We start from the raw sequence: 72,089 nt of genomic DNA on the forward strand, positions 1-72,089 counted from the left end.
CCAAGCTTGCCTGTTTTCAGACATTATTTAAAATATGTTGCTAAGAAATAACAAAGTTTTTAAACATTTTTATTATTAAATAATTAATATTATTGGATTATTAAATGTATTAAATTACCATTATTTTAATAGGTCAAACAAATATAAAAGTTCTTTAAAAACTTAGCATTTAGCCCTGTTTGCGTTTAAAATTTCACTTTTAATAGTCTTAAAAAATGACCTTAAATCTTAAATTTTACTTGGTGAAACCTGCAGAAACCCTAAAAACAAGTGACATTATGTGTGTGTGTGTGTGTGTGTGTGTGTGTGTGTGTGTGTGTGTGTGTGTGTGTGTGTGTGTGTGTGTGTGTGTGTGTGTGTGTGTGTGTGTGTGTGTGTGTGTGTGCGTGCGCATGCGCGTGCGAGTGCGTGTGTGTGTGTGTGTGTGTGTGTGTGTGACAGAGGAATCCCGGTGTTCTTTATTATTCTTTGCTATTTGTCATCTCTTCAAAAGATCACACTTATATAACTATAAAATGCCATCACATGCACAGTATGTAAATACAGCAATTATATTCAGGATGTTCAGCTGCAAAGTATACATCATAAAAGAGTTTTTTTTTTTTTTTTTGCTAAGTGAACAAAGAACAAAATTTATTTATTTTTTTCTTAGAGAACTGAATAAAGAGAAGTGAACACACTATTATTTAGATTCAATCCAGTGTAAAATACCCTAGCTTTTCCTCTCTTATCTCAGCTTTATGCTAGCTTTAGTAAGTATTAGGATGAGCACATGTGCCTGGCAATCCGTTTAGCCCCCGACGATTAGTTTCCTTAATTTTTTCTTTTGTTTTACTGAGGTAAAGTGTGTGGGAGGCCATATGGGAAGCAGTTTTTTTTTTTTTTTTCCAGTGAACTCTGATATTAGAAGTGTTAAAGCTGGCAACAGCATAGTATGGAACTGGTTGACCTAACTGACATGTTTCTACATCCTCCAGCTTCCTGTGTGGTAATTGCAGGAATGATTGAGAATGCTTCACACGTGGTTTATTGTGAAAACGGATAGATTGTGTTAAAGTTTTTCATTTTAAAATCATTGTGAAAAGATTAATAACAAACATTTTTTAGTGGAGTGACAGTGTGATGGAAAATTGAGTCTTTTCATATGTGTAGGGGGAGAAAACAAAACATATTAACTGAGCTTCGCCAGATGAGTAAGCTAGGTGGTTTGACTTATTTGACTTATTGAATTTTTGTATGCACAAACAGTCATTTTAAAGTGATTATGAAAATATATGCCTTGAAGGACACGTTTTAACATAAATATTTCCATCCCCTGACACAAAGCGAAATGCAAGAAATTATTCATCGCTTCAAAAAGTAAACAAGAGCTACATCTTGATGCTACTCATGCTTGAGGAACTCATCCAGTGATCTGTGGCTTCCCGTATTACGTAAATAACATACTAAATCCAAGGCATTCAATAATGCAGCCGGTAGACCCTTCCTCTCAATTATTCATTTCAATTGTTCTTCTCGGTACAAGGTGTGGGTGAGGTGTTTTAATGATTTATTTTCTCAGAACTCTGGAAAAATAATATCATTTGTACGTGTTTTGATAGACTCAACATAATAACTTTGTTTTGCTTATGCGGTATTGCTGGAAATCAAAGGAAATATGCAGATTTGCTACCGGGAAAATGGTTTATTATTTTTGAACCCAAGTCTCACAGGTTTGAGGTGCAGAACAGATAAACAGATTCCTTTATTGATATACTCATTGCTTCTGTATTGTTCCTCACTGTAGAGCACAAGGCAGTTGCATTTATTTTGTTATACAAGATTTGCAGTGAAGTAACTATATTTAGGAAAAACTTGCTATGGCTTAAAGCAGTGATGTATCTGCGAAAATGATGTTTTGCTGTAGGTTATATGATTAAACAAGCTGTTTCACTATTCAGCAACAGTTTTGTTATACACCCACTGGCCACTTTTTTAGGTACACCTGTCCAACTGCTGGCTAACGCAAAATTTTTAATCAGCAAATCACATGGCTGCAACTCGATGCATTTAGGCATGTTGACATGGTCCAGACGAGGTGCAAGAGTTCAAACTGAGCATCAGAATGGGGAAGAAGCGTGATTTAAGTGACTTTAAACATGGCATGGTTGTTGGTGCCAGACGGGCTGGTCTGAGTATTTCAGAAATTGCTGATCTACTGGGATTTTCATGCACAACCATCTCTATGGTTTACAGAGAATGGTCTGAAAAAGAGAAATCATCCAGTGAGCAGCAGTTTTGTGGGCATAAATGGCCAGAGGTCAGAGGAGAATGGCCAGACTGGTTCAAGCTGATAGAAAGGCAACAGTAACTCAAATAACCACTCGTTACAATTGATGTATACAGAAGAGCATCTCTGAATGCACAACACGTCCAACCTTAAGGAAGATGGGCTACAGCAGCAGAAGACCACACCGGGTGCCACTCCTGTCAGCCAAGAACAACAAACTGAGGCTACAATTTGTACAGGCTCACCAAAATTGGACAATAAAAGATTGGAAAAACATTGCCTGGTCTGAGTCTCGATTTCTGCTGCGACATCCGGATGGTAGGCTCTGAATTTGCCGTCAACAACATGGATATGGACCAAAATCTCTTAGGAATATTTCCAGTGCCTTGAGTCCTTGTGATAAAGGATTAAGGCAGTTCTAACGGCCAAAAGGGTCCAACCTGGTACTAGTAAAGTGTACCTAATAAAGTGGCCTGTGAGTGTAGTTCTTTTGAATTTCATGCTCAAGATTCAATCTGCCACGTGTTTCCTAAAGTCAAAGAGCAAATTTTTAGGGAGGTATTTGTTTCTGGAATGTGAAATATCTTTATCTTCATTGTTATGGCAAAATATTTATTTAACTAGCAGAAAGAAACAACATTTCTGGAGATTTACTGAGCATATGCTTTGAACAGAAGCTGTTGTTAATAGATGTCTAAATATGAACTCTTGAAAGGGGTGAATGTTACTGAAATCAGATGTTCCATTCAGATTGAATATATTTTGACCTGTCATATAGAAAGAGAAGAAAATCAATGAAAGATGGTATTCACTTACCTGTTCTTTACAAAATTTCGCAGTGTGATAAAAGAGATTTCAAAGGTCTTCAGAATGGGAGTCATTGAGGCTCATAAGACTAAAGAATATCTGAAGACTTGAACCTCTATCTGACCATATAGTCGTACGCATAGAAATGCAGAAAACTGTTGCTACTTTCTCTGAGAGTGGGCGTTCTGCACTGATCAGTTCAAGGGCATGACACAGAATCAGACAAGACACAAAGAAACCCATGTAAAAAGTGCTACTGGCAGCTTTTGCGCTTAATAACATCAGTGTGTACCGATGATTTGTCAGTCTGCCATTACAAGTGCACTGAAGTGTTGTTTGGATGGGTTACTAGGGAGGAAAGTACTACTCTTCAAAACGTATCTGTTGACTCACGCTGAGCAGAGATCACCTGCAGCAGTGCTGATGCAACGTTCATCATGAAAGAGGAGACAAACACGCTTTCTGCTCTATGTTTGCAGCGTTGTTTAAAAAAAGCTTGGTAGTGATTTAAAGCAAATTAAGGTTCTCTTAGTTTTGCCAAAGGTAACCTTCATTTTAATTTGTTCATTAAAGATGAAAAAAACATTTGTTTAAAAAAAAAAAAGTTGTGGGGATTTAATTTTAAAAGGGTCGTCTGAGTAATTGTTTTCCCTGATCTTTAGAAGTGTTTAAGTTCAGCAAAAGTTCAAGGAAAGTTTTAGTGTTTCCACCACTCAACATCCTCCACATTCTAAAATTGATTTTTTAAAGTATACTTAACTTTTTTTCTTCTTCTTTTTAAACAATTAACAATAACAGGTACATCTAAAATACATCGTTTACTTACTTATTCATTATTACTTATTTTATTTTTTTTTTGTTTTGCTTATTATTATTATTTTTATTTATATGCATATATATATATATATATATATATATATATATATATATATATATATATATATATATATATATATATATATTTTTTTATTAATTTATTTATTTATTTATTTATTTATTTATTTATTTATTTATTAATTAATTAATTTATTTATTTATTTATTGAAAAAAAAACCTTAATTGCAATGGTCATTTAGAACAGATTTTTGTTATACTTAAATCTAAATCTCTTTTGCCTGTTTGTGTACATGTATGTGTATTTTTTTCTGTGTATATGAGTGTGTTTACAGTGCTCAGCATATATAAGCACACCCCTAATCTATATTTTAAATTCATATTTTCAATAGGAAGTTATTCAATATTATATTTGTGCATATGCATTAGATTAGTCAGTACTGAAGCCAAATAGAAAAAAATATTAAATACAAATTAAAAACGAGGAAAAATCAAGAAAAACAAAAAGAAATTAAATATTGTAGATAATTTTTTTCTCAATATTTTATTTGAATTTAATTGAATTGTTTGCCAAAATTGTATTAATATTGCAATATACATCGCAGAAAAATAATATCGCAATGTCAGATATTTCCAGCATCGTGCACCCGTTGTATGTATGTATGTATGTATGTATGTATGTATGTATGTATGCTATAATACTCAATTACTCAAAACAACAGCACAAGTATTACCAGATTGCTTTTTTGAATGTCAATTTGTGCTTGTTTCATTTATGAATTGCAATCTTAAAGTGTTTAGAAACATCAGTTGCAAAAATACATTGTATACATTCATTCATTAACTTTTCTGCGTTAAGGCTGATTTTTACTTCTGCGTCAATCACAGACGTAAGCTCTGGCACAGCTGTCACACGATTGGTCTGCTTGATAGCAGTGACAGTGTAGGGGCTGCTGAGAGCTGCGAGCCCAATAGAGCGGTTGTATCGATTCCCAAAAAGGAGCTCCTGATGGAAACTTTTGTTTTGTGTTTACCTTGTGATTAAAGTTGTTGCACGTCCACCTTTTCCCGGCTTCGAATAAATAAGTTTTAGCTACTTGTACATGAAGTTAGCGTTCAGAAAAAAAACAAAACATAAACTCAACACAGAGCAATATATAAACCTACTGCCAGCTGGTGCTTCAGAAGTGTTATTGCAGAGCAACACAAACAGCACACAGAAATATGCACATCTACGCGCAAGGCAGGTGCCATGGGTCACACTGATCACTCGACGCAGAAGTAAATCAGCCTTTAGTATTTATCAGGGGTTGCCCCAGCGGAATGAACCACCAACTATTCTGACATATGTTTTACACAGCTGATACCCTTCCGGCCACAACCCAGTACTGGAAAACACCCACATGCTCGCATTCACACACTCACTATAGCCAATGTTGTTCACCCAGTTCACCTATAGCGCATGTCTTTGGTCTGCAGGGGAAACCGGAGCACCCAGAGGAAACCCATGTGGTCTCGGGGAGAACATACAGACTCCACACAAAAATGCCTTCTGGCCCACCCGGGACTCGAACCAGCGACCTTCTTGCTATGAGGTTAGCCACAGTTCCACGTATTGTATACTATCTAAACATAATAAAACAAAAGGAATAGCTAAAATACCACATATTTCCAGTGTTAACGAGTAGCAAGGTTCTGTAGGTGCTTGTGTTGTTCTTGAGTGTTACTCCTCTGCAAACAAGGTGGTCCAATTTTGAGGGGATTTTCCTAAATCCATGTCTAACCACATCACAAATAAACAAAATACACTGGGAACATTTTTGCACCATTCAGTGTACGATTTAATCTGTTCCCCAGCGAGATCTGCTAGTGCAATTTCAATGATGCTTCTCATTCAGAACAGAAGCATATCAAGCTGTATATCTATATTTGAGACGTGAGGCATATGTTTCTTCCTCGTTTAGTTTTTGATTTAAGTTTCATAGCCTATTAAGACACCGATTTGCCAGACAAATAGTAGATACAGTGCAATCAAGAAAAGCAATGAAATCGTTTATATGGAGAAAATCAACAAAGCAAGTTGTGCAGAAAGATAAAAAAGATGGCATTCTTTCTGATCTACAATATAATTGCGTTTCGTATTGGTAGTAGAATGCATGAATGTGGATAGAACAGGCTTTACCTTTGATCTGTTGTTCTGTTTTAGAGGAATGCACATGATTGTGATCTCTGATTAGTACCAACAAAACACCCTTTTGACGCTGTGTGTTTGAAAGTGCAATTGTGTTTTTCATAAACGATTTTTTGGGAGGTTTTTTGCCTCAAGACATGTCATAGTAATAGCTATTGTATTTTAGATTTACACAAACATTCACCCCCCTCTGACCCTTTGAATTCGACTAGCTTTGTCTTGTTCTTGTGAGGAGTTTTTTTGTTTTTTTAACAATGCAATGAAAATATTTCTTTGCTACTGTCTCTTATGGTTTGCTGTCAGGTGCAATATAGTTTGCACATACCCATCCTTCAATGACTGCCTACTTGTACAATGTGACGGATTCCCAAATGTCATAAAATAATGTGTGCTTAATTCTCAGTAATGTTGGGGGGAAAGTTGGAAGTCTGAGACTGAATAAGATTTGGAGAGATTTCCCCATATATGTTTCGTATCATTAGTTTGGTGCCAGCAGGAATAATAGCATCATCATAGTGATTTGGAATAATAGTGTCTATCCTACCTCCTTCCCTTATTATTACTCTAGCTCTACTGGGGTGGTGTAAATCTGGACAGTTGTATATTAATGTATTGAGTGTCTTGGAATGATTTTTGGAGCAAACCATTTTTGCTGCTTTTAATAAAGTTAATTCATTATATTTTTTGTTTAACTTTGAAGATGTGTCTATATCAGAAATGCCCAAACTAGGGTCCATGGGCCAAAGATAGCCCACGTAAACTTTTGATTTAGCCTGCCATTCCATCTGAGAAGAGAGGGAGGATGATGGGGACTGTTTCAAGATTGTTTTTTCAAATCTAATATGATCTTTTGTTTGATCAGATTTGTTTTGTATGATCTTTATTGTTAAAATCTGATTGAAATTAAATGTTTTAATTAAATATTGTAAATGAATCAGATTTTTTTTAAATATGCATATCTGATGGACAGAGGACAGTGCAGAAACTTTGTATAGCAAATCAAGGCAAAGGCAGATTCTGCTTGACTAGTTTATTTGGCATTGAAATACACTGTTTACTTTATGACACTGTTCACATTTGTGTTCACCATGTTTTTAATGCAATAGGTTATAATTTTAGAGTTATACTGCATTAGTTAATACGATTAGTAATGTTTTAACATTTTTAAATATTAGAAAATTAATTAGGAAATTACTCAATTACCTTACTTTAATGTAATATAGTTTGGTATATTTACCTTCAGCCCATGGCTTATAATGATATTTGGTTTGTGGCCCTTTTATACAAAAAAAGTTTGGGCACCCCTGGTCTACAGTGCAACCGGAAAGTATTCATAGCGCTTCACTTTTTCCACATATTTTTATGTTACAGTCTTATTCCAAAATGGATTACATTTATTTATTTCCAAAATTTTACACACTATACCCTATAATTACAATGTTTTTTTTTTTTTTTTATTGTTGCAAATTTATTAAAAATAAAAAACCTGAAAAATCACATGAACATAGCTATTCACAGCCTTTGCTCAATACATTGTTGATGCACCTTTGGCAGCAATTACAGCTTCAAGTCTTTTTAAACATATGTCACAAGCTTGACACACCTGTCTTTGGGAATTTTAGCTTTTTTTTTTGTGGAACAGATCTAACAAAAAAATGTGGAAAAAGTGAAGAGCTATGAATACTTTCCAGATGGACTGTATAGTTTGTCAAGATTACCTGTGTTCTTTTTAGTGTCATTTATTCATAAACAGACATGTGCAAAAACAGCGCCCTAGTGCATCCATGTCCTGACGCTGGCTAAGAGCTCTTTCGGTCCGTTTAGAAACTTTTTAGTGTAAAAGTGAACCACACCAATATTAAAAAGCAACATTGTAACAATTTTAATCCCTGTTTTGTAACAAAACAGTCGATCTACAGGTGTGAAAGCACCCTAAATAGTTAATAATATCATGTTAATAAGTTTTTTAGGTAAAGAAACACACAAGCCTGCCACTCTTATGGTCAAAACAGTTTAACAAAGAACTAAAATATTTCTCAAATTAATTTAAATGCTGTTTTTGCAACTCATACATTTTTTTTTTCACTTTTTGTTTTCAAAAATTTTACAATATTTAATAGATTTTACTGCGTTAATCAGTTTTTTTAAATCTAAAAATGTTTCACCAGAAAAAAAAAAAAAAAAAAGATATGAAGAGTTCAATGCAAAAACCTTCAAATAGCACCTGAAATGTTCTTCTAAAATGAGCATTTATTACAGGCTCCTGTGTGTATGTTCTGTAATTTCACTATTAGGGCAAAGAAGAAGTTCTTTTCATGGGCTTCAAAGTCAAATAACTCAACCTAAACAAAGGAGGCTGAGAATAATGCTATTTTTAATAGAAATTTCAGGCATCACTTAAAGATTTTTACATCTGAACTTTTTATTACACTCACACACACACAGATAAAATATAGATACCCTTCTATAGAGAAACCCTCCTTTCTCAGAAAGTGATCAAAAGTGGTCAATAAACTGCACCATAGTAACAGGTGTAAACTGGTCCTTGTGCTCTGCCTTCTTTTTATCCTCTCTCTGTGTTATCATGACCTTTGGTGCTTTCTTCCTTCCTGTTGTGATGCACCCAGCAGAGCAGTACACTGAGACTGTTCACAGCTAAAGCGCTGTCTGTCCTTGCCCTTTAACCCTCCCTCACACTCACATGCACACACTCACACACCCCCTTTACTCTTCAGTTGTCACTATACATAAAAAGTTCCAGGCCTGCAGCTTGAATTGCATAGAAAGCTTCATTTATAGCCTATCAGACTCCACCCCGCCATCAGTAGCAGCAGTCGTCCCGCATGAGGCCAGTGAGGGAAAGCGTCTTTAATAGGGTAGAAAAAGAGAGGATCAATAGGCCTACTCAAAGGAATTCATTTTGAGTCTGGAAAGAGTCCATCTGTAGATTTTTTTTTTCACCCACAAATTAGCCGAATAAAGTGCCTGTAGCTTGTATGAAGGACTGTTGCTTGGACCGCCTGCTAGCTGAGCAGCATGGGAGAGGCCTGCTGAATAGCATTATCAAATGGGAAATTATTGCTTGGAATAATCAGTTACTGCTTTGATGACTGTGCGTGAATTAAAGCAGACTGTTTTGGGAAAAGCGAGATCCTCATAGCGCATAATTGTCAGTGGCTCACCCGGCGGAGCCTCAGTTATGATTGATTGCCTTCAGACTACTTCATACTTTACCCTCTGACCCCTGAATGGTATTCTATTATTTTTCTTATTTCTCCTCTTGCCCTTTGTAGTGAACTCCAGGGATCTCCTCACATTGTTGCTCTGATGCTTCCGCGTGTAATGAGTTTGATGTCTACGGAAAGATATTCAAGGCGAGCACAATTGGTCTTGTAGCCGTGATGTTTGCTCTCGAAGATTCACTAGCGTCTGTCTTTGCCCAGAGACACAAGCATCCTCCCACTTAGATAACGTATTCCTTTATCGACTGAACCCAATTAAAAAAAAAACTCGGAAATCATGGGGAATTCATTTGATATCGCTGATTCTTATCACCGCCATGTGCGCACAAGCGATTAAAGATGAATGGCATCTCTATCATCATCTTATGCAGTCTTTTTCTAAATCTGAAATTAAATTGTGGATGGGCAGACAAGTGAATGTTGGTACATATGGATTGTTTTTTTTATAGTATTTATTGTTTGGATGATTAGCAGGATAGAAAAATAAGAATATTCATTCATTTTCTTTGCGGCTTAGTCGCTTTATTAATCTGTGGTTGCCACAACGCAATGAACCAACAACTTAGCCAGCATATGTTTTAAACAGCGGATGCCCTTCCAGCTGCAACCCATCTCTGGGAAACATTCATATACACTGATTCACTTATACAGTACGAACAATTTAGCCTACCCAGTTAACCTGTACCCCATGTCTTTGGACTGTGGGGGAAACCGGAGCACCTGGAGGAAACCCATGCGAATGCTGGGAGAACATGCAAACTCCATACAGGAATGCCAACTGACCCAGCCGAGGCTCGAACCAGCAACCTTCTTGCTGTGAGGCGACAGTACTACCTACTGCTCCCTCACGTCACCCAAATAAGAATATTTTTTTTATTTTCTATTTATGTTCATAAGTATGGATAATTCATGCAAAAATGAAAATGTTGCTATCATTTATTTCTGCAGAATACAATACTTTGAAGAGTGCTAGTCTAATTACAGTTTTTCACAGCTGCTTTGGTACATTTTTCAGATCAAAATTGAAATTTGCAAAACAGTAAGTGTATTTCTCATACAAGTAGCACCATGGATTACCTGCAAAACCCAGTATTTAGCTCAAATTTAGCTCAGCTTGAGTATAGTGCACTCAATGTCATGTCTGAGATGATTTGCGCTTTGTGACATCCAAAGATGGGTACACTGTGGTCATAAGGAGATGGGCATGGTCAACAGCAATGCTCAGGTAGGCTGCGGTGTTTACATGATGCTCAGTAAGTACTAATGGGCCCAAAGTGTGCTAAGAAAAGATCCCCCACACCATTACACCACCACCAGCCTGAACCGTTGATACAAGGCAAAATGGAACCATGCTTTCATGTTGTTTATGCCAAATTCTGATCCTTCCATCCGAATGTTGCAGTAGAAATCAAGACTCTTCAGACCGGGCTCTTCCATTGTCCAATTTTAAGAGCCTGTGCAAATTGTAGCCTCAGTTTCATGTTATTAGCTGACAGGAGTGGCACCCGCTGTGGTCTTCTGCTGCTGTAGCCCATCCGCTTTAAGTTGGACGTGTTGTACATTCAGACAAGCTTGTCTGCAGACCTCGGCTGTAACGAGTGGTCATTTGAGTTACTGTTGCCTTTCAATCAGCTCGAACCAGTCTGGCCATTCTCCTCTGACCTCTGGCATCAACAAGACATTTACACCCACAGAACGGCTGCTCACTGGATGTTTTCTCTTTTTCAGACCATTCTCTGTAAACCCTAGAGATGGTTGTGCATGAAAATCCCAGTTGTTCAGCTGTTTCTGAAATACTCAGACCAGCCTGTCTGGCACCAACAACCATGCCACGTTCAAAGTCACTTAAATCACGCTTCTTCCCCATTTTGATGCTTGGTTTAAAGTGCAGCAGATCATCTTGACCATGTCTACATGCCTAAATGTGTTGAGTTGCTGCCATGTGATTGGCTGATTAGAAATTTGCGTTAACAAGCAGTTGGACAAGTGTACCTAATAAAGTGGCCAGTGAGTGTAAAAAAAAAAAAAGCCATTTTGCATCTAAAGACCTATGTCATGAACAAACAATTAAATGTGAAGGGTGAGAATATTCAACAGACCAGAATGAGGAAATGAGGAATGAGGAAATGAGGAATGAACATCATATAAGCAATTGATAATCATTTTCACGGACGTACAAAATCAATTGCAACACGTTCAAATGAAAAATTAGAAACTACTTTTTTTGATCTGCATAACTGACACAATGATTGGAAGATAGAGCAGGTAGTTTTAAAAAATTTCAATTTGGATCTGAGAAATGGACCAAAGTGACTGAGAAAAACTAAACCACTCTTTTTGGGTACAGCAAGAGGCATTTCTCGAAATATCTTCTGTAAGGCTTTTAATTGCATTTATTATTCTACAATGAAGCAGTCAGCAGTGATTCTTCATGTTGGTTCAATCAAAAGGGCAAGTTGTTCATGGTGTGTCAGCCGAAATTAGTAGCTGTTTTTGAAATACCATGCAATTTAAGGAAAGCTGCTTTAATCTTGTTGTTTTATTTTTATTTATTTATTTTTTAAGATTTTTGGTCATGCTACAGGGTTATTTTTTTACTTTTTGTGGCTGGATCACATTATCAAATCGATAAACATCGAGAAAAATAGCAAAGATCTCCGCAATATTTCAGAAACTTGTCTGTGACTGACCATTGTTTTTTGTGAATAAAAAAAGATTGAAACATATAAAAGCACAAACCCCATGAGATGCTGAGAAAGCAGATGTATTTAAAAGGAAAATGAGCTTTGCTCTCTCCTCTTGTGAAGAAAAAAAAAAGAAGAAATCCAAGCACTGAAGTCAGAGCCAAGGTCGGCGGATATGCTGGAACTCCAACTGCGAGAGTTGAAAGACTGAAATACTTCCAGTTAAGTAAGTAGAAGCCATTAAAAGTCATGTCACTGTGCTGCTCCCTTATGTATGAGTAACTGATATAATCACCGGCGATGTGCACCAGCTCACGTGCTGCTCATCGCCATGCATGCTACACACTAACAGTTCACCAACTATCTAACACCCTTTGCGTCTTGCCTCTGCTCAAAGCATGTGTGCCCTGCATATGAAACAGGCCTGTGTAATCCAATCGTGGAAACGTATGCCCTGAAGAGCCACATTGCCTGCCTATGCATGTTGATAATCCTGTTTATGTAATCCATGGCATGTTGCTTGGAATAAACCGAGTGACATTTAACTGCTTTTTATGCAAACACATTCTCTTGCAATTAATTATTTTAGGCCTTTCATGTAGCATCCTTTACCTCAGCGCGTGCGTTAATGAACGATCTCCCCTCCATCCTGCAGACCTCACGTCAGATTCCCAGCGCACTTGTGTCACTATTGAACTCCAGAGATTCGACTCTGATGAATGGATAGTGCTATGAGGAAACACAAGAATGCGGAGCAGTGAGGTAATGCTCGTCCCAGACAGTTTGCAGACGGAGCGAGAAAGCTCCATGCGAGTAAGAGGGATCTGATAATAGCTGAGGAAGGAGTCATCTCAGCGGGAGCCTGTCCTGAATTACTAGCTCCCTTTATGAAGTGCTATGGCTGGGGAATGCTAATGAGACATTTGATGAAGCATAGAGGACCAAGTCAAGTTGACTTTATTCGCATAACATAAGAGTTGATATGCTGGAAAAAATGGGAAACAAATCGTATTATTTTTTGACTATTTTGGTCAAAATTGTAGTCTTATTTGTTTTATTTTGGACAGAATAAAAGCATATATTTTATTCTGCATATATTTTATTCTTTATACAGCAAAGTTTATATTTTTAAATCATTTTATGGTTAGTATTATTAGCCCCTTTAAGCACTTTTTTTTCTGATTGTCTATTGAGCAAACCACTTTTACACAATGACTTGCCTAATTACCCTAACTCTCCGAAATAACCTAGTTAGGCCTTTAAATTGCACTTTAATCTGAATACTAGTATCGGTCCCACTTTATATTGAGTGTCCTTAACTACTATGTACTTCCATCAAAAAAATAAATACAATGTACTTACTGTGTTTATAATGTATTTGAGAACACTTGTGGTGCTTTTGAGTTGGGATAGAGGTTGGGTTATGGACAGGTTTAGTGGTATGGGTAGGTTTAAGGGTGGGTTAAGGTGTAAGGGATGGTCAACAGTGTATTTACAAATGTAATTACAAAAGTTAATTACAGATGTAATTACATACATGTATTTAATCAAGCATAAGTACACAGTAAATACATGTATTTACACAATAAGTACATTGTAACAAACTATTAATTCCTGTGTAAGCACATATTAGTTAAGGCCACTTAATATAAAGTGTGACCCTAGTATCTTGAAAAATATCTAGTAAAATAGTATGTACTGTTATGATGATAAAGATAAAAGAAATCAGTTATTAAACAGAACTACTAGTTTTCCAAGATTTTGCAATCGCGGAATCCAACGCAAAATCAAAGTTCGCAAATTTTTGCGATCCTGCAAAATTCTTAAATGCAAAATAATGTAAATAATCTCATAAAACATCCAATTCCAAACCATATAATCAAATTAGATTTATTTCAGTTTGCAATTAAGTGTTCTACATGACTTATAGACGTTACATACGCAGCGCATGTGATGTATTTGAGTGTCTTTTAAAATTTTGGTCAAAATATAAGTCTTATTTGTTTTATGAACAGACAGAAAAGCAAGCAGCTTACAATGATGGAGATTGGTTTAGGGATGACAGCCACTGGACTTGACTGAATTGAAGGGCATTAGTTGTGTTTTACATGTATGGCTGGTATTATGATCTGCGTCAAATTGATAAACTATGTTGTTTAACTTTTTTCCTGAAGTTGATGAGATAAAACGTTTCCCTGCCATTGATGTGTTCTATGGGAATTTGTCTTTTAGGTTTATTACAGTAGGGGAAGCCCTAATAAATGTCCTAAGGGGGTACATGATGTCAGATGCTCTGGGGAGTGAAATCTGAGAGAAAGTAAGATCGTGGATGAAAAATTATACAGCCTTTCTTTGGCTTAATCCCTGTCATTTTAGATCTGTTTTAGATTGTGTCTTGACAAAAGACAGACATAAAGAAGCTTTATTTTTATGATTTGTGTCATTGCCATTGTGTCAGATTGCACACTTAACATAGTGGGTTACCTAATATGGTAAATCAGATAAGAATATATATATATATATATATATATATATATATATATATATATATATATATATATATATATATATATATATAATTTTTATATTTATATATATATTTCTTTAATCGCAAAAATGTCTTCAAATTTCTTAAATTGTCTTTTTTTTTCTTAAATTGTCATAAATTGTCATTTTTATTGCAAAATAATCTAAAAAAAAAGCATTAAAAACTAGGAGGTCTGATAAGAACTAAGTTATTAAAACTATCGGTTAGAAATGTGTTTCTTATTTACATTAAACAGTAATTTGGGTGAAAATATACCAATAATTTAGGAGTGGTAATAACTCTGACTTCAATTGGAGATAGATAGATAGATAGATCATCATAAGTCATTAAAATTAAAAGAATTACATAATACAGTGGAATTAATACATACAATTTGTTCGTCACTGTAAGAATAAAATTAGATTTTGTTTCTTGTTAAAGCAAAAGTCCTTCAGTCAAGAGCAGTAAGTGATTTTGTCCTTTTGTTATTTGATTGATGATAATAATAAGCACAGTTAGCGGCAGGGATATAGTGAACCGTTACTCGATTCACTTTGCTTGTTCATTCAGAACTCTTTGTTCATTTATTACAAAACAAACAAGGGTTTGCTTTAAAAATCCCTAATCGTCACATTTTGGCACTTTTTGCATGTATTTAATCATTTAGGCACTCACTTTGAGCTGAAAAGGAAGTGTACATAAGAATTGTTTGATGTTGATTAATATTCTTTTTATAAACATTGGAGGCCGAAATTGAATATGCACAGCCCTATATAGCATGGGCAAGTGACATGCCAGTGGTGTGAATGTACAAGGTTGTTGGTTTTCTTTGAGCAGATGGAGATAAGGAGCGGAGAATCTCAACAGGGCATTTAAGAATTGGCACCTGTGTCATGGTGTCAGGTAGACCTGTAGAGACGACCTGCTTTATGAAGGCTTAACTGCTTTAATCGAGGTTTTGTAATGGAATGTATTACTTACTCTAGGTCCCTATATTACTGCAGAACACAAGGGGCCCAATTCAATTATGTCTTTATCATACATTCTCATATCCAATCAGTCCTCATGAGACACGACCACATCATAATGGAACTTTTAGCAGTCCTGCATTGTGGAACAGATTTTTTTTCTGTAGTTTTAACTGTGGCAGCCTCTGTTTTAGCATTAAGGCCCAATCCCAGTTCTATCTCTTAGCCCTTCCCCTTACCCCTACCCCTCATTTTGCATGTTCACTTGAAAAGGGTTAGGGTGTCCCAATTCTCTTTAGCTTGAATATGTAGGGCTAAGAGGAAGGGCTAGATACCCCTTGAAACAGATTTTTCAGGACCACACTCGAAACCAAAGGGTAAGAAAATTTCCAAAAATACACCATCTACAAAGGCAGCATGGCTATTACAAAAAAAAAACAAAAAACATATGTTTTAATATATTCATAACCGTGTTTGTTTTACCGTTATGTTTTTTTTTTAAAGTTAAAATAAAAAGCGCAAAATTCCGTTATCTATAATTCATAATAATAACTCTAGTAGTCCTACAATATTCTGACCCAATCAGAAAAGTCTAGTGGCTAGGAGCTTTTTACAGTGTCTGCTATAATGTTAATGTTGTCTTCTTGTGTTTAGATAAATATGGCCACTGCGTAAATGCACAGTACAGTTACGATCTTACTGCCACATTATATTGTTATGACAACATAATACATGTCTTCAGTGAGTCCCTGAAAACAAATACCAAAAATTACGCAACTGGAATAACTACAGCAGTCGCGATCGTCTGATCTCATATGAAGCAAGAGATGGCGATGACTTGTGCAGGTGCTCCCATTTCTTAAGGGAAAATCTTGAAGCCCTTCACATTCTGTTTCAAGGGCCAAGGAAAAGGGCAACAAAAATAGAATTGAGATTGAGCCTTATTCATTTTACAAGCATTGTTTTTTTTTATTTTTGAGATACAAGATGCAGTCAAAGAAGGCAGGTATATGTTTTTGTTCGCAACAAATTAAACATACAGCAATACTTATTTAAAGAAAACATTAAATGCAAGTAAAGCATGTACTTTATATGTTAATGTTTGTGAAGGAAAAACACCCTGTAGTTAAAGTAATTTGCAACTAATAAAGTTATGGTAACTGTAAAACTGCTTTTGTAAAGTTGCTTTGAAACAGGAATTACTATAAAAATAAACTTGACTTTGTATAGATTAAATTTGCTAGATTTGACATCACACTGCTTTGTTTACTGCAGTAACCAAGGCAACACCATTATCCCTGCTGTTCTGTAGGCGCCACTTGCTGGATTAGCATGTTTATTCAATAGATGAATAGACCATTTCACATTTCCGGGTTTCTCATCAGTGGAAGTTGTCAGCTGGTTAAACTCAGGGCCTACTCACACTATGCCATCCGTACCATGCCCAGGCCCGTTTCCCGGATCGTTTGAGAAGTGTGAGTGCGCTGAATCGGGCTCAAGCACGGTTCACTTGGCCGGCCCTGGCCCGGTTGGAAGAGGTGTGCCTGAGCGCGGTTCACTTGGGCTTTGGAGCGGTACGCTTGTGTGTGAGTGCAAAACGGGCCAAAGCCCGAAACTGAAAGTGAGACGTGACTTTTAAGGGGCTGTTTCATATGGATTTATTAATCATTCTTACTGTTCAGTGATCGCAAACTGCCGTAGTTTATTAAAGACGAGAACTCACTTCACGACAGCTGTGCGGCTTCAGCAGACCTCCTCATTCCTGCAGCACGAGAGCTTTATGATTGTTTATGAGCACCAAAAGTGGCGGATCTGTTCGGCGAAATATCTGACTGCGTGTCACCGCATCCCTAAGGACTGTTTGGCGAAATATTTGACTGCATGTCACTGCATATCAAACCGACTGAAACGATATAACTAGAGAAATCTCCATTGTGCTGCTAAGTGAGAGAGCGCTTCTCACTGAACAGCGCAGCAGCGATGACGTAAGCCTGCCGAGGCCCATTTGTGTTGTGAGTGCGGGCCGTCGGGGGAGACGGGAGGGGGGACAACCGTGCTTTGGCCCGGTTCGAGGCAACTGTACCTAGTGTGAGTACGATCTCAGAGTGCAGTGAATGGGAGATTACAACAAATATTTTTTTACAATCCTATTTGCTCAAATAATGAAAGAAAAACTCCCCGATGGTGTTATCAAGACTTTCAGAAAAAGGACAAAAATTGTGTGATACTGATGACGGCAGCCAGAGAAGAGAATAACGTCAAATATTTACTCTTACCCCTATAGACGCTGCATTAGAAACACCTCACATATGCAGTATTTATTTATTTTATTTTTTTTTTTGTAATTGACACAATGAAGATATAATACATTCATAAATGCATATAAATGTTCATACGTTTTAAAAAAATCTAAATATTAAAAACTTTCAAGGATTTAACATTATGATGACTGTTAAAAACGTCGTAACAGTCTTGTGAAAAGGGTCTGTAATGTTTTTGTTTAGGATTAGTTTCTTACACTCAGTATTTAGTTCATATTGTTACCACATGAAGGTGGCAATGAGGTCTTAATGTATGTAAAGAGTCTTAAAAATGGGCTTAAAAGATAGTAAATTTTACTCTCTGATTCCTGCATATACTCTGAACTAATAAACTAGTAACTAATCACTTTTTACAGTCAATGTTATTGTATATAAGCATACTTAACCTGTAGTTATATAGGTGATGGCATCGGTCATTCAATGAAGTGTATTAAGTGTATGTGTTGTCCTCGAAGTCTTCAATGGTTGGCATTTTTTGTTGTAAAGCATGTTAAATGTTTTCAGTGAGCTGATTTGAATTTGGTCTCCAATTCAAGATGTTGTTTTTTCACAGCCAAAGGTTGTGGCCTTTATGCCAGTGACGTTTGCTCATTAAGTGCCATTCATAGATTACCGCAGGCCATGATTTGCCTGTCTAGTGACTGAGCACCTGTCAGCAAGTGGCAATCTCCCACCCTACATCTGCATGCTGTTCCTTGCCACTGCCTGTCCAGTTTCTCATTATCTCAGTGCCCTTTTACTGCCCACATGGCTCTGTAAGTGGGTCAGAGCTGCTTACATTTGCAGTCTCCAAAGTCCCAAATTTCTATCCACGCTCATTGATCAGCTAGGCTGTGACCCAGAAAGCACTGCTGTGGCTGTCCACACACTTGCAGAAGTTCAGAGAGGAAATTTGGTGAGTTATGCACCACGTGTGTTGTTAATCATCTCAGTGTTACTGTTCTGGAATAACTATGTTAGTACTGATGATTGCTTCTTCACTTGCATGAATATAAAAACATCTGTTTGACATAATTGAAGTCATTTTTTATTTATTTTTTTACGATAAATAGCTAAATTGAAGCTACTTGAAATGTTGTACAGAGACATTTGTAAAAGGAAAATTTTGATTCATGAACTGGTGAAAAGAGGACTAAAAAAATCATATTCAAGTAAAAGTACTGTTACTTTTTCCAAAAATGTAGTAGAGTAACGGTGTTTGTTGTAAATATTACTCAAAATAGGAGTAAAAACTAGCCCTCTTAAAAGTTCTCAAATGCAGTGAGCATCGAGTATTGCTCTGTGAAAAGTTGCTCTGTGAAAAATGCAATTTGTGTGTGTGTATGTGTTTGTGTAAATGTAACATTCTGTAGTATATTTAGTCATTGTTCAAGAACTTATACACTGACAGACAGACAGACAGACATAACATTTACTAGACTTTACTAAGACTATGTTAAGCTGCTTTGACGATCCATTTTGTGAAAAAAAACATGTATTGCATTGAATTGAACATTAGAACTATTCATAAAATTATAGATAGAACGATAGTAGAACTATAGATAGAATGATAGAAGGAATATTAGAACTGCAGACAGAACAATAGATAAAAAAATATAATGATAGATAGACAGACAGACAGACAGACAGACAGAAATTATCAGAAACAGAGGTACAAGAGCTGTCACTGGGGTGATACCTTTTGGAAAAAGTTACACATTCGTACCTAAAGGTTTCATATTATTAGCCCGATAGTACATATTAATATTGAAAAAGTACAAGTATTTAAGTTTTGAAATTTCTTCGGTAGTAATATATACCTTTGAGGTACTAATATGGACCTTTTAAGTACAAATGTGTCCCTTTTGAAAAGGCACCACCCCAGTGACCGCTCTTGTTCCTTTATTTCTGAGAGTGAACAGTAAACATCCGCTAGTGATCCGCCACCTTCACACCAGTGATATGCTGTTTAAACAGTCTCTTGGTCTTTGTGTGGAAAGATTTAGAACATCTTTTTGGACACTTTGATGCAGTGGTCACCAAACTTGTTCCTGGTGGGCCGGTGTCCTGCAGATTTTAACTCCAACTCTAATCAAACACACCTGAAGAAGCTAATCAAGGTCTTACTTGGTATACTTGAAACATCCAGGCAGGTGTGTTGAGGCAAGCTGGAGCTAAACCCTGCAGGGACACCGGCCCTCAAGGACCGAGATTGGTGACCCCTGCTTTAATGCTTCCAAATGGTTTGCTGCATTTATAAAGTATGATACGATTTAGTTTCTATGTGTGATTTGATTGGACAGGAATTGCAGGACTTTCTACTTTAGCCAATGCCTAAAGACAAGAAAAAATAAAGTATTGACTGCAGATTGAAGGAAATTAGTGGAGTAAAAATACTGATACAGCACTAAAAATGTCGTCAAGGGAAAGTAAAAGTACACATTTTTTTTAAACTACTTACTAAATTACAATTCCTGAGAAAAACTACTCAGTTAATGTATTTTAAGTATTTGTAATTAGCTACTTTACAGCACTGTTTATGAATTGCAAGCAAATTCTATTTAGTGCACATGCTGTGAAGCGCAGATCGACACGTCCACTTCATTTTGCACTTAATTTTCAGGAGAAAGTTATATTGAGATAGTCAGCTCGTTTCCCTTCACATCTGCATATTACATGTCCTGAGAGATTTGAATCAGATAAATTAGGGCATCTTTGATCCGATGGACACATCTGTCATTCATTATTGCTGTCACAGAGTCTCGAGGATACTGCCAGCTGAGGCTCTCCCAGGAGAAGATGTCTGTCTCTGTCTTTTTTTTTTTTTTTTTTTTTTTAAGATGCTCAAGATAAAAAACACAATTAAAGCATTAGCTGGAATGTTCTGCTTAAAACATTTTATTTTTCTCCCCTCAAATGAGCAGTGCAATTAAGAACATGAAAACTCTGCCATCCTGGCAGGGGCTGTAATAGAATCTGGCAGCTCAATGACAGGGGTGATTACGAGAACTTTAATTGACAACCTGTCATTCTTCCAATGTTTCCGACAGACACCGCGTATTGTTTCATCATTCACAAACACTTAAGGATTCTTTTAAAACGTGGCAGCGAGCGAACCACTATAACCCGCAGCGTGTGTTTTAATCACGCTCCCCCGTGCAGCCTCGATGACCCGCAGAAATGCGTAGATGACAGCGGGATGTAGGCAATAAAGACTCACCATGCCCTCTTCAGCAGTTCTTAAATAGTGATGAGGTGCTCATAAGGAGCACTGCTAGAAGAATAATATCCCCTCTGAAAGGGTCCGTACCTGCGCAGCCATGTCTAAGTGGACGTCTGCAGCCTGATGTGAAATTAAAAAATCCGCCTCTTACTGTGACTCTAATTAAAAACACTTGAATCAACAATTTTGCATGCAAGGCAGCACTTGAAGAAGCGATGCCTGGTGGGTTTTGCCGAGTGTTATTAGCATACTCTTATTGTCTATTCCTCTGTTTAGCCCTGGCGCATGAACTTCCTCACCTTCGATGGTTTAGAACGCCGCCCGTTTTCTCTTCTCCTCACGATGCTTTCATCTAAATGCATAATACGCACGGCTGCGGAGCACTGCGCAAAAACCGCTATCTACATGTTTCTTCCTCTGTTATTTTAAGACAATGCACTACAGACCTTTGAACCCGCTGAAAATGCGATGCATTCAGAATGAACAAAACCACCCTCTCCGGGATTGTTGGTGGACTCCTTCAAGGTTGGCTCAAGAAAAAAGCGAGAAGAAAAAATCAATGACTCTACAAACAAATTTCTTCCAATAGTTTGAATACAGTGCGCCTTATTCAAAAGCGAGACTGGTTCATGCTTGCGTTTATATATTAGCTGTTTGGGAGCCTGCTATGAGCCTTAAACATTGATTCACCAGAATCTCTCTTTGATTGTTCCTCATATGTGTTTTTCAGTCAAATGATGTGCGTTTCAAGTGAATGGATGAAAAGGCGATAGAAAGGAAAAATAAAGCGCAAGCATCCTCTGGCTTTTCCAATTGTTCTGCGCTCGAAGCTTTTGAAATGTGTAAACATGCAATTCTGCTGTCTGTATGGTGCTTTCTTTCCATTTCCTTTCCATTTTGCCATCGGTATGTGCGTAGAGACGGTCAGAACCGGCTGTTGTTTAGACAGCAGACCAGGGTAGCCAAAACGTCTCCGAGTGGCAGAGTTCCTCTCCAGAGGAAGCACATTAAAATGCAAAATCGACCCCATCTGGGTTTTTGATTTGCAATGTAAATCCACTTTGTTGCAACACAGAAACATGACTGTGATCCCAGTATGAGAAACTCTTTGTTGAAGTGCAGCCATGATCTCTTTCTTTCCCCTTTTTCCAAGATTTTTTTTTTCCCTCACCCAGATAAAAGTTAATTGAATCGGATCTTAATCTTGTTCGAGATGTGTCAAGAGGAAAATAAATAAAAAATATTAGCGCGGGGTACAGAAATCCTCTATCTCACAATTTTTTTTTGTACCCTCTGGAATCAGGAGCAATCTCAAGGCTGTTTTTGGCGATTAGGTCTTTGGTGTTCTCGACTGAATGCCTCTTTTATCACGAATGCTGGGGTGTTTTTCTCTGGCTGCCTGTGGAGAGGAGAGTGAGATGCGGCCTGGGATGTCAGTGATCAGCCACCATGCTCAGCTCTGCCTGAGTCTCCTCTTTTCTCCTGGAGGGGCTGACATTGAGCCAGACTCAACAGATGACCCACACAATCACTGCAGCACCTGAAAATAAAACAGTCTTCCTTGGGCTTCATCACCGCTGCATTTGTCTGTGTGTGTGTATGTGCACATGTGTGTGAAAGAAGCATTTTTAAAGGGGCAAAGGAGAGTCTTATGTTTCATTAGCATGTTAATTTTGTGTACAGAGACGGTAAATAGATACATGTTTGTTTTTTGTGTGATTAATTCCACATATTTGAGGAAATGTATAATGCATGCACTGCACTGCACTAAGAAAAAAAAAAAAGGTTTTCTAGTATATTGTTGTACTGTTTTTGTAGGTGATTTCTTAAGGTCAGGAAAAAAGCGTATTGGAACATGTTGCTTGGCTGTCAGTGCACCCATATAGTGCTGAATTATTGATCAGCTTGGGCCCAGCAGTGAAGGAGAGAGAGGATTGTAGTTAGGGAGCATTCACATTAATGAATATTGAATAAGATTTCAGAGTTCAGTGAGATTTTTAAATGGCTATGCTGTTTACATCTGAATATTAAGAACATTTTCTGACACAGCTTGTTGAACAATTTGCAACAGTGCCTTTCAAAAGTTTGGGGTTAGGGAGAAATGAATACTTTTGATCCGTTGTGACAGTAATGACATTTGTAATGTTGCAAATGTTCAGATAAGTTATCTTCTTTTGAATCTTCTTTTTAAATACGTATAACAAATAAAGCAGCACAGATGTTTGCAACATTTGAATAAGAAATGTGTCTTGTTTCTTGTGCAACAAATCAGCAAAAATGAATTATTTACTGTCACAGGGGTTGTTGTTATATTTTAATAAAATATGATAATAGAAACAGCTCTTTAAATTAAATCTGTTTCATAATAGTGTTTTTTTTTTTTTTTTTTTTTTGCTGTATTTTATATTTCAGAACTACACAAAAATAGTTCCAACCTAGTTCTAACTGCATTCATGACTAAAATAGTGTATTTTGCATGCCAGGCCAGTGACTGGCAATGCTATTTTTAATTCAATTCAATTTCTGTTTATTTATAAAACGCTTTTCACAATATAGATTATGTCAAAGCAGCTTATCATAGTTCCAGTAAAGTCCAGATTTCAGAGTTGAAGTTCAGTTTAGTTCAGTTCAGTGTGGTTTAAGTTTCACTGCTGAAAGTTTACACACTGAAGAGCAAATCCACCAAAGCGCAGCTCCACAAGTCTCAATCCAAACAAGCTGGTGGTGACAATGGCAAGGAAAAAAAAACTTCACCAATTGACAAAGTGAAGGAAAATAATTTTAATAATAATATTGTAAATTTTGTAGTGTTATTTAAACACTACACACATAGAGTCCTGAAGTATTTCAGTGCTAATTTGGTTGTCAAGTACTTACACATGTAGACTGAACACTAGGGATGCTCCTACCAGGATTTTTGCAGCCTATACAGAGTACCGATACCTTATTATGGTGATCGGCTGATACCGAATACCAATTTTGTTGCTTCAAACTTTATATTGCATAAAGCACATTTTCCCTCTAAATATGATACTTAAAGCCCAAGCTGTTTTTTTACTTGCATTTTTTTATTTCCCTCTTTGCTATTTGGGCTTATTGGAACCTAATAAGAATAAAACCCAGGCATCATCTTTTGATATGATGTACTTTTAGAGAAAAGTGATGTCCATATGTGTGGACTTGTGGTCTGAATTTCCATAAAACCCAATAAAGTCACCTTTGTGTAGTAGAATAAAAAAACTCTTTATTTCTGCCTTGAACACAGCAGTTTTTTTTCTGACTGTTTTTAATGCATTAATAACACATACACATATATTTTTTCAATATGTTTTGACTATCAATAAACAATTTTTTTTTGCCCATTTTGGACAGTTAAAATAGTGTTTGGGACACATGCTGCAAAACAGTGGCAGGATGACACTGTACGTCTGTAACAAAATATAAAACGTAAAACATGAGCTAAAATGTGCTGTCCACGAATGTGGCCACTAGGAGATTAAGTGGAGATCTTTCTTTACCTAAGAGAATACATTAAAGCAGTTGCATATAATTCCTTAAACATGTCTCTTATAACCATTTAGTGTGGACATGTCATGGTCAGAAATAGCTTTACAGAAAATAATAGATCAAATAGATTTTTAAAAAGTTTGGAACGCATATTTGATGCATAAGAAGTTAAAATGCACGCCTATGAATACATATTTGTTTATTGCAATAAGTATATTACACAAAGGTATATTATAAAATTTTCAAGTTAAAAATATTTTATTTTATTTTATTATTATAATTTTTTAGCTAGGTTTTAGAGAACTTGCAATAATGTCAAAAACACATAACATCTCAGCCTCTGGCGATCAGTTCTTTTGCTAATTTACAGTCGTCTCCATGATTTCCAGGGTATTTTATCAAATTCACAGGCGTCCCTTCCTCTACGTGTAAACCTGTAAACAACACCAGCGATTGGTTCATGAGATCGGCCAGATTGGCGAGTAGCGATCGAGTCATAAAATGCGATTATTGGCCGATACCGATCTCTGGTTGATCGATTGCAGCATCCCTAATAAACACATATGACTGCTATATGAGGATGGCATCACCTTTTTTACAAAATGTGAAAAGTGTGCTTCTCACTGTTAAGTGGACTTGAGAAACCTTTACTCCCTTCACACCTTCACTTGACAAAATCTTCACTCCTCTCTCAAAAAACAATCAAAAAAACTAAACACTCTCTTACTCCAGCACTTAATTCTCTGAGCACTTGCAGTTCCTTTTTATAATTAGCACTTCCTGTGTGTACTGCCTCTTCGTGTTGATTTTCTGAATGTCTCCTCGATTGGACAAAATCATCCACCAAATGACTAAATGTAAATGTAAAATCTTGATTTTGTGGATTACATGGAGACAAAAGCCCTGTACGCATTGCAGTTGTTTCTCATGTGAATGCCTGTAAATGTAAAAAATAAATAAATAAATAAAGTCACTTTATTTTAAGGTACATTTCTGGCTATTAACAAACCATTAGCTATGACTTTAAGCTTTGTAAGCTCTGAATTTTCTGCTTATAATTAGTTACTGTATTAAGGTAGTTTAGATGATTGGTGATTTAGGGTTTATGTATGGAGTAGGATTAGGGATGCAGAACAAGATCATGCAGAACATGTAATAATGTTTAAAAGTACTAATAAGCAGTTATTATCTTAGTAATAGGCACGTAATAGGCAAATAGTTAATAGTGAGAATTGGTCCCTATACTAAAGTGATACTGAAAAATCTTTATAGCTCTTCAGTGATTAAATGTCTGCTTTCAGATGAAGATATATTTGCTTTGGGTGTCTGATTTTGTAACCCTTTGAACCCAGATTTATTCAATTCAATTCAATTCAGCTTTATTTGTATAGCGCTTTTACAATGTAGATTGTGTCAAAGCAGCTTCACATAAACGGTCATAGTAACTGGAACAGTGTAGTTCAGTTTTTAGTGTTTAAGTTCAGTTCAGTTCAGTTTAGCTCAGTTCAGTGTGATTTAATCATTACTGAGAGTTCAAACACTGAAGAGCAAATTCATCGATGCGTTGCTCTACCAATCCTGAACCATGCGAGCCAGTGGCGACAGCGGAGAGGGCATTTATGTGGGCAGGGCGTCGGCATCAGTGCTGACACAATCATCACGACAACAACCGGTTACATTGTGCTGTAACACATAAAAAATAAAGTCGGCTTTTGCAGTCAATGATAATAATTAGGGTTGCTACGATCGATCTCATAAACTGATCACAATTGTTTGTTTTTGAGTTTACAAGTAGAGGACAAATATGAACTGAAATCTTTTTGCATATCAGAACTGAAAGTTCAGTGTTTTCAACAATATTGCAAGTTTATTAAAACTTGGTTGTAAATATAAATATATATATATATATTTTTTTTTACTTGAATATTTAATATATTTAACTTATCATAATATACTTATTGCATTAACAATAGTTTATGGACCTATTTCCTTTTAGTAAAGAAGTAATGGATTTATAGGTGTGCATTTTAACTTCTTATGCATCAAATATGTGCTACAAACTTCATTGAGACGTGTTGAATTTTCTTTTCATCATTGGCAATGTTTCTAAATTACTTTGTTAGTCATTTTTCTTACCCATTTTTTGTGTGCATTTTATTTTATTAAGTATCATCCTTAGAGGGAAAAAGCTTGAAGAATTTGAACCGGTACTTGGTATTGGCCAATCTCCATGACAAGGTATTGGTTCTCGATATCAGCTGCAAAAATCCTGATCGGAGCATCCCTTATAATAATTTGAAAAATAAATAAATACACGGGCACTACATTTCTAACACTTTGGTAATACAAGTGTCCATTTTTACTTCCGAAAAAAAAGTTAAACATTCTAACTATTTGGTCGTATTTGGTCATTTATTGAAGCATCAACTGTGTTTCATGGAGCTGAAATTGTGAATATTTTTGTGTTTCAGTGGTCAAAAAGGAATTTACAAAATTAATTTTTGATCAATCTCAAAAACGTAGAGATGCGGATTTGCATCCCAATTAAAATCACCACACAACCTTGGTGTTTAAAAAGAATCAGCTCATGAGAGAAAAAAATAATAATTTTGGGTTGATACAACTATAGTGTCACTAAAATACTCCCTGCAAATGGAGAAAATCCTTTACGTCCCGCTGAGAAACAATTACCATCTGAATAGGGTAATTAATGTGCACTTTGCAACCTATTTCCAAAAGTTCACAATTTCAGCCGCATGAAACACAGTTGATGTTTAAATAAATCACAAAATACGACCAAATAAAAAACACAGCTAAAAAATATATATATATATATATATATATATATATATATATATATATATATATATATATATATATATATATATATATATATATATATATAATTTTTTTTTATTATTATTTCTTATTTCTGAAGTGAAAATGCATTATAATTGTGACAAACTGGAGTAATTAGTCTGTCACATGACCTCAAAGTTGTGGTCTTGACTCCTGTGTCTTCTCCTTTGTAAGGACAAACTGTTTTACACTGATAGATCTTTGTCTTCTCCAGCTAAGAATGATTTGAGAAGACCACAGGAGCGGATGGAAGAAGGGCAGAGAAATTAAAGGGCAGTCGCATTCTCCGCCAGAAACCATATTAAAATTGGAGATACGTTTTCAATCTGGGATGTCCAGAGGGAAGGGGGTGAGGATCATGAAAATCTGAAGCCTTCCTTCTGATGAAAATGCATGAGGCTGAGCTGTGTTTTGAGAAAATGAATTATCGAAAGCAAACATTATTCCAAAATAGCTTTAAATCTGTGAAATATGCAGTTGAAGTGAGAATTATTAGCCCCCTTTGATTTTAATGATGTTTAACAGAGCAAGGACATTTTCACAGTATGTCTGATAATATTTTTTTCTTCTGGAGAAAGTCTTATTTGTTTTATTTTGGCTCTTTAAGCTATATTATTAGCCTCTTTAAGCTATATTTTTTCTCAATAGTCTACAGAACAAACCATCATTATACAATAACTTGCAGAATTACCCTAACCTGCCTAGTTACCCTAAATAACCTAGTTAAGCCTTTAAATGTCACTTTAAGCTGTATAGAAGTGTCTTGAAAAATATCTAGTCAAATATTATTTACTGTCATCATGGCAAAAAAATAAATAAATCAGTTATTAGAAATGAGTTATTAAAAACTATTATGTTTAGAAATGTGCTGAAAAAATCTTCTCTGCGTTAAACAGAAATTGGGGGAAAAAAAAAACGAGGGCTAATAATTCTGACTTCAACTGTATATGTATAATATATATATATATATATATATATATATATATATATATATATATATATATATATATATATATATATATATATATATATATATATTCATTCTGTTACAACATGATTGTGTTCTCTTGTCAATGTCTCGTTAACCTGACTTTCTCCTCAGCTGAGATTATTACAGTAAATCAAACGTCACAATGTCGTCTGTAGCCCGTGTAGAGCGTACAACATAATTTATGCAGTTATTAATTTCTTAAACATCAGGATTGATGGCCAGCCAAATTTGATGTATTGTTGAGCGCAAGAAACTTTTAGGCGCTGGATTTATGAAGCTCTCTACTGGGAGATAAATGCCTTCCATATTTTATTGTGTCATTTTTTATTCACGCCAGTAGCAGTGTATTTGTGCACATTTCTACAGACAGAATGCTAAAATAATGTCTGCGCTACCTGTCATTTACAGACCTTGACTGCAATGGGAAAGGCGGTGATTCACATGCTCAGTCTTTACCCACCTGACCAATTAGATGTAAGAGAACCACACAAGATGGAGTCTGCCTTAAGGAGCAGGTACAAGCCATGCCTGCCTCACAGCAGTTGCTAAGCAACAGCATCTTTCTGTTATTTGGAAGAACTTGTTGCCAGTGAGCAGCTCTATATCTATATATTTATATAGAAAGTAAGTGTGTGTATGTGTTGAGAAACAGTGTGAAGCAAAAATGAAATCTGCTGGATTTTTTTTTCTTCTTCTGTCACCTCAAAGAACAAAATTATTATAATGGAAGAGTCTGTTATTGGTCTGAACTGTGCATTGCCTCTTTTCTTCATCTTTAACATTGTTTGGCTTTTTGCTGCTTTTATTGATAGGAATGGTAGAAAAGGGTTGGGAAATCATGGGTAGAATAGGAGAAATGATGCAAGGTGGAGTCAAGCTTGTGTCTGTGCTGCGCTTGGCTTTGTGGTGTTAAATTTTAATGTTTTTCTCATAGTTCTCATATGATGACTGAACCTTCCCAAAATGTTGTAGAGATGCTTGTGATATGAAGTGAAGCATGTTGTGAATGTGAAGTGAGGAGTAATTGGTGATAGGCTGCTGAATTGTCAAGTAGCACACACCTTATAGATATTGTGGCAACAATGAGAAGTGAACAATAATTCAGTGGACTGGGAATACTTATTGCACTGGTTGCCACATCAAGACATTGTTCAGATGGTTTATTCATTTGCCTTCGGCTTAGTCCCTTTATTTATCAGGGGTCACCACAGCAGAATGAACCACCAAGCTATACAGCAAATGGTTTACACACCCGATGCCCTTCCAGTTGGAAACCAGTACTGATAAACCAGCCAATTTAGCTTATTCAGCCAATTTTGCTTATTCAATTCGCCTATACCACATGACCCATGCATGACAACACCGGGAGAACATACAAACTCCACACAGAAACGCCAACTGACCCAGCCTGGGTTCAATCCAGCGACCTTCTTGCTGTGAGGTGACAGTACTAACCACTGAGTCACCGTGTCAACCCTCAGATGGTCTATTTCAAGACATTTATCATGATTTTTAGCTTTTATTCTATGTACATTAACCAATCAGACTCAACCATTAAGTGACTCTTTATTCTAAATATTCTAAATATTTTTTTAAATGTTTCAAATAAAGACTTTTCTCCTCACCGTTTGATCAAAATTGAAATAAAAATTGTAATAAGGTCAACCCAGGCTCATTGAGAAAATGTACCCCTATATACATCTCTGGAGAACGACAAATATGTCCCAGGAGGTATGTTTTTCTTTTTAAAAATACACCTGTGTACGCTTTTTGAGAGATCAAATTTCTGTTACGAGTGCCATTCGCACCTGCTGCTCTTGCATAAATCCACTAGAGGCTGCTGTCGACTGACTGACTGACTGACTGACTGACCGATCGGCTGACTCACCCTCCTTCTTCCCTAAACTTAACCAATAGTGTTTTCAAAAGCACCAGTTAACCAGGGCCCACCCACTTCCCTAAATCTAACCAACAGCGTTTAAAAAAAGCAATCCAGAAAAAGAAAAGCCCTGATTTTTTTACCACGTTTTCAGATTTTTCTCACCTTGTTATTATTATTATTATTGTTATTATTATTATTATTATTATTATTATTATTATTATTATTATTATTATTATTTGTTTGTTTTTTGCCTTTTGTTTTTGTCTTGCCTGCTTTCTGGAAAAGTTCTTCGCCGGACTCAAACCTCGTCATCGCGGTCAAGTCTTCTCTGCATGTCAATTCCTCTGATGTACACGACGAGCTACTGAACAAACTGGTAACAGAGGAAAAGCCATTCATACGGACATAAGCAGTCAGCTTGTAAGCATGAAATGAAACTACGTCATACTGCCCAGTAGTGTTCGTTTTAAAGACTAAATGCAGCAATATATACTTCTGGCTACATAAATCGTGATCTCCAGAAACGTATATAGGGCTACATTTTCACAATGAGCCTATGTTGAATACTATGACATATTTATAAAAGATTTATTCCTTTTATTCAAAGCTGAATTTTCAGCCTCCATTGTCACATGACCTTTCAGAAATCATTCTATTAACTGGTTGTGAATTTCTAAACGATAAACAAACAATTTGTTCTCATTCACCGTGATGCTTCCACCTAGATCTTCCTGTTTATTTGTCAGCAGAAGTTTTGCATCACCCAGCTCACTTTTGACAACTCCAGGGCTTAAACTACAGATTATACTTGCACATTTTTTGTATGTGGACTTCCCACCCACAGGCAGTCAGACTGACAGGCACTGGACAGCAACAAGCCCAGTGCATTAGTGCAGGTAAAGTTTCTCTTCCTTTTTGGCAAAGAGAACGCCACAGCCCTTTTCCTTAGCCTTGCCTAACATTCCTTTCTGCAGTATTATTATGGTTATTAATTTATTTTTATTATTTGTTTCCCTCTTTCTTGTGTTGTAAGTTAAAATGTCTCCTTTCCTTTTTTTTTGTAAGTACATTTCTACCCCAAAAGTAGAACAATTGAGACGCATTGTATATATTGTTCAGCTCTTCATCTGATGTGGACTATTAGAGCGATTTGAAGCATCATTTCTGTATGTGTTGTGTACAGTATGTGACCCTGTGGAGTGAGTGAATGTTCTGTGTTGGAACGAGACAGGTAATATGTACGCATGGAATTTGATGTATGTTTGCTGGCAGAGGCTGCAACATGAGAAAAACAAATGAGTGCAGTGACATCAAGGACATGCATCAGGAGAATACAGAGGGAGCTGAAGCCTGGACTTGTTTGAAAGGACACAATGCGTTGAATAAATCTGTTGTGTACGCTACAAATGTGCACGAATGTATGTCCATATCATTGTTTAATTTCCAATCTGTCCTTGAGGATATAAAAAGTACTTCCTATCGAGAAGCCTATCAGGAAATGCAAAGTTCAACAGACAGAGATGTAGGAGCTCATAAATTAAACGTACACGCCTGGCTCATCTGCTTGCATGAAAGACAGGCTGTCTAACTATGCCCCTTTTCTCTGTGTATGTAATTAATACATTAAATATTATATCAATCCTGCTGCCCACAGCTGTTTGGTTCAAAGGAAGTTTTGTATGATGGCAGAATGCCCAGGGCCCAGCGCAGGAAAAAGCCGTGCCAGTTTTGCCAAAGGCTGACTGATCACAGGAAGGAACTGAGCTTTGTAATTCAGTGGAGGGTAACGCTGAGTCCCACGCTTGTGGACCATGCTGTCGTTCCTCTCTTTCTTTTTTACATTGTACCCAAGCCATCAAATCTTTGAATGGAATTTCAATGGATTCCCTGCATATAAGCACAGCATTGTTTTGTTTTTGTTGTTGTTTGTCACCGGTTTTGTCTTCTGACCTGATGGTTGCTTTTGTTTATTGTCACCACCCTGTTTGGTTTGCCGCTGTCTCATTGGTGTTCTGTTCTGACAGGATTGCCTCTATAGGGAGAGACAGAGGAGGCAAAGAAAAACATTTGGCTTGTCGGAGGAAAAACAACTGTGAGTGCTTACTTTGCACCTGTGATTAAAGAAGGGTCTACTAAGGTAATTTAGAGTATAGCCTTGCATTTTTTTTTTTTTTTTTGAGTTTATGTGAATTTAATGTAGAACCCTGTTGCACTGTATTAGTTGACCTGGAAGTTGACCTGAAAGTTAAAGTAGACATTCCAGTATCATCCATCTGTCTTTCCGTCCATCCATCCATCCATCCATCCATCCATCCATCTATCTGCAGTTAATAAAAAAAGTGTATTCAGTGTGTGAATTACAAGGTTGCCACCTCCATCTATATTATTTAATTTTTTTTTTTTCAAAAGAACAGACAGGCAGTCATGGCTACTGACAAAACCCAAGTCATTTATTATATGTATATGTTTATTATATATCATTTAATATTAGCATTTTTTTTTTTACTAAGATAATGATTTACTTGATAAGAATAAAAGAATAATGCAAAGTTTTTTTTTCAAGTAACAAAATTTTTTGGCGGCCACTTTATTAGGTACACATTAGTAGTACCGGATTGGACCCACTTTTGCCTTTAGGACTGCCTTAATACTTTGTGCATAGATTTAACAAGATATCGGAAATATTCCTCAGAGATTTTGGTCCATATTGACATGATAGCATCACGCATGCATCATGCATCACACATTTTGCATATGCGCACAACTGAATAAGATAAACTTTTTATTCGATAAGAAAAGATGCGCATGAACTGCGATGGAAACACTTTTACCGCACAAACTCTAGCATGCGCATTAAAAAGGTCATGTAATTTTGTTAAAAGAGATCATGTGATGGTAAAAATGCGTATGAATGGACAAACCATCAGGCTGAGCACACTGTAAAACATTTGAAATGTGCCTACAGCACGGACGCTCACTGGATGTTTTTATCTTATTCGGACCATTTTCTGTAAACCTTAGAAATGGTTGTGCGTGAAAGTCCAAGTAGATCAGCAGTTTCTAAAATACCCAGACCAGCCTGTCTCGCACCAACAACAATGTCACATTCAAAGTCACAGAAATCAGCTTTCTTCTCTATTCTGATGGTCGGTTTGAACTCCAGCAGATCGTCTTGACCATGTCTACATGCCTAAATGCATTGCTTTGCTGCCATGTGATTGGCTGATTAGAAATTTGTGTTAACAGTTTGACTGGTGTACCTAACAAAGTGGCCGGTGATCAACTTTAAAATGAATCAAATGTTTTTTTTTATTGTTTTTTTTCAATGGTTCAAATATTCTTTTTGATCTTTCTTGGTGGTATGTTGACCTTACTATTGCTCTTGATACAAAGACTTGCTGTCTTTGTCACAGATGCGCCAGCCCAACAGTTTCTCCTCTTTTAAACTCTGATGTTTGACCCATAATGTTGTGTGCATTGCAATAATTTAATCTAAACTGTGCTTTTACTCCGATAATAAAACCTGCACACTCTGCCTGGTGACACTCTGCCACATGTGCTTTACTGGTGGAATGTGCAATCAATAAAGATTTAACCACTTGGCTGGTCAAATTTAACAATTTAACAATTAGTTGACCAGTGTTTCAGTTTCATTGTCCACCACCTTTATAGAGTCTAACGAAGTCATACCTATGTCATTCTACTGCTTTGTATCCCTGTGAACCACATATATGTACCTGAACACACACACACATACACATACACACACGCACACGCACGCAGTGAGAGAGTTTTTCATCTTTCATATTCAGGAATTCATGTCATTAATGCTATCTTTAACCACATAACCTACCTCACAACACTCATTCCAGCAAACCTGTAAGTGTGAAGTGATTGACAGACAGAGACAGCTTTTGCTTTTTCTGATTAAAAATAGAACAAACCGCTCCCATGACTTTTTTTTTTTTCTCCTGGGCCGTCAGACAGTTCTGATTTATTTTTTTCATTTCAAAAAAAGAGATATTTTCTGTGTGTTATACTAAAGAAAGTACAGCAGTTTTTAATAATGACACAGAACGTTTCAAGAGGTCGTACTATAGTCTCAGGCACACTTAGAGTGTGTCTGTAAAGTTTTATCTTGAAATACTGCACATATTATTTAATGTGCGTTTGTGCGCATGTCTTTAAATGAAAATAAGCTTTTGTTCCAGGCGCCCTTTCCAGAAGAGGATGAAGCCTTTTACACCTTTTTTCTTTGTTACTTTGACAACAAACAAAACATTCGCATGCGTCAATCTGCTTGTCAGTACATTTTTCACAACAGGGTTTTCTACTAAAAGGTGAAAATATTCAATGCATTTCGGCTGTTCATTTACATGACAAAGCCATTTGGGATGTTTAGAATTCATCATTTTGAAAATGGGTTTCAAAGTGCAAGTATTTATTTTTTTATTTTTTTATTTTTTACAAACAATACTATTATTGTATTCTTATAAACTGACAATACATTTTTGTGTTTTCTTAAAGTTGTTTGATTCCATTCGTGAATGTGTAAACAGTATAATAGGGTATATGCAGAGGGACTTTTAATTGTTCAGTAACCTGGGTCAAACGCTTCCAGTGAACAGTATGCAATTACAAAATCAGCACGTTTTAGGTCTGTTTTCTTTAAAAATCAACAATCTTTACTGCCTGATTGATATACTATATAAAGTGGGTCTTAGGAAATGCAAGAAGCACTGCATTAAATCGCATTTTTCCACACCATGTCTTTAAAATTTGAAAATTGATTTTATCCCCGTCGGCGATACGGTGGCTTAGTAGGTAGTGCTGTCACCTCACAGCAAAAAGGTGGCTGGTTCAAGCTTCGGCTGAGTTAACATTTCTGTGTGGAGTTTGCTTGTTCGCCCCGTGTTCGCATTGGTTTCCTCCGGGTGCTCCGGTTTCCCCCACAAGTCCAAAGACATGCAGTACAGGTGAATTGGGTAGGCTAAATTGTCTGTAGTGTATGTATGTGAATGAGAGTCTATGGGTGTTTCCCAGTGATGGGTTGCTGCTGGAAGAGCATCCGCTGCGTAAAACATATGCTGGATAGGTTGGCGGTTCATTCCGCTGTGGTTAGCCCAGATTAATAAAGGGACTAGGCCGAAAAGAAAATGAATGAATGAATTAATGAATTTTAATCCAGTATTTTCAATGGAGTGTCTGCGCTCGCCTGCTGATTCTGACAGCACATGTGTGTACACAGCTTTTTATCACGTTTTACGCTTAAACAACTAAATTAATGCTTAAGTCTATTTAACTGATTATATTTTATATAAATTAGAACATCAATGCTGTAATAGGAACCGTATAAAATTGAAAAAGATTATATTAACTGTTCACTGGAAGTTCAGATTTTGTCAATTTTGTCCTTCTAGTTACAAAAGGTGAAGGAGGGTTGTCACAATAAAGTAAATTTACGCCCCTGTACTATACCAGCCGAAGTATCATGATACTGTATTAATTCATAAATTAAATCTAAAGCAATATACCAACTCTAAGCAAATTATCAGAAATACTATAATACTAATAATACTTAAATTTAATTCATAATTCCCTTATTATTGAAAACTTAATATTTTTTGTTTGTACTGGTATTTTCTGTTTTATTTGTATATACTGTGACTGTTTGATGTTATTGCTGTAAATGACTGATATCATGACTGATATGATTGATGTCATGACTGATACAGAGTTTTGCAGCCTTAATGCAGACTGTTAAAATGAAAATAAATGGTCTGTTGATTGGTTATTGCTTATTTGACGTCACAAACGTGCAACCATTTAAGTGACTCTTCCACATGCAACTTTGACTATTTTAGAACTGTTAATGACTTTACTACAGTTAAAAACTACAGAGGCACCACCAGTATTTTGGAGTCATGGTATCGCGGTGCTGCGTAAGTACCGGTAAATCATACAACCCTAATGTGAAGTACATAAATTATTATTATTCAGTCATTATTTCATTTTCTTTCAGCTTAGTCTCTTATTTATCAGTGGTCGCCAAAGTGAAATGAACTGCCAGATTTGTTTACGCAGTAAATATTCGCATCCAATACTAAGACACTAGTTATTATTATTATTATTATTATTATTATTATAAATGTTGTTGTTGTTGTCGTTGTTATTATTATTAAACATTTTGATTGACAGCTCTATTTATTAAAAATTGACCAGAATTTTCCCTATTATTTATTTATTTATTTCATTTGGACATCACAAAACACTGGATAACCAAATGCATTTGTTTAGGTTTTTTAGCAGACTTGCTAATTCTAAACACCTGTCTACATATACAACACTATAATTCTTTATATAGAATTGCTGTAGGGCAAAAGCAAACACAGCATGATCAAACAAACAAACTATTTGTGCAAACACTGCTGTTTTGTTTTTAAACCACTTTTAAAGAACACTACAAAAATATTTATATTACTTTCTAATTTTAGGCATACAGGTTAATCATTCCACAATTTGGTTCCTTAACAGAAAAAAAAACAAAAAACTGATTGATCGAAAGAGGTCTTACACTTTGGCACTAGACCGTCATCATTAGCAGTTGCTCATGTGTCTCTCACTTTTGCTGTCTCCAGTTAACACTGGTATCAGTAGAAAAACACTAGCAACTGTCTTTATTTGTTTTGTTTTTTCTCTCCACTTTTAAAAGGAAAAACTCTCAGGTGTAATGACAGGACCAGCAAAAAGCAATTGCTTGCTATGCAGGCTAGAACTTTCTTTCTGCACTCATAAACTGGTTCCTCTCTGCATTTGTGTATGGTATCATCTCACAGTCTGCAACATTACTACAGTCTGCAGTGCTTTCAATAGCAATCTGCCTGTTGAAGTTCAACGTGAATTCCTCTGTCATCAAAACACGAGGAATCTCTGCGTTTATCGCACTGTAGTGAATCAAGGCCACACCGGCCAGATGCATAGGCCATCCCTGCACTGCCTCATTAGCAAAATGAATGTGAATGAGCACAATGCCAGCTAGTGGGCTTAAAGAGTCATACACAATGATACTTACTCAACCATTGTCATTCAGATCTCAGGGCAAGATTCACAGACTGATATCAGACAATACTGTTTCACTATAGACGGAGACTTGAGAGACATTTGCTTTTGTTCTTTTGACAGAGAGGGGGTCCCAGAAACCCCCTCACGTCTCCTTTTTCCGCCGCATCCCCGACAGGACTCTGAATTAGCCCTCTTAATTAACATTTACCAAACACGCAGAAGCCGTGTTAAGGTAATGGGACACCCTTTAATCATTAATGGAAACAAATTAACCTTTGAATATCAGCAAGAGGAAGGTTGTTAGTCGTACCCTCATCAAGCATGTGCTGTCAGCGTGATTGCAGATGTGTGGAAAAGCTGCATTTGTGAGCTGCCCCGCTGCAGGACCTGAGCTGGGGAGCGAAGTAGCATGTATGTGGGGCATTAAGACGCTCATTATAGACCTGCGCAATCAAATCAGGTCAGCGCAATGCATCGCAGCCTCCAGGAAGCATGTGATAGTCAGTCCAGAAACGCCTCGCATTTAGTTAATTAGACACTCGGATACTGAACTTGGAACAGCGCTGTCACTTGATCACTTTTTGATGGGCTTTATAATAAGGCTACGGCTAGACTTATCTGGGTTTATTTAAAAGCATAGCTTTTTTTCTTTACGGTTTGATTTTCCGTCCAGGGGTGTGTGAAAATTGGTTTTGAAGGATTAATGATTTATACATTTGAAAATGCAATTTTGGGAAGCATTTACACAGCACTGTTTTGGTCATTCATAACAATGACAAATGCATTTTAGGGCTGAAAGTAGGGCTGAAAATAAATGCAAACGTTTGAATCATTCATTCATTCTTCATTCATTTTTATCCACTTTTCCGGGTTGCGGGGGCAGCAGTCTTAGAAGAGAATCCCAGACTTCCCTCTCCTTAGACACTTTTTCCAGCTCCTCCGGTGGATCCAGGGGTTCTCCTAGGCCAGCCAAGAGACATAGTCTCTCCAGCGTGTCATGGGTCTTTCCTGAGACACCCTTCTGGTGGGACATACCTGGAACACCTCCCTAGGTAGGCGTCTAGAAGGCATCTGAAACGGATGCCAGAGCCACCTCAGCTGACTTCTCTCAGTGTGGAGGAGCAGCGGTTTTACTCTGAACTCCTCCAGGGTGACAGAGCTCCTCACCCTATCTATAAGGGTGCACCCTGCCACACTGCGAAGGAAACCCATTTTGGCCACTTGTATCCGAGATCTTGTCCTTTTGGTAGGAATGTAGATTGAACAATAAATTGAGAGCTTTGCCTTTCGGCTCAGCTCCTTCTTTACCACAACGGGCCGGTACATAGACCGCATTATTGTTGATGCTTCACTGATCCGCCTGTCTGTCTCACGTTCCATCCTTCCCCATCCCAAAACCCCAAGATACTTTAACTCGTCCACCTAGGATAAGGACTTTCCTCCAACCTGGAGGAACTTTTGAACAGTTTTTGTGAAATCTTCAATCACAGGCCTGCTATGTGTCTCACATAGAAATCTTATATGTGGCAATGTATGCAAATGACATATTTGACAAACTCATATTTGTATTTTCACATATATAAAATATGTCATATGCACTGAAAAAAAATCTGTTAATTAACAGTTTCTTTGTTAATTAAAATGTTTTCTGTTTATTCACAGTTGTGAACTACATTATGGGACCTGCTTTGTTGAATTTTAATGTTGAAAATTCAACTTGCAGTTAAACAAGGTAACTTTTATTGGAATTTTAGTAGTTTGAAATAATGTGCAAGAAATAATTTATAGAGAAAATAACAGTGTTGTAAAATAACAGCAGCTTATTACAAGGTTTTTGTACTGTAATATACATCAACTCATAGAGTATATAATTTTAGACTATTAAAATGTTAATAAAAGTCACCTTTTCCAACCAAATAAAAATATAAATAAACTGGAGGAATAATCAATGCCCAATGCAAGATATATTTCAAACCATGTAAAAATGTTATTCAAAACATATATTCACATATTCAATGGCATACACACTCAGATACACACATACAATATAGCCAATTTAGTTTATTCATTTCACCTATAGCGCATGTTCTTGGACTCTGGGGGAAACAGGAGCACATGGGAAAACACATGGAGAACATGCAATCTCCACACAGAAATACTGGCCTAGTCAGGACTTGAACCAGCGAGCTTCTTGCTGTGAGGCAACAGTGCTAACCACTGAGCCACAATATAAGAACATATACAGTATATCTAATATATTTTAACATATTTACATATTTGAAATTCCAATTATTTAAAAAAAAAATGAAACTGTCATTATTCCAATATTTAGAAATATTCAGTATGTTGCGTATTTGACATAATTTATATATGTAAATCCCAATGTTTTTGTAATTTGCATATATTTCCATGTATCATCTTTCTATATGGGATAATACAGTGATTTGAGCTTTTTTTTTTTTTTTTTAGTGTGAATAGAGATGGTTTTAAACACAGAAAAAACGTATTCTTTTGTTGTATTGTATTTTTTTTTCCAGAATCCATTTTTAAATAAATGTTACTGCACTGTAAAAAAATCATACGATCAATTAGTCCCTACAGCATATCTTTTCAGGCAGTTTTTTAGTCATACGTTTTTAGGCAGATGAGACTCTGATTGGTTTATTCTCAAAACACACCTATAGCTCATTAAGATAATAAGCTCAACCCTGTTAGACCGTGCTCCCTGGGGCAGAGCGTGTTAGAGCGCCTAGACCGTTAAAATAGAGCCCCATAAGTTACACAAGCAGTTTTAACCCAGTTTAACATAAGTTCAATAAACTCATTAGGTTAATTTGATTCAGCTTAAAAATGTAAGGCAACCAGGATTTTTACAGTGTGTACTGTTTATTTTATTCCCCAGTGATAGGTTGCAGCTGGAAGGGCATCTGCTGCCTAAAACATATGCTGGATACGTTGGCGGTTCATTCTGCTGTGGCAACCCCAGAATAATAAAGGGACTAAGCCGAAAATAAAATAAATGAGTGAACTGTTTACTTTACACGCTGTTGTACTGAGTTCTATTTTCGTATTCCATTCCAGAAAACATCACTGAAACTTTAGGCATTTTTCATGTTGCAATTATTTTATTTTGACATGGTTCCTCATTTAGTCTCGTGGGCCAGCCTGAAGACCCATCGGTGACCTATACACACCTGCAGCTTCTCACAATGGACATCCAGCATTCTCCAGCCTCCTAGACTGCAGCTTTGCACAAGACGTTTGGCCAGAGGAGAAATGGTCATGCCTGACTGAGCCTGTTTTTTTTTTTTTTTTTTTCTTTCACTTTTATCAATTGGTAAAGTTTGTCCTCGCCACTGTCACCACTGGCTTGCTTGGTTTGGGACTTGTGGAGCTGCACATCGGTGGACCACACTGACATTAACTAAACTAAACTCCAGCTCTGAAAACTGGATTGACACAGTTTCAATCTACTAGAAACTCTATGTTAAGCTGCTTTGACACAATCTACACCGTAAAAGAACTATAAGAATAAAGATAAAGATGAAATGGAAATGATTTGACTGTCAATTTTGTTTATTTCATAACACTATCAGTACCAGTGAGTGACTTTTCAAGAAGTTTTTTTTTTCTGTTTTTTTTTTTTTTTTTTTTTTTTTTTTTTACAGTAATATTCAGTGAGCTTTTTAATAAGCTTTACATATTACTTGAGCTTTGTTTTCTGACATTTTAGACAGTGTTTTGTTAAAAGGCTAGTGTGGACCAAATGTGTTTTTGAACAAGAACACCGTTTTCAGACATACATAGATTATTGTAGACATGTCCTAAAAGCCTTGTCATGTCATTTTCCAGACATTATAAAAGCAAAGAAGACTGCCATGATTTTTCATACATTGTAAAGTCTGAATTTATATTAAGCAGTGCCGTTTCATTGGCATAGTAATTAATGCAATCGCAACGAATCCGACTCTTACAATATGTGACCTTTAAATATCACACTTGGAGCTGGAGTTTGGCAGTGTGTGAGGCTGGGCCGTGTGTGTGAAAGTGGACATGTGGTGATGAGGCTGGGGAATGTTTGACACAGCTGTGAGGTGACAGCTGCCATGAAGCTATCTGCTGGAGAGAAATAAACACATCAAGTCTGTGAAAATATATTTACACTCTGTGTATATATATATGTATATGTTTTATGCGACTCTCTGAAATGTTTGATTCTGATTAGTCAATCGCAATATTCTGTTGTCTCTTTTCTCCTCATTATTAACATCATTGAGTATAGTTAAGGGGTAATTGCAGAGGGACTTCCTAAATTATTTAAAAAAATAATACTTCTTAAAGGTTTAATCCAGTTAATATGCCTTTCGTATGGTTGCGGTTTTGTAAAAATATACTTTATCTAACATTTTCTTGTAGCTTTTGTTGTTTCTACGGTTAATAACATGACTTTTATTGATGTTATTAGTAGTTTGAAAATAGAAATACCATAGATATATAAACAAGATATCACATACGGACCCTGAGCATTTGTCAATAGCGCCGCCACCTTTGTACAGTGCTCCCAGAACAAATGTCCTTCAACTGCACTAGTCAAGACTCAAGCCAATGTGAAGATGCTGGACTTTAGCGCTGTGTATGGGCGTAGTAACGAGCAAAGAAAACAAAGCACAAAGGCAGAACATTTCATAGGTAAGATTTAGTTTTTTTACGTTTTTGTATGTTACAAACTTTTGTGCTCAACAAGTATTGATGATAATAGAGTAAGGAAAGTAGCACCAACTCGCACTAAATACTAGGCTTATACTAGTTTGGTTGAATAAAATCAGCAAACAGCGTAAATGAAATATTACAACAAGATGCTGTGGTGCCAGAAACTTGTATTATTGTCGGTTAAGAGAATGAGTCGTTCATAACGGAGATTCATTCACAAATTAATCGCTCCCTCTATAAGAATGAGAAGTGAAAGCAGGAAAAGTTGTGTGTTTCTGGACATGGATTAGATTAAATTTAACAGGGAGGGAGAATAATACATTTCCATTCACACAAACACACTGGCAATGCCCATGTTCACTTATCCATCTACTATAATTTTCATAATTTAAAAAAAAAAAATTGCATACTGACCACCAGGAAAACTCCCGATCATTGATATATGTGTATAAATGTCCAGCTCTGGAATGGCCAGTGCTCTACTGCACCATGGTCCCACATTAATTTCAAAGGAGCGCTACCCTGTACTAAAATGGCGGCTCTATTGACACATTCCCTCCAATAGACACCAATAGTGAAGGCGAAATCTAATGTAAATGTCTATGGAGAAATACTATATACACTATACATCTTGCTTAGATATTTTGTCTTGTTTCTAGAATAAATATCAAAAATGTCTAAATTAAGTGAGTATTTCCTTAAACCAAGCAAATTAATCTGCTAGTATAGGGTAAGAAAACTAATCTAATTTCAAAGAGAAAATATGACTAATTTTCTTCCCCATTGGCAGATTATTTTGCTTGTTATATGGAAAACCACACTTAATTTTCACTTATTATTTTAAAAACAAGACAATATTTTGCTTGTCTGGAAAATACTTCTTGATTTCAGAGAAACGACAAAACCTTCTTCAAAAAAGTTTTTTTTATTATTTATTTATTTATTTATTTTTTACAGTGTATATACAAATAAATACAAAGAAGATCTGGAAGGTCATTTTAGAATTTTTTTTACTGTAATTTACATAAATTAATTAATCCCCATGACATAAATAATTTTAAATTAATACAAATGTTAAAAAAGACCCCCCCAAAAAAACTAAAACATCATATATATGAGAGAGCGAGATTGTCCAATGCCTAGATCTGTTTTAGCGTGCTTTTTCTTTGCACACCTTAAAATGTTTGTGAATTAATCAGCATTAAACAATAAGTAGCTTTGTAGTATTGCAAGTTTATTACCTCATCCAGGCATTTTAGGCTGATGCTTCTTCTGGTCATTTGTATCAAACTGTAGATATGTTTTCTCTTGTTTCATTCAAACCCAGCTGATGCCATCAATTTTGCACAGCTATCGACTATATTTACGGTAAGGAAACCAAAGCACTTCCGTATTAAAAGTAGACCTGTAGAAAAAATGTTAAATGTAAAACGTTGGAGTGTTTGTCTTGTTGCGAAAAGAACAGTTTTATACTCTTTGATGAATAATAAACAGTAATACATGGTTTTAAAATGGGTCCATGGTTTGTTGTCCATAAATGTTGTCCATCTTGTTTGGACTGTTGTTATTTTTTCCAGGCACAAAACGTATTTCATTATTATTTTTTTATTTTTATTATTAGTTAATAACAACAAATTAACCAGTAAGCTAAATTGACATTAAAATAACATGCAAAACAGGTAAATAATCCAGTCCAGATTGTATTAATGAACTAAAATTGTAAAATAAATAAATAATATTACATACAAATGCATAAATAAATAGCACAACAACAGTTAGTGTGAAAATGGTGGCCATAAACTAAATATCCCATGTCAATATTCTCTTTGAATATTCAAGCACAGGCTTATTATTGATTTCTACCTCTATATACATTTCTGGCGATCACAGAATACGTCCCAGGAGGTACATTTTTTTGCGGTTTTTGTTTGCGCGAATCCACCAGAGGCTGCTGTGTATGCTTTTTTTCGGATCACAAATTTCTCTGCCGCACCTGCTGTTCTTGCGTAAATCCACCATAGGCTGCTGTCGACTAACTGACTGACTGACTGACTGACTGACTGACCGACCGACCGACCGACCGACCGACCGACCGACCGATCGACCGACCGACCGACCGATCGATAACCCCACAGACCCCCAACTGATAGTGTTTTCAAAAGCAAAGATTAAGCCAACCACTGCATTTCGTAAACCCAACCAACAGTGTTTTCAAAAGCAATCCAGAAAAAGAAAAGCCCTCGCCTGTTTTTTTTTTTTACACCATTTTCAGATTATACCACATTTTCACCCTGTTTTTTAATTGTTTATGTTATTTTTTGCCTTACCTGCTTTCTGGAACCGTTCCTTGCCCGACTCGAATCGCATCATTGTGGTCAACTCTTCTCTGCGTCTCAAGTCTGTCGACGTACACGGCGAGACACTGGACCAACAGCGGTAAAGCCGTCCTCATGGTGGTAAGCAGTCAGTTGTTAGCGTGAAAAAAAAAAAAAACTAACCCATCGGCAATATTTTACTGCCCTGTAGCGTTTGTTTAAAGGTGAAATGCAGCCATACGTAGCTGGTTACATAATTTGCGCTCTCCAGAAATGTATATGGGTAAGTTTTCACAATAAGCCTATGTTGCAATATTCTACCATTCGTTATATGTTTAAATGTCATATAATGTATCAATTATTTGCATGCATAGCTAGTTTCTTGCTTCGTGTATGAGTTCTGACCATCCTATCACTGTTTATTTTGCCATACCAACCTGCTCATCATCCCTTATTTATTCCTGTTGTTAATTGTCACTTTGAAACCTTCTGAAACGACAAACTCTGCAATGCAACATGGCTCGGTTTTGACTTTCAAATGAGATAACGTAAACCTGATATATCTGATATATCCATTATTCAGATTCCCTCCTCACCACGTGCCTCTAAGCCCTGGTGAGCCAAAGAGAGGAGCTATTTTGCGGATGATAGTTTAATGCAAATCAAATAGAGCTCGGCCATAATTCAGTCATTCTTTATTCATGAGCGTACTCCAGGACTGGCCGGCGCTCTGGCTGTTGTGTTGTGTGGAAAGGGAAGGTCAGGGTAAGGTGAAGTATTGGCATGCCTGCGTCTGTGGCGCACTGGAGCAAACCATGACAGAAAGACAAATGGCCGTACGTGTCCGTTCAGGGCTAGTGGCTATGATTGTCTCTTTAGAGATTTGTGGGTGTCAATGAGCGAGGTGGGATGCGCTTGCATTTGGGGACTGTTTCCATATTATATCTCTAGGGCTCAGACTCTAATAATGAAGCCTAGTCCAACAGCTCTGAGCGGGTGAGAGCTCCTGGCTCTGTCTGCGAAATAATAATTATAAAAATTAATAAAATGTGTCAAAGCACGAGAGCCAGCGGTGCTTGTTAAATCATTTATGCGGCATTGACTCCGACTAAATTTTATCACAACAAATCAGCAGAACTTTCATTCTCTCATCCCGCTTTTTGTTTTTTCATTAGTCTAAGGGCTGCTGATTATAGATCGTAGCGCAATAAATAATAGCTAAAAGATACGGTACTTCCTTAAACGCGTGGCCTTCCCACAGGTATTCTCTTTAAACATTTTACTTTCATCAGCAGTGTTTTTTTTATTATTTAAAAGGCGTCATTAGTTAGCGGTAATAAATATAGTAGATTGTCTTTTGATCATTCGCATTTAGAGATTTAATTTCCGCAGTCTATGCGATGCTATAGAAAAACAATACTTTTTACTTGCCAGCAATCAAGCAGTGTAAATTGGAAGCTCATTAAGAATGACAGTGTAATTACTTTGTGGCCTTATAGTCAGATTTACGCTCATCAATAAATACAGTGCAATCAGCAGGCTTTGATTATGCTGCGCTCCTTTTCACCAGCTAAGTAAGAAGCTTGATAATAAAAGAGACTATATAATTTACTTGAAGCATGAATATCACAACAAATGACAGTCGTCCCTCCCTCAGTGCAGACGCATGGTGAATCCCCTAATTACTCTACCTGCTTCTCTGTTCTGTGCTATTGAATGCTATATTTAAATGGACAATTTGATATAGTTTTTTTTATTTTTTATTTTTTTTATTTTAAGATGTATGACATCGGATTACTGTTTCTTGTTCTTGGCAATGAGAGTAGCTATGTCAAACTTATTACATTAAATGTGATCAAATTACACGCTGTAAGTTAATACGTCCACCTTTGCTAGTCTCATGTTTTTACTGTTCCCACTTTCCAGCTTGAAGTGTTAGTGGTTTGGCAAAATAAGAAGGGTTTGTTTTAGAGGATAGCTCCCATGATGATATACACCATGCAACATCAAATGTTATAGTAAAATACATTACAATGCATTATTCAGTGGAGTGCAGCACTGCACAGTATATTAGGGCAAGAATAACTGTGTTGTAAAGCAGTATTTTTGTTTTTATAAACCTAAAGATACTGCAATATGATTTAAATGTTTCTGTCACTGAATAAAAAATACTAAATGTAATTGTGTTTTTTTTTCTTTTCCTGAAATTGTGAGATATGATGTTTCTGATATTTAAAATGATAATGATACTACTTTATTTTTCATCAACCATTTATCAATATTCATATCCATCCATTCGTCCATCCCAATCCATCCATCTGTCCGTTTGTTAATTCCAGTCCATACATCCATCCCAATCCATTTCAGCCCATCTATCCATTCATCTCAATCCATTTATCCCAGTCCATCCCAGTCCATCCACCCATACATCCCTGTCCGTCTCTTCATTTCAATCCATCAATATATGCATCTATCCATACATCTCAGTTCGTACATTCATCTATCCATCCCATTCTATTCATCTGTCCGTCTATCCGTTCTGGTCCATTCATCTGTCTTTCCTAGTCCATCCATTGCAGTCCATCCACCCATCCCATCAATCCCATTCCATCCATCCATCCATCCATTCCAATCATCCATTCCTTCCATGAATTACAATCTATCCATTCCATCTATCCCATTCCATTTCATCCACCCGTCCTATTCCATCCATCCATCCATCCCAGTCCATCCATCACATTCCATCCATCCATCCATCCATCCATCCATCCATCCATCCATCCATCCATCCATCCATCCATCCATCTCATTCCGTCCCTCCTAATGCATCCATGCCATTCCATCCATCCTCCATCAAACCAAGTGGGTCAAACCTAGTAGTCCATCCATTCATCCATCCCAATGCATCTGTCCATTCGTTCGTCCTTCCCACTCTATCTATTCATCTCAATCCATCCATCCATACATCCCAGTCCATCCATTCATACATACCAGTCCATCCATCCCTACATCCCAGTCCATACCTCCCAATTTATCAATCTCATTCCATCCATCAAAGTTCATCCGTCCCATCCCAATCCATCCATCCCATTGCATCCATTCCATCCATCCCAATCCATTGATTCCATCCGTTTATCCCAATCCATCCATTCCATCTATTCATCCCAGTCCATCTATCACAATCCATCCCAATTTATCCATTCCATCCATCCCATCTCATCCATCCATCCATCCATCCCAATGCATCCATCCAATTCCACTCAATCCAATGCATCCATTCCAATCAATCCATCTATCCCAATCCATCTATCCAGACAAGCGGGTCAAACCTAGTAGTTTGACAGTGGCTTTAAAAGTAGCTAGTTTGTGTTTTTAGGTTTTTATAATGTCATCACATGTGTTCTAATTTCTAAATATGCTTGACAAGATTTAAAAAAATATATTATAGTCTTTATTATCTGACCCACAACCCCACCCCCCACCCCAAAAAAAAAAGTACAGTATGGGAGAAAAATTAAGCTTTACATTAAAATATATATATATATATATATATTGAGCTGTTCTAACCCAACTTTGGGTAAAATATGGACCAACTCAACAGTTGACCCAACTGCATTGTCCATATATTTCCCAAAATAGTTTAAACATATTTCACCCTTTTATTGCATTGTGTATTAAACTTTTATTTGCTTCATGCTTAACCAAAAACATTTAATCTTTAAACCAATGCATTTTATTCATCGTAAAGTTTAAGGAAGGGGACGGCTCGAGTCATGATTTTGATTAAAAGTCAGAGGACCATCCGACCCATTTGTCCAACAAAATCCAGTCCCACATCACTCACTTTCTAAAGTACAGGGCTTAACAGCACTTATAAACGCATCATTAACAGTGTTGTGTTAAAAGGTTGCAAGTGTTAAAGATGTGACTGAACTCAGTATAGATAGAACAGGACACATTTACCAAAGATTAAATGCACGTGTGAACCAAGAGCTATTTCAGCAGCTTCTTGATCCGAAGCGATTAGTAAAAGGCAGACAGACAGTCACTCATCTCGCTCTGTTTAAGGATTCACCTCTTCAGCTGAGAGTTTGAAGGTGCTTTCCTCATAATTGGCTGCGTGAGCCCCCGGCCTTTCAGCTGTCAAACACTCATTAGATAAAGATGTGCATATTAAGCTGTTATTGATGGCTTTGTCTGATTTATTTGCATTATGTTTTGATTTGGAGGCACACAGAGGAAGATGGAGTTATAATGAGAATCATCATCAGGGCAATGAGGTTGAAAAGCAATGGAGCCATACAAATGTCATTACCAACTGTGCAGCAGGTACTCGATGGAAAAATGATGGCAGAGTGATGCACTGACAGGCACTGGGTTTCAATGCCCCCTAAAGAGGAAAGGTAACAAGGCGAATATCAGTGAGTGTAAAGAGTCAGTTTCAATGATACCACAGGGCAGAATGAGCTCAGTTTCATGATGAATAGCATTTAGATATGACTTTACACACTGTGTTTGACTTTTTTTGAACCATATAGTTCATCATAGGACATCAAAATAGCCGTATGCACTTAAAATGTACTTATAACTACAATAGTGGCTTTGGTTTTAGAGCTATTTTTTTTATTGATAATTTAATTGCTTATATAACTTGATGTTTGTTTATTTTTTGTTTTGTTTGTTTGGCTTTTCTTTTTATTTACCAGCATTTAAAGTATTCAGTGTTTGTTGTTAGATCAACTGTTGAGATTTTATATTTGATGATTATAGTTTAATTTTCAGTTCATTGGATTGATGTTGATTGATGTTTTTTTTTATTGTTAATATCATTGATGGTGTTTTTTTTTAATTGCTGAGTTTGATGATACTTATATTCTGCCGTAGAAGTATGCCAGATTACACTTTTAATACTTTTATTTATTGATTATAATCAAATTTAGCCATGCAAGTGTGCCAAACTCTTTCATTAGTTTGTTTAATTAATGATAAATAAATCCAACAATGTAAATGTGCAAAATCTCTTTGCATGTTTTTTCTTTTTATTCATTGATGATACCACTAAATTTCCTTACTTTTGGCTATTTGTTATATTTGTAAATAAAGTGATATATGAACTAGTACCAGGTTGGACCCCCATTTTGCCTTCAGAACTGCCTTAATCATTCATGGCATAGATGTAACAAGGTACCGGAAATATTCCTTAGAGATTTTGGTCCATATTGACATAATAGCATCACACACTTTTTTTTGCTGCAAATTTATCGGCTGCACATTCATGAAGCGATTCTCCCCTTACAACAAAAGTGCTCTATTGGATTGAGCTCTGGTGACTGTGGAGGCCATTTGAGTACAGTAAACTCATTGCCATGTTCAAGCAACCAGTCTGAGTTGATTCACGCTTTATGCCATGGTGCGTTATCCTGCTGGAAGTAGCCATCAGAAGATGGGTACACTGTGGTCACAAAGAGATGGCATTGTCAGCAACAATACTCAGGTAGGCTTTAGTGTTGACACAACGTTCAATTGTTACTAATTGGCCCGAAGTGTGCCAATAAAATACCCCCCACACCATTACACCACCCCCACCAGCCTGAACCATTGATACAAGGCAGGATGGATCCATGCTTTCAAATTCAAACCTTACCATCCAAATGTTTCACCAGAAATCGAGTCTCATCAGACCAGGCAACGTTTTTTCAATCTTCTGTTGTCCAATTTTGGTGAGCCTGTGCGAATTGTAGCCTCAGTTTCCTGTTCTTAGCTGACAAGAGTCACACTCAGTGTGGTCTTCTGCTGCTGTAGCCCATCCGCCCCAAGGTTTGATGTGTTGTGCATTCAGAGATGCTTTCATGCATACCTTGGTTGTAACGAGTGGTTATTTAAAGAGCCCATATTATGGGTTTTTGAAAATTCCCCTCCATGTAGTGTGTAACAAAGCTCTAAGTGAAGTAAAGTATCCAGCTAAGGCTTAAATCTGTAAGAATACAGTGTTGAAAACTGTTGATTCATCTATAAAAGAGTCGACTCATAGTGCTTCAAACGAGTCGCCTTGATACTGATTCATTAGGTGTTTCGCCATGACGTACGAACGAAACCAAGTTATTCACGTGCACGCGCAAACCCGGGAGATTTCAAACCTGAGGCCCCGCCCTCTGACGCAGAAACCCAGACACACACACACACACACCCACAAACACACGCACACACAAACATGCCGGTCGATTGAAGTCACACTGCAGATGGATATATTGAGTCTCTACCCAAAGATGAAACCTCAGCATTATAGCCAAGCAGTTGGAAACTTCTGGAAACTACATGCTACAAAGAATACTTCATCAGCGTTTGTTAAAGGAAGGATCAGTAAAGAGTAACTTAATGCTGGACGTCAGGATGGATTTTTCTTCCTCCATTTCTCAAATGTAAGTACGTGCGATTAAAGTTGCCTCGTTGACTCTAGCTTGCAAATGTATTTAGTTGTGATTTGTTACTTGTAACCGCGTGTACTGTATCAGGTTAACTGGCTATATTCTCTTATCGCGTGCAAAGTCACGTTAAAAACGCGACGCGTGCTGCTTTGTTAACGAAGCTCCGTGGACGAGGAGAAGTGTGTGTGTCTGTGTGTGCGTGTGCGCGCGCTGTCGTCCGGAGGGGTGTGTGTGTGTTTGTGTGTGTTTGTGTGTGTGTGTGTGTGTGTGTGTGTGTGTGTGTGTGTGTGTGTGTGTGTGTGTGTGTGTGTGTGCGCGCGCGCGTTGTCGTCCGGAGCAGGGTTAAGTGCGTGTGTGTGTGTGCAATATGTGTGTGTGTGTCTGTGAAAAGAGCAGAGTGAGAAGCTAGGAGATCTCCTCAACTGTTTTTGGAGTTTTTGCTCAATAAAATAGTCAGTCGTCTGAATTTTCAAGTCCATAGTCTGTATTTACATTGACCCACTGGCAGCTAAAATCCACGCCTACACTATCGAGCGTGCATGAACTGTGATTACTTTTATATTGCTGATTAGCTGTTTGGCTTTTCACTCTCTGACTGAAGGCAGTCGACCAATCGCAACAGACTGTCATTGGTCCAATCAGCGCAGATTAGCTTCGCGCTAAGGAGGGGTTTGGGAACAAATGAATCACTGGACGATTCATACGGGAGTCGCTGGGATAATTAGGTAAAAATAAATGCAGATTATAAGACCATGAAAGTGTTTTTTTGACCTTGCATGCATATTAAACTGTTGTTGGAGACCCTTACAACCAAGATATGACCCTATTTCATGTATAATATGGGCTCTTTAAGAGGGACGATCGGGTTGTAGTGGTCCTAACCTTCGACCACCACCTGTTCCACAATGCACCGGCCCCTTATGGGTCCTCCTGTAGGTGGTGGGCCTGCAGGATGATGGTTCCGTTATACTCGTTAGGGCTGAGCCCAGTCGGGTTCTGTGGGATAACCCAGCCACCGGGCGCTCTCATACGAGCCCCAACCCTAGGCCTGGCTCCAGGGTGGAGTCCTGGCTGCGCCATACCAGGTGACATCAAGGTCCTCGCTATTTTTGTACCAATAAAGGTGATTGAACCACAACTGTCACCTAAGACCGTTTTGACTTAGAAGACTTTACCAGAGGAATAAGCCCCCGACAACATAGCTTTTAGTATCACTCATGCACTCAAAACCCTCCACCATGATAAGGTGGCATTCATGGAGTAGTGGGTAGATAGAGCATAGATAGGGTGAGGAGCTGTCACCCGAGAGGAGCTTGGAGTAGAGCCACTGCTCCTCCACATCGAGAGAAGTCAACTGAGGTGGCTCGGGCATCTGTTTTGGATGCCTTCTGGACGCCTATCTAGGGAGGTCTTCCAGGCATGTCCCACTGGAAGAAGGCCTCGGTCCAGACCCAAGACATGCTAAAGGGATTATGTCTCTCGGCCGGCCTGGGAACACCTCGGGATCCCCCTGCAGGAGCTGAGGGAAGTGTCTGGGGAGAGGGAAATCTAGGGTTCTCTCCTGAGATTCTGCCCCCACGACCCGGCCCCGGAAAAGCAGATAAAAATAAATGAATGAATTATTATAATTGTTGTTACTGTTGTTATTTATAATATTAACAAAAATAAAATTTATAATAATAACTACAACAACAATAACAATTCATATTTATTGTTTATTATTATTATTATTATTATTAGGCAAGGTAAGGCAAGTTTATTTATTATTATTATTTATTATTATTATTTTTATTATTAATATTGTTGTTTATAATAATAGCATTAATAATAATAATAATAATAATGACTACAACACTAACAATTCATTCATTATTATTCATGTTCATTATTATTATTCTCTGAATTTTTGTCTTCCCAGTTATCAGGTGATTTGTTAATTATTAAAAAAATCTATATAAATCTTTGTTTACTGCTAGTATGCTGTCCTTTCAAACATGTACTTGCAAATGTTTCATAAGATCACACCAACTTCTCCACAAACTCTGGTTTCAATTATTCTGAAATCCTGAAGTTTTGCTCCTGACACACTCACACAGACACACACCACCTCATAATACAGATGAGGAAACCCACATTTACACAGGCACACTGTATGAGTAATGACTCTCTCAACACATTAGACTTACATGAGGGGAAGTATCACCATGCGCCGTGCATGTACACACTCGATACAACGCCTTCATCTCAAAAAAACAGATAACATAACAAATGAGGATTTAAGGGGGGGAGGTGAGGAGCTGCAAGTGTATGAATTTGCTACAATCAAACAAAGAAGCGCTTTGTATAAGAAAGAGGCAGCGAATTCTATGATCAAAGGTCTTTTTTTGTTACGGAGTACAATTTCATTTCCTCCAATCTGTCTGCAAGATTAAGTGCCAGCCCTGCAAATGACTGTTATTCGTTTTGATGTCAGTGAAGGCAGACACACTGGAACAATGCAATATTGAGCCTACAGACAGGCAGATTGTAATCGAGGGGTATACAGTGGAGACATGGGTCTAGCTGCGCTCAGACTCGAGGTATTATCTCTCTTGCATGTTTATTTAATGGGAACAGACACAGGCGTATGCAATGTCATGCAGGAGGGTGCCTTTTGCATGCCAGGCAGATGAAGGTAAATGTGCACTTGCCGGATACAGCTGTCCTTTAGGAACACTGCCAGGTCCTGATGGCCAGCTTGTGTTTTAAACCAAAATATTACAAATTAATCATTAGGCAAGTGCCAAATTTAGATCTGAATAGAATTTGCTTGTCAAATTAGTTTGAACAGGGTTCAACGCTAAGGATTTTTTCTACTGGCCCGATCAGACCAGTGCTTCAGATTTTTACTTGCCCTGCCAATATTTTCACTGGCCCCACCAAAAAAAAGTTAATAGCTATTTCTTAGTCACACATTTTTAAAACATGTTTGTGAATCTAGAATTTAAATATTAAAAAAATGTTAATTAATGTATAATGAGCAAAATTCAAAGTGCTATGCAAACAGAAGTAGCGGTATAGAAAATGTGCAGGTATTTTATTGCAAAACAAAAGTGTTTGACTTGCCAATCGGATGGTAAACTTTAAAGACATCACTTCTTTTTTTTTTTTAGTCGTGGTGTACCCTTGCAATGTCTGCTTCCAAGAAGTTAGAAACAAACATTTTCTTTTAGCATCATCATTTGATGTTACCGTCTCTTCGCTGTTTATTATTTAAAATAAAAACGTGCTCACAACATCCAATCAGATAAGAGGAACTGAAAAGCAATATAGTGCTCACGACATCACAGAAACGGTAGCATTTGAAGGCTGAAAAACCCAAACTGTTTCTCGATTCTAAGACTGTATTTGCAGGCAGTTGACAAATAGTCGCAGGCAAATTAAACTTTAGTGATAAGGCAGCAATCGGGCCAGTAACGATCCTGTCTACTGTCCCGAGCATCTCACATGCTGGCCCCGGGCCATCGAGCAGTCCTTATCGTTGAGCCCTGGTTTGAATAGATTGTGTTGCATCAGAAAAGGACAAAATAATTAATTAAAATAAAAATAAATAAAAAATTATATGTTTACTTGAAGGGGTGTTCATAACAAGGTTATAACACCTTTATAATCATGGCAAGGCGACTTTATTGATATAGCACATTTCATACACAGTAGTTATTCAAAGTGCTTCACATAAACAGGGATAAAAGAAACACAAGTATAGGAAATGAAAACGGCAAAGAATAAAAATAATTAAATACATATAAAAATGTATTAAAACAGATTTAATAGAAATGAAGAAGAAAAGAAAGACATAATAGTATGAATATTCAAGAATATGAAAGAGATTTTATACATGCTGACGACAATTGTTATTTTGCATCATTACTTCATTTTAATTGCAAATATGCAATAGTTTGAGAGATCTTTGTTATGATAACTTGACATAAACCAATCAATAATCTGCTTTTATATTTGTCAAAGCAACTTGACATTACCGAAACAGCGTAACTTGTCATAAATCTGCCATAAACATGATTGCTTTGAAACCCTTATAATAGTTATATTATATATAGGTATATATATTACAGTTATATGATGTATTTGGTCAAAGGGTACCTGTTTTACCCCTTTTTCATAATTTAAGATAAGCCTTTTGTGTCTCCAGAATGTGTAATGTTTCAGCTTAAAACACCCATCAGATTATTTATTAGACCTTTCGGAATATTGAAGGTTTTGCTCTGAAAACAATGTAGCTGTTTTTGATGCCTGTGCCTTAATGCTAGTTTTCCACACCCACTGTTCCCACATGCCTGTCAGAGTGTGCCTCAACCTCTGCCTCGGCTGCGTCAGATAAACAGCACAGTGACAAACATGTAGTTGTAACTGCTTGCATTGTATCTGGTTGATTCTTTATATTTTCAAATCGTGTCTAAAGCCAAGTTGAAAATGTCACGCGTGCTACTTTGTTTACGCATTTAAATGCGTTTATAAGCTTGCGATCCACTGCTGTTTGTTGTTGCTTTGGTCACCGTCAGCTGTTCCTGTGGCGGTCAAGTTTCAAAGTAGTTTTAGTTTTTACCCCTGTGCGGATTAATACTGAATGTGTGACACTGTTTTTTCAATATGCTGGTGTTAAACTACATTGCTTTAATGCACTTCTGCATTGGGCTCACACATACACTCTGTACTCTGACTACTACAAAATTGCTGGTAAGTCGTGGTGAGCATTTCTCTGTCTTACACTGAACACAGTCGACTAATCACAACAGACTGGGTCATTGGACCAATCAGCGCAGTTTAGCATCGCGCTAATGAGGGGTTGATGAATCACTGAACAAATCAAACGGGAGTCGTTGAGATAATTAGGTGAAAATAAATGCCTATTATAAGACAATGAAGGTGTTTTGACCTTGCATGCATATCAGACTGTTGCTGGAGACACCCAAAACCAAAATATGACTCTTTTAATGCATAATACGGACTCTTTAAAATTAATATTTAATTAATTATTGCCATTAAAAATGATGAATCGTGCATGCCTATGCAACATCACAATTTTCTAATAAAATTTTAAATAGAAAAAAAAATCATTTATTTTTTGTTTTGGTATTGAAACGTGCAGTATGTTTTTACTGTTTTTTATGTTTTAACTTGCATATGTGTAAATGTCAAGAAAGTTTTGACTTTGTTTCAATCTCTCTATTTCATGGCTCCTTTAATGTTCAGCCATCTTTTATTCATTCATTTATATTTTTTGTTTGTTTTTTTACTTTGGAGAAAAAAAAAAAAAAAACTGAAGGCGGCCACTGTAATCACCCAGAGTATTGGAACTGGCTGCAGTGTAATGGCATATAACAGCCACTGGCTGCAAAAGAGGCACACATTAATAACCAGGCGGCTCCACTCCTTCTCTATTAATCATTAAAGCATATTGATTCATAAGAGCCTTGCTTTCCTCCTCAGTTTAAATGAGAATGAGCTCCAAATTGATCCATCAATCTATCATTGGTTGCACAGTAAGCATCAGAATGGCTTGTGCTTGGGTCTCTTGTAGCCTGGAATTACTGAACACCAGCAAACAATGTGTTTGATGAAGCCCGTAGGCCAGTGTAAGTTAGCACCACACACAGTCACTTAAAGGTCAGTTGAAGCTGTTAAGTGCTGCTATTGATAGGACTCTTTACAGCTTGATAACAAGTACACAAGTTGACAATGGTATGGACAAATGTCAAGCGACTACTCAGACATGTAGCAGAAACGTCATCAAATCATTGATCGCATTGCTGCTCATGCTGATATCTATTCAGCTTGAAGATTACTTTACGTTGTTTACCTTAGTAACTAGGGGTTTTTAAAGAAGGGACAATGAAGTAAGTTATTAAAGCAGTTATCATCATCATTATTATTATTATTATTATTATTATTATTATTATTTTAAATATATATTCCTATCACTAGTATGATCAAACCTTAGGCATACAATCACACCGGTGTGATTAGAAAGTTCAGAGTGCACACCATCAATTGCTCAAATTCAAATCTGACGGTGCTTGTGTTTGTCATAAGTCACAATGTATCCATGCTTTCAAGCAAATAATATATATTTTAGGTTTCAGACATTTAAATATACATAACTACAAGTAAAACATACAATTTACAGTTTATAAAAAACACATGGATGTCTATGGAGACGGCAATAGTTCTCTGAAGATACACACTGTTTATGTTACTAGAATAGTTTCTTCACTCCTCTCCCAGATCAGCAGTTTCTTTCCTTCATGTATTTTGGCAGAAAATGATGAATAAACATGACATAAATCCAGCAGCTCAGATTTCTCCTGCGGTTGTTGCTAGAAGGGGATTCAGTTGCAATCGGAAGTTAACGAGAAGCATAAATGTATTAAATTACACATTAATTGTATTTAATTAGCGTCTACCTCAACCCTAAACCCAACCCTCACAGTAATGTAAAAATATTATTTGTTGTACAGTGTCACACAAATTATGCTATATTGACGTAAGTATCCTCAGCTGTATCCCATCCAGACTTCACCACACTACAGGAGAGGGTGAAATCTTTATGGGATACAGCTGAGGATACTCACGTCAATATAGCAGAATCTAATAAAAAAATAAAAACATTTTATTAGATTATGCTATTTTGACGTGAATATCCTCAGCTGTATCCCATCTAGCTAACAAATTAATCTGGGGTTTATTAATCTGGGGTCGCAACAGAGGAATGAACTGCCAACTTATCTAGCATATGTTTTTACGCAGCGGATGCCCTTCCAGTTGCAACCCTTCACTGGGAAATAATTGAATAAATAATATAAATACATCTTGCTAGCTTCCAATAGCAGCTGTATCCCCTCTAGCAACAATGATGTTGCCCATTACCCATCATATAACAAACAATATGATAATTATTCAGCTGTTTAAAAGACAAAACATATGTTCTAACACATTTTTGAGAATTGGAGTATCAGAAATTTCATAAAATAATTAGAACATTTGTCAATAATTACAGAATAGGGGGAAAAGTAACAAAATTAGATGTATACATATATTATTGGACTGGTGGGTCATGTGATAAACTTGATGCATCGCCATCGGAACTTTTGAACACAATGGATTCTAAGTAATGGTCACAATAAAAAATAAATTATGCAGGAGGGTCAGTTTAAGTATTTAAAATGCACTTATGTATTTCAATTTTCTGGTACAGCTATATTATTTTATTTTATTTTTAATTTTCATCCGCTTTTCCGGGGTCGGGTCACATGGACAGCAGTCTTAGGAGAGAACCTGAGACTTCCCTCTTCCCAGTCACTTCCTCCAGCTCCTTCGTTCAGCGTTCCCAGGCCAGCCAAAAGACATAGTCCCTCCAACATGTCCTGGGTCTTCCCCGTGGGGGTGGGACATGCCTGAAACACCTCCCTGGGTAGGCATCCAGGGCCATCTGAAACAGATGCCCTAGCCAGCTCAGCTGACTTCTCTCGATGTGGAGGAGCAGCAGCTCTACTCCGAGCTCCTCCCGGGTGACAGAGCTCCTTACCTTATCTATAAGGGTGTCACCCTGAGAAGGAAACTCATTCCAGCCGCTTGTATCTGAGATCTTGACCCAAAGCTCTTGAGTCATGACCATAGGTGAGAGTATGAACATAGACTATCCGGTAAATCAAGAGCTTTGCCTTTTGGCTCAGCTCGTTCTTTATCACAATGAGCCAGTACATCGACCGCATTTCTGCTGCCTCTGCAACAATCCACCTGTCACAGATCCGCTATCTAAAGTTCCATTCTTCCCTCACTCGTGAACAAAACCTCAAGATATTTGAACTCCTCCACCCGGGGTAAGGACTCTACTCCATCCTGAAGATGGCAAAATTATCTGAAACAACTTTATGTATTTATTCGTTTGTTTGTTTATTTATTCATTTATTTATTATTTATTTACTTAGTTATTTCTTTGTTTGTTTTTTGTTTCTTTTTTGTTTGTTTGTTTTATTTTATTTTTTTTTTTTAATTTTATTTTGAGACCACGCTAGATGGCCAAGACAACAATGCGAACGTTATTTTAGCTAGCTAAAACCCTACAGATAAATCAATTGTTAATTTATTTTTACTGGATGTATAGTTTATTTTGCTGTATTCTATATTCTTTTTCGCGTTTATTACAGTGCCTTCAGCTATTGATCTTTTTTTTTCTCTCCAAAGGATCTATTATATGCATTCTTAGAACTAAGGTTAAAATCAAGACCAAAATAAGCTCTCTTAAGATGCACAACAAAGAAGCTTTAGAACAGTCTGTACATGACTATGCATTGTTTGCCTTAAAATACCATCCCCAGAAGGTTTGGAACAGATTATTTCTACATGAATTAGTACAAAAAAAAGTTATCTAATGTGTTGCAATTTTCTCCTTAAATGAACAGACTGTTTTGCACATTTTTTTTCTCCATTAAGGGACTCAACCAAAGTGTCATAGGTTAATTTGCAAAAACATGTTCGCTATTAGACTATACAGAGGGCATATATATTATCCATGAACACTGCGTTAGTTGAGTTCAATGCGATCTTTCCTCCATATCAAGGTTAACATAAATGAAGGGGCATGAGAGATTCAGATGAGACATTAAAGAGAGAATTACTCCCTGCTGTTCTCCAACAGAATCAATCCATTGACTTCAGAGTTTCCAGAGTTATGTTTAATTTAAGCCAGCACATTTCTCCAATTGAAGATGCGCCGTGAAATAAATGCTCAACACTTTGTCTGTTTCAGAAGCTTAGAACAACTGATCTCGGAAATTGTTTTGTATTAATTTAGCCACCACCGAAAAGTTCTTGAGGTACGCTATGTATCTCCTGCTATTAAATATTCATTAGGCTTCTGAATACCCTTAAATCAAGGTCTCTGGCATTATCTGTCTCCTCACGGATGTCATTAAGCTCAGCTACATGCCCTCTTGCTCCACACACACTCTCCGGCACAGAGCGGGCCACAGATGGACACGCACGGGGAGGTGTGTGATGGGAGCACGGCCTCAGACGCAGAGCTGTCCCTCACAGCCATGTAATAAAATAAACATTGTCAAGCACAGACACAAAGCATGCAACTCAAAGTAAAGTCTGTGTGTGTGCAAAACAGCCAGAGAGGACGCCAGGAAGAGGTGGTCCTGGGGAGAGGGTGTGATTAGCGTATCAAGCATGCATCTGAAGCCCTCCAAGCTGTCAGCATGTTCACGGGGCGTCAAGATAAGTAGCTTTAATATTCCACGTCGTCGCCGTGCTGCAACAGTTGCCTTACCCCATTCGGAAGGGGGGATGGGGGAGCTTTTCAGGCTTTAGAAAGTTTCTGACCTTAGAACTACTTAATGTCTTTACACATGCGTCAAAAATGAAGAGGGCCTTCGAGCATCAAAGCCAAACATGTGGAGGTTTTACTTGCTTTTTCTGTGTATAATTTAATAAAAGCAGATCAGAGCAAGATTGCCGTTTTATTTGTACATAAATCTGTTAAGCTGAGCTTACACTGGACAAATAGAACTGATTTTTTAAAATATATACCCCCCTACTGATAATTCTCAATCTTGCTGTAACAGGGGACATTTTAACAGTTCCCTTCCCCAATCAGAAGAGCCAATGGGGTGATTTTCATGCTTTAGAATTTTCACTGACCATTCAACTAATGCTTTACATGCGTCAAATATGAAAAGGGGCTTATTGCCTCAAAACAATACAGCTTTAACTAACTTATAATATATATTTAAATAAGAACAGATCAGAGCAAGATTATTGTTTTATTTGTACATCTGTTAAGCTGAGCTTACGCTGGAAAAATAAAACAATTTTTCTTTAAATTTATAAACCCCCTACTGATAATTCTCAAACATTTTTAAGCAGGGAGGTACCTTCTTCTGAGATGTGCTTTATAAAGTTGACTGAACTTTAGATAAGTTATTGACTTTATACATATGCCAATGATGAAAAGCATTTTCAAAGCATTTAATCTGACGATTTTACTTGCTTGTTGTTTATATAATTTTAATAAGAACAGATCAGAGCAAGATTGTAGATTTATTTGTACGTAAATCTATTAAGCTGAGCTTACACTAGACAAATATAACAACTTTTAATATACACCCCCTACTGATAATTCTCAAACATGCTTAAACGGGACATGTACTGGCAACTGCTGCCTTAATCCAATCGGAAGGAGGAATGGGGTGATTTAATTTTTTTTTTTACCTCTTTAGAAATTTTACTTGCCAATAAACTAATGTCTTTACAATTGCGTCAAATACAAAAAGGGGCTTTCAGCATCAAAACAATACAGCTTTTACTCACTCTCATATTGTAACAAGAACAGAACAAAGCAAGATTGTTGTTTTATTTGTACATAAATCTGTTAAGCTGAGCTTACGCTGGACAAATAGAACTCTATTTCTTTAAATTCTTAAGCAGGGATGTGCAGTTGTCTTGCCCCATTGGGAAGGGGGAATGGGGTGCTTTATAAAGTTAGCCGAACTTCAGATAATTAATATCTTAATACATGCGTCAAAGATGAAAAGGGGTTTCAAAGCATTAAATCTGACGATTTTACTTGCTTGTTATATATATAATTTAATAAAAACTGATCAGAGCAACACTTGTTTTATTTGGACATAAATCTATTAAGCTGAGCTTACACTGGACAAATAAAACAATACAGTGATAATTCTGAAGCATGCTCAGGGGACATGGACAGGCAACAGTTGCCTTACCCCAATTGAAAGGGGTGCTTTTCATGCTTTAGAAAGGTGACTGACCTTAAAACAAATGTCTTTACATGTGCATCAAAAATAAAAAGGGGCTTCTAGCCTCAAAGCAATACAGCCTTTATTCCCTTGTATAATTTAATAAGAACAAATCAGAGCAAGATTGTTGTTTTATTTGTACATATATGTGTTATATATGCAGTATATAAACCTCCTACTGTTAATTCTCAAGCATACTTAAGCAGGGGTTTGAAGTGGCAACAGTTGTCTTACCCTATTGGGAAGAGGGAATGATGTGCTTTATGAATTTGACTGAACTCCAGATTAGTTAATGTCTTTATACATGTGTCAAAGCTGAAAAGGGGTTCAGCGCATTAAATCTGTCTATTTTAATGTTTGTTGTATATATAATCTAATGAAAACAGATCAGAGCAAGATTGTTATTTTATTTGTATATAAATCTATTAAGCTGAGCTTACACAGGACAAATAGAACAATTTTTAAAATACACCCCTTCTGAAAATTCTCAAACATGATTAAACAGGGGACATGGACTGGTAACAGTTGCCTTAATCCAATCGGAAGGAGAAATGGGGTGATTTATTTTATTTTTCTATGCTTTAGAAATTTTACTGACCATTAAACTAATGTTTTTACACATGAGTCAAAGATGGAAAGGGGCTTCCAGCATCAAAACAATAAAGCTTTTACTCACTTATTTGATATCTAATTCAATAACAAATCAGAGCAAGATTGTTGTTTTATTTGTACATAAATATGCTAAGCTGTGATTAAACCCGACAAATAGAACTATTGTTAAAATACACCCCCAACTGATAATTCTCAAACATGCTTAAACAGGGGGACATGGCAACAGTTGCCTAAGCCCATTCAGAAGGGGGAATGGGGTGCTTTTCATGCTTTAGACTGACCCTAAAATGAATGTCTTTACACATGCTGCAGAGATGAAAAGAGGTTCAAAGCATTAAATCTGTAGATTTTACTTGCTTGTTCTATATAATTTAATAAGAACAGATCAGAGCAAGATTGTTGTTTTATTTGTTGACAAATCTGTTGAGCTGAGCTTACACTGGACAAATTGAACAGATTTATCAAATTCCTATAATCCTGGGCTAGAATGTGTAGTCTTTGATTGCTAGTTTGACATGTTCACCGTCAGCTGATAAATCGGCATCATGATCAAATTTTGCCACAGTAGATCCTTTCCTACAGCGTGACTTCTACTACAATGATCAAACCAAGAGCCAATATGAAGACTTGATGACAACTAGCAAACTTCAAATCACCTTAATGGAAATTCTGAAAGAAGTCTTGTGGATAGTACATCAAAACAATAAACTTATTGGGTTATATTCTGATAAATCTTGTACTGTATTATTTACATTTCTTTTTTGGTTTGATAATGTAAAACTCCCATTGACAACGGAGATCTTACAGTGTGACTTGATTATATTCGGATATTAATATAAATTCGGATTATATTCGTAGACTTTGCCAAACTGCATTCATAAAAACAAACAAAACAATAGAATATTGTGAGCCAGACCACAGTTATTATTTCACTCATATGTTGGCATGTTATTTACGCAAAGACATTTTGAAACTTCGAAGTAGACACTAGCATTTAATATGCTTTCTATGTATATAAATTGACTTTAAAAATGTTAATTTGATGCAGACTCCAAAATGGGACGTCTCGTTTTTGACATACATATTCATTGATTCACATTTCAAATGAGTTCTTTGAGTTGTGATTAACATATTTGCTTTATATTTAGCTGGAAGTCTTGATTTAAAGTATTTATACTCTCTGGATTGGGTAATGTGCCATCAGCCTTTCATCATTCAATACCGAACAGGAATTAAAAGTGTAAAACTGTGCTGATGGATTTGATATGTTAGTGTCTCTTGCATAGCAACAGTTGCCTTGCCCCATTCAGAAAGGGGGGGATGGTGGCTTTTTCGAAAAAGCCAGGCTTTAGAAAGTTGTCTGACCTTTCCCTTGACCCCACTGGCCCTGTCTTTATTTTTCCCCATGAGTCTTGGAACAATGAGTGCAGATCCTCGACGGGGGGGGGGGGGGGGGGGAGCTCTTGGGAGACTACGCCACAAAGCAGTGCTAATGCTTTCTGTTTATCCATTTTAATCCTCTGTGGAACTAGTCTGACCTTCTGGCCTCTGCTCTGACCCCACATACACACCCATAAGGCCCCCCGCTGACCCGCCAAGCAGCCACCAGAGCTTGTGAACAAACCCTCTCATCAGCATATTCTTTTATTATATCTGACGGCATCCCTTAAGATAAGGAATCATGCGTAGGAATGGACTGATGGTGTTCTGGAAATAATGAATGACCTTGGATGACCTTGAAGAGCTACGCAACAATGTAGCCGACATTAGCAAGTTGACTCGTATTGTTGTGCAAGCTTTCTAAAGGAATGATGCTACCATATTTTGTTACTAACAACACTATTGGGATATTATAAATGTTTGACTTTTAAACCTATTGTGTGGTAACATGTTAATGTTTCCAAATATGAAAACTTTCTCACTAAAATTATTGTTTTCATCCGAACTCTATAGAAACATTGTATATACACAAAATACAGCGTGGGAAATAAGTATTATTATTATTTTCTGGGAATAATGTTTTTTGAAGGAGTTTTTTTGGTGATAATAAAGTCACATACACATTGCTCGGGTGTAATTTTTCAACAGAATGTACAAATCTTGATGGTTCTGTGGGTCTCGTCTATCAAATCTGATCTTTATTTTGTATTTTCTATTGGATTCAAGTCAGGTGATTGGTTGGGCCATTCTACAGCTTAATTTTCTTTTTTCTGTAAGCATTAGAGAGTTTCATTGGTTGTGTTTTGGTTCATTGTCTTGCTGAAATGCCCACCCTGGTTTTATCTTCATCATCCTGCTAATGTAGATTATGGACTGAAGCAGCTAACAATAATTTACTATGAGGAAGGGCAGAGGGTTGCTGAATGACTACTGAGAGATATCAGCTGCTGTCTGGGCTTTCACTGCCTTTTTACACCTCCCTTTTTTTATGTGTTTAATACTTTTTCCCTGTGTCAATTTTTTTACACATAACTTAATTTGTAAACTATATATATATATATATATATATATATATATATATATATATATATATATATATATATATATATATTAGGGTTGGGCATCTAAGCTATAATGCCGATCCGATACGCATCTCGATACAAAGAATACGATCCGATATATTAGCGATACATTTGTGACATATTGCGATGCAACACGATACGATTCACACCCATATCACGATACGATGCGATATTTCAGCACTAACTAATTAGATCAAGTTTATGAGATTATGTGAAAGAGGATGCTGTGCCATTGAATGAGTTTGATTATTTATTAACCAAGTAAAACCAAGACTTTTTTACAAACTGGCTCTTCTCTCAGAGCCAGAGTGTCAGTTTACAGTAGAGGGCCATTTTAGAACATATAGCACATATTATTTAAGTATTTTCAAGATAAACAGAATGTATAAGTGCAATATATATTAAAAAATATATATATTTGCACTCTTTCAACATAAATAAATTTAGCATTGCACAACAAGAATTGTGATTTAACTTTTCAACTATGAAAACAAGTTTTACAAAGATATATTGTGCCACTGAATATTCAAAACTTAAGGTGGTGAACTAGCAGTGTTATGCTGCGTTGAAACATCACTGTCACTGTAAACAACAGGCTGATAAAAATATAACAAACCAGCAATCTTCTTGCTGTGAGGTGGTCAAACTACCCACTGTGCCACCGTGACACCCAATTATTTTTATCATTATTATTATTAATATTATTATTATTATAATTAAATAAAACAGAACTGTTGCGCATGGAAAAAAAAAAACTTTCAATGCTTTTCTCACCACTTTTGGAGCTGGTTGAAGCAGTGCGAAAGCCGGGGATGCAGAAACACTGGAAGATGCTTTCACAACAACACCGTGGCGCCGCTTCAAGTGAGATATCAGATTAGTCGTACTGCCCGCGTATTTTACAGATGCGCGGCACATTTTGCAACTTGCATCTGTCCTGTCATGTCGTCCATCCTTAAATCCATAATGTTGCTTGCCATACTTTAGATTTAAAACTCAGTGGGGAATAAAATGTTTGTTTTGCTTCTCGCGCTTTCTGAGGGCGCTCCACTAGCTTCATCCGCACACCTGATACACTGAGTTGTAGTGTGTGCACATCCGCAAATCCGTTGCTAAGGCTTACTTTATGTAGGTCGATTAAATTATGCGCCAAAAACAGGTTGACAACACTTGTTAATAAATAAAAAATACATTCTATATTAAAAATATAAGCTGTATCTCGGAAAAATCGATGCATCTCGATTTGCTTCCAAAATTTCATTCATCCTCTGCTGCTCAACCGATGCACTCGCATCGTGCACGCGCATGACCGCGTATCGATACATATCGGTTAATCTTCCCATCCCTAATATATATATATATATATATATATATATATATATATTTTTTATTTTTTTTTTTTTTTACATACATGGATTTATGTGGTTGTTACCAACATCTGGTGAACATTTCAGTCAACAGCACTTTTAAAAATATGTTTACTGAGAAAAATGGTAAAATGGTGAAGTGTTGAATATTTATTTAATTATTTCCACCACTGTATTTAAATTTATAGTTGTGCCCGTATACATAATCCAGGTGTCCTGACCAAACTCTCTCCATTGACCCTTACCTATCATAACATCCCCATCATTCCCCAATTGTCTGTATAACTGTCTCTCCACTCCACCTATAGCTGGTGTGTGGTGATCACACTTGCGTCATTGTCCTGTGGCTGCCGTCGCATCATCCAAGTGGATGTTGCACACTGGTGGTGGTGTGGAGAGACCCCCCTCATGATTGTGAATCCCTTTGGGTGTATATTCATACACGATACATGCAGTATATATATATATATATATATATATATATATATATATATATATATATATATATATATTATACATTACATTACATTAAATCATTCATACCATTTGAAACATTTATTTATTTATTTATTTATTTTTTGTCTAGTTTCCAAAAGGCATGAAAGATGATTTGTCCCTTAAGGAGTTTAAAGAGTTTCTGTGATGGTGGTTTTAAGTATGTTTTTGTTGTGTAATTATTTTTATTGGTTTAATATGTGTTGATCTGATGTGGGCTTGCTCTGGTTGGTTGATTGTTACTTGTTGATAATTAACTTCTATTAATTAGTGTGATGATGTGAGTTAAAGTTATCAGCTGTTGCTAATTTGTTAATATAAATGTAATTGGAAATAAAAAAATGTCATCCATAACATAATTTTAACAACAAAAAAGATGCAGTGTCATGTTAATGACATGGATTTCTCTAATAGTACTAATAATCTGGATGTATTGTAAAATAATTAACGTGGATATACATGTATCTTTAGCAAGTCTAGTTTGTTTCAGTCTAATACGTTTACACTATTTGAAAATTGCAATGAAAGGCACAAATAATTAATGAGGACTATTGACTACGACATGTTTTAAGTGCAGAATACATTTATTTTGCAGGTTATATGTGACTGACAAAATATGTATTGATTGATTGATTGGTTGATTGATTTGGCATTCTAGTTGGCTACCATCCTTCACGGATAATGTGTCCCTCATGGATGAATCCCGAGCCACAACAGTAATGAGAACGGCAAAACACAGTCAAAATGAAAAACACAGTTAAACTGCATTGCCTTTGAATGACGTGCTTGTGTTTATGCATTTAATTTGCATTTAAGTTTATCTTACTGTACATGTGGTATCTGCTAAACTTCTTTCGAATAATTGACTTTATCTGCACATTTATTTATTTGAATGATTGCAATAGTTCACTGGGAGCACAATTTACTCATTTTTAATGTGTTACAGTATGCAGCGTAGTACAGTAGCAAGTGTACAATAGCACAAGTGTTTGACGTACAGTATGTATGTTTGGTGTTTCGTGAAACCAAGATCTAACCATCATTGACAGACTGGTGGTCCACAATTGGAGAATGCTGTAAAAAGTATTATTTCTTTGATATTTTGAAAATAGTTATCTAGTTAATTGCTGTAGGTTTTTGGGGTCAGTGTTGTTATGTTGACCCTACTTTGCTGAGCAGCTGTTTTTGTCTTGTTAGACAGATTGGCGCCTGTAAATTCATACAGGTTGTGGATGTGATTTATTTATTTTTTTATTTTTTTACTTATCTTCAAACTAAATCCACTCACAGCTGAGTCACTCACACGTCTATCTTTGTTTTTTATATTTTTACTGCATATGCCAGAAAATCAATTCAAGTCACATAGAAGTGAACATGAACTTGGTCAGCAGGATGAAAGCTTTTCTTGCGTTGTATGTTTTGATCTTATAACTGAAATGTTTGCTGTGTTTGGCGTTCATTGCTTCCTACGAAGTGTGTTCCAGCTGGTTGTTTAGTAGATTTAACTAATATCTTTACACATGCACGGTAATTTATTACATGGACTGTAATAAATGTATACAGCATTAATACCAATGTTTGGAAGTACTGACATCTTCACATTCTACCACTGTTACACAGAAAAAACACACACACAACCAAAAGCAGGTGGTGATGAGACAGTCAAATCTTGAGCTAATGCTCATCACAAACAGCTTATTCTCTGGCATAGAAACATATATAATAAATAAAAGGTGCTTAGTGTTAATATATGACCCTACATATTTCAACAATTCTTATTATCATTATCAACACGTCATGTGTTTTTTTTTTTTTTTTTTTTTTTCTGGGGAAAATATTCTTAAAAAGCTGTTCACATGGAATTGAACCAGATTTTAATAAAAAAAATATGTGTAATAACAATGGAATGACACAAAAGCAAGTACTGAACTACCAAAATTTGTTTAATATTTGATACATTTTTGGTGATGTCAGCTTAAAGCCGTTTTTTATATGGAGAATGAAGTCATATGAATTGCTCAGGTGTGAGTTTTTCGCAGACTTCAACAGAGTGTAAAAATCTTGACGTGTAAAAATCTTTTAAAGTATGCTTTCTGAGAAAAATGGTGACGTGTTGATTACTTATTTCCCACCAACTGTATATATGAAATTTACTGTTAACCAGATTACCGATTTTAGCATTACATTGTAGTATATATTTTTTCTAAACCATAATGTAAAGTAATGGCCGTAAAAAAAAAAATCTTGATGTTCTGTGTGTCTTGTCTATCAAATTTAAGCTTTATTTTGTATTTTCTATTGAATTTAAGTCAGGTGATTGGTTGGGCCATTCTACAGCTTGATTTTCTTTCTCTGAAAGCATTTGAGAGTTTCCTTGGCTGTGTTTTGGATCATTTTCTTGCTGAAATGTCTATCCTGGTTTCATCTTCATCATCCTGCTAATGGAGATGTTGGACTGAAGCAACTGTAGTTGCTGAAGAACTACTGAGAGATTCCTGCTGCTGTCTGGGCTTTCACTGCCTTTCTACACCTCCCTTTCTTCATGTGATCAATACTTTTGTCCAGTGTCATTTCATTTTATTACACACAACTTCATTTGTAAACTAATTAGTTTTGTTTTATTTGCATATATAGATATATTTTTAAATATTTCCCAAATTATGTTTAACAGAGCAAGGAAATGTTTACAATATGTCTGATAATATTTTTTTATCTACTGGGGAAAGTCTTTGTTTTTCTTTTGGCTAGACTAAAGTTTTTAATAAATATATATATATATATATATATATATATATATATATATATATATATATATATATATATATATATATATATATATATATATATATATATATATATATATATATATATATATATATAATATTTATTAAAAACTTTAGTCTAGCCAAAAGAAAAACAAAGACTTTCCCCAGTAGATAAAAAAATATTATCAGACATATTGTAAACATTTCCTTGCTCTGTTAAACATAATTTGGGAAATATTTAAAAATATATCTATATATGCAAATAAAACAAAACTAATTAGTTTACAAATGAAGTTGTGTGTAATAAAATGAAATGAAATGACATATATATAAATATATATGTATATTTATAATATGATAAATAATAAAAGTAACGTCTATACAGCTTAAAGTGACATTTGAAGGCTTAACTAGGTTAATTAGGTTAACTAGGCAGGTTTGGGTATTTAGGCAAGTTATTGTATAATGATGGTTTGTTCTGTAAAAAAAAAAAAAAAAAAAAAATATATATATATATATATATATATATATATATATATATATATATATATATATATATATATATATATATATATATATATATATTTATTTATTTATTTTATTTTTTTTACAGAACAAACCATCATTATACAATAACTTGCCTAAATACCCAAACCTGCCTAGTTAACCTAATTAACCTAGTTAAGCCTTCAAATGTCACTTTAAGCTGTATAGACGTTACTTTTATCATGGCAAAGAGAAAAGACATCAGTTATTAGACATAGTTATTAAACAATTATGTTTAGAAATGTGTAAAAAAAATTCTCTCTGTAAAACAGAAATTTATATATATATATTTGTAACATCAAAAATTGTGGTGCATCAAATAATGAAAGGACTTTTCTAACAAAAAACAATTCAATTTTTAATGTTTACTTGTTTCTATATGTGAATGTTTGTATAGATCAGAAGAAGATCATATTTGAAGATTTTATTTGTACAAAAATCTTAATGATGAAACATTATTTCACTCATATTGTGACATTTTATTTGTGCAAACATAATTTGAAACATGAAGGTACTTCATTTCCAGTTTTTATGCTCATATAAAATGACTCAATGTAGATGCCAAAACGGGACGTCTTGACTTTGACCTACAGATATTAATCGATGCACATTTCAGATGAGTTCAGCTGCGATTAACATATTTGCCTTAAATTCAGTCTTGATTTAAAGTATTCATCCTTTCCAGTACAGTCGTCTGGAAAGACAGAAGTCTTTCATCTTTTTATACCGAGCGCGAATTTAAAAAAAGAAACTGTGAAGAATGATTTGATAAGCAGCGTCCTTTTGTTCTGCTGACCAACTTTAGCAAAAAATAACCGTGTTCTGAAGCTGTCTTTTCATTCCAGCTGGATATCTGCCATGTTGTCGGATCCATCAAATGATTAATGGACAGTTCTCTCGGGATGGGTCTGATCAATTAAAAATAGATACCAAGACGGTCCAGAAGAGCGATTGAAAAACAAAACACATCAATTACAGAAGGATGTCGGTTCTTGTTTGACGAACCACATTGATGACTAGACCAAATTTGCTGTGAAGCCATTTTCATTTAGTTTCTACGCTCACGCATTGACAACTGACTGCTTTGCTGCGAGGCTGAATGCTTGGAAGATTCTCGCCGAACATGTAAGAGGTAATAATTGCAAAATGCTAAGCACAATTAGCACAAACAAAGCAAGATCACGAATGACTGGAGCACAGATGGTGCATGCAAAAACACACTAGCATTTGTCCAGCTTTTTTTTTCACATTAATGCTGGTAAAGATTTGATTGTCCCTGCAAGGAGAGGGTTGCATTAGAGCTCTATCTTCTGGAGCAATCTTCACTCTGTATTTATTGAGAAATTGCCTCTTTCAAAGACTGCATCACACAATCTATAGTCATCATGAGTTCTCTTTTTTTACTGCCCTCTTTTATTATTATTACTTTTATTTTTTTCTTGTGAAAGACAGTTTTGAGTTGTTTGAGCTAGAGCCTGACTGATGGATGTTTTGGGAGATGAATTATTTGCGGTAAGTTTGCCCTTGAAAGTGAATTCACAGGAGCATAGAGGGCAAAGCCACCATGGTGATGGGAGCTCAAATGAGATTTTGGCCACTCGCGCTTTTTTTGCTTTGCTTATGAGTGGCCTTAAGTCTTTAACTCACCCTTTGGCGCTGTTTGTGGGTGCTTTATTGACATGGGGAAAGAGAGTGTATTTTTCAGCGTAGCTGTAATGGACTGAAATCTAATGACTCATGACAAAGAATTGCTTTTTTGTTTGTGCGGTCATTTAAGTTTTGTGCTTTCTTGATGGATGAAGAAATTCAACTTATGGACTGCAGGAATATTGGCCTTGAATTGTGAAATGGCCAAACGTTAATCCTGAAGCAAAAGAAAGACCATATACACAACCCCTTTGTTTTTGCATCTGGTAGGTTGGGTTATTCAATCAACTTTTGATTTAAACTCTAATCTGGTGCAACGATTGTTTAAAACCCATATTTGTGTCTACTCCAATTTTATTTCAAACTATTTTGGCATTATTTCTTTATCTTTATCTTATCGGTCAATTTAGCCTACCCAATTCACCTGTACTGCATGTCTTTGGAGTGTGGGAGATACTGGAGTACACGGAGGAAGCCCGCACGAACGCAGGGAGAACATGCAAACTCCACACAGAAACG

The 72,089-nt window shown here is 36.4% G+C and overlaps 1 long non-coding RNA gene across 1 annotated transcript; it reads left to right on the top strand.

Moving 5' to 3' along the window:
• The first annotated feature begins 18,605 nt into the window (after positions 1–18,605).
• Positions 18,606–40,633, top strand: LOC147840887 (uncharacterized). Its single transcript, XR_015507999.1, has 4 exons — positions 18,606–18,738; positions 27,626–27,760; positions 28,811–28,917; positions 40,498–40,633. It is a non-coding gene; the product is annotated as an uncharacterized LOC147840887 (long non-coding RNA).
• Positions 40,634–72,089: the final 31,456 nt, after the last annotated feature.

Source organism: Danio rerio, chromosome 14, assembly GCF_052040795.2.
Source record: "Danio rerio strain M-AB ecotype USA chromosome 14, GRCz13ab, whole genome shotgun sequence".
Lineage (NCBI taxonomy): Eukaryota > Metazoa > Chordata > Actinopteri > Cypriniformes > Danionidae > Danio > Danio rerio.